The sequence below is a fragment of the Scyliorhinus canicula genome, chromosome 17 (assembly GCF_902713615.1).
Source record: "Scyliorhinus canicula chromosome 17, sScyCan1.1, whole genome shotgun sequence".
Lineage (NCBI taxonomy): Eukaryota > Metazoa > Chordata > Chondrichthyes > Carcharhiniformes > Scyliorhinidae > Scyliorhinus > Scyliorhinus canicula.
Window position 1 is genome coordinate 113,195,087 of NC_052162.1, and position 72,089 is coordinate 113,267,175.

Below are 72,089 nucleotides of genomic sequence, written 5' to 3' on the forward strand. Positions count from 1 at the left end.
CCCAAACTGTACACAGTGCTCTAAATATGGTCTCACCAAGGCCCTGTACAACTGCAGCAAAACATCCCGACTTTTATATTCCAGTCTCTTTGCCATAAACAACAATATTCCATTCACCTTCCGAATCACTTGCTATACTTTCGGACAAACTTATTGTGATTCCTGTACCAGGACATCCAGATCCGTCTGTACCTCAGAGTTCTGCTATCTCGCTCCTTTTCAATAATATTCTGTTTATTTAATCCTTCCTGCCAAAGTGTACATGTTCAGATTTTTTCACGTTATGCTCCATCTGTCACTTTCTTGGCCACTCACTTGGCCTACTTGTTGTCCATTGCAGACTCCTTGGGCGGGATTCTCCCTTCTGGGGACTAAGTCCCCACGCCGGGGGGGGGGGGGGGGGGGGGAGACTGACGCCAACCACTCCGGCGTCAACAGCCCTCGAAAATGAGGAATTCTCCGAACTTTCGGGGGCTAGGTGGACAGTGGAGAGATTGGTGCCTCTCCAGCTGGCGCAAAGGGCCGGTTCAAGTTTTCACATGCGCGGAACCGTCGGCGTTATCTCGTGCATGCGCGGTCCGGCCGGCTTATTTCCGTGCATGCGCAGACCGGCTGGCGTTTATCCGCGCATGAGCGGGGGTTCTCTTCTCTGCGCTGGCCCCCGGCCAATATGGCGGAGCCCTACAGGGGCCCTTTGCGGAGGAAAGAAGTCTCCTACGGCACAAGCCCACCCGCAGATCAGTAGGCCCCGATCGTGGGCCAGGCCACCCTGCCCCCCCCCCCCTGGCGTCGGATCCCCCTCCGCGCACACCAAGGGCCGCCCCCTCACACTTACCTGCCAGGTCCCGCCGTGCGTGAGATGAATAATTCACGCCGGCGGGACTGGCCAAAACTGGACGGCCGCCCGACCCATTGGGGCCTGGAGAATCGCTGTGGGGGCTGCTGTGAACGAACCCCCCCCCCCCCCCCCCCCCCCCCCCCCCGGACCGGCGTGGCGGGAATCCCCCTGCCGCCTGATAAACGGCGCCGGAGAATAGGGCAGCTGGCGGCGGGGTAGGATTCACGCCTCCCGCCAGGGATTCTCCGACCCGGCGGGGGGTGTCGGAGAATCCTGGCCCTTAAGTCCACTTCACAAATTGCTTTCCGACCTATCTTTGTGTCATCAGCAAACATAGCTGCCATACATTTAATCCCCTCATCCAACTCATTAATATAGATTGTAAACAGTTGAGGACTCAGCACTGATCCCTGTGACACTCCACTTGTCACATGTTGCCAACCCAAAAATGACCCATATATACCTACTCTCTGCTTCCTGTTAGCTAACCAATCCTCTATCCCTGCTGATATGTTATCCCCACACCATGAGCTCTTATTTTGTGTAGTTACCTTTGATGTGGCACCTTAGGAAAACCTTCTGGAAACTGAAATTAACCACATCTGCAGGTTCCCCTTTACTGACATCCCTTGTTATTTCCTCAAAGAACCGTGATAAATTATTCAAATATGATTAACTAAAAGAAAAATCAAATCTCATCTTCCCTTCCGGCTACTTTTGCCAATTACCTGAGACGGGCTCACTTTCTGTTAAAGAGATTGCCAACCCCTCTCATCCACTTTTCCCTAAATACATTTTATCTGAAAAAGACCAGAAAAATACAATATTTTTACTGATAAAAGTTTATTAATGAAACAGAACATGGTTAAAAAAAATGTCTTCAGGTCCACAGACAACCAGAGTAAAAGGATGCTCAGAATGATCTGAACCCAAATGATTTCTCTTTGGCTCCTCTGACTCCTTATCATTTCCTGCTTTGGACACAGGGGCACTGAACCCACGGGTCATGTCACCATTAGCCCTGGTCACCCCCTCCTGCGCTCTGATTGGTTGGAGGCCCATTTCCCAGTCAGAACCCCCAGCACCTTCCTGTTTCTCTATTAGTGCGACATTCATGGCAGCTTCCCAACTGGGTTGCAGGCCCCATTATTCTCAGCTAAATTCAGTCCTCAGCTCCGTCAACTGGCTATCATTGACACGATAGACAGAAAGGTGCCCGAGGCTCAAATTGGAAGACATAACTTGTGGATGAGGGTTTCTGCAAAGATTGGTAACTATAAAATGGAACTTTTTCCTTTTTACACAATCAAAAATCCTACTCCACAACTATACTTTATTCTGCCCCAGAAGTCAAAATTAATTGTCTCAGAACCAGTCCGTAGTGATGATTCATTCCCGAGGGTTTACTTCCGTTCGTTCCCTTTCCCAATCTGCAGCCTTTAACCCCAGAACTGCCTTTCACAGTGAAAGATTGGACAGTGACCAGAAAACCCAGAGTAGGCGTAAATTAGTAATTTTCTGGTTGGCAAGATGTAATGAGTGGTGTGTTACAGGGATCAGTGCTGGGGCCTCAACCTTTTACAATTTATATCAATGATTTGGATGACGGGACTGAAGGTATGGTCGCTAAGTTTGCTGATGATGAAGGCAAAAAGGAAAAGGAGGCGGTGTTGCATTGATAATAAGAGATGGCATCAGTACATTAATAATGGAGAATCTCAGATCAGGAATACAAAATGTGGAATCTGGGTGGAGCTAAGAAATAGCATGGGGCAGGAAATATGGAGAACAGTTGTTTACAAACCACCAAACAGTAGTGGTAGATTAGAGAAGCATGTATCATGGATAAAACAGTCATCATAGAATTTACAGTGCAGAAGGGGCCATTCGGCCCATCGAGTCTGCACCGGCCCTTACAATGAGCACCCTACTGAATCCTACATATCTACCCTATCCCTGTAACCCCACTTAACATTTTTTGGACACTAAGGGCAATTTATCATGGCCAATCCACCTAACCCACACATCTTTGTTCTGTGGGAGGAAACCGGAGCACCCGGAGGAAACCCACGCACACAGGGGGAGGAAGTGCAGACTCCGCACAGACAGTGACCCAAGCCAGGAATCGAACCTGGGACCCTGGAGCTGTGAAACAACTGTGCTAACCACTGTGCTACCATGCTGCCCACGGTAACTTCAATCTGATTATAGACTAGGTAAACCTAATGAGCACTGATACTGTGGAGAACAAGTTTCTGGAGTGGGTTAGGGATGGATCGGGAGCAGTTAGTTGAGAAACCGACTGGAGAACAGGTTGGTTTAGGTCCAGTATTGTGGAACGATAAAGGCCTAATTAATAATCTTGTTGTAAAAGAACCTTTCGGGATGAGTGACCACAATATGATAGAATTTTACATTAAGTTTGAACGTGGGGTATTTCAATCTGAAGCCTGGGTGTTACATTTAAACAAAAGAAATTATGAAGGTGTGAGGGACAAATTGGCTGAGGTGGTTTGGGAAAATACATTAAAAAATGTGACGAAAGGCAGCACGGTGGCCTAGTGGTTAGCACAACCGCCTCACAGCGCTGAGGTCCCAGGTTCGATCCCGGCTCTGGGTCACTGTCCGTGTGGAGTTTGCACATTCTCCCCGTGTCTGCGTGGGTTTCGCCCCCACAACCCAAAAATGTGCAGAGTAGGTGGATTGGCCACGCTAAATTGCCCCTTAATTGGAAAAAATAATTGGGTAATCTAAATTTAAAAAAAAAATGTGACGAATAGGACAGTCTCGCCCTCTATTCTGTGGGAGGCATTAAAGGTGGTAATTAGAGGGGAGATTATATAGTATAAGGCACACATGGATGGGGAGACTAGGAAGGAGCGCCAGAGGTTAGTTGATGAGATCCTGGGAGTGGACCGGGTGTATGCGAACGACCCATTTCCAGGACTATTTACATGCAGGAAAAAGCTGCAAATGCAGTTTTTGACTGACAGGGAGGTGCACCAGCTGAGGTGTTTGAAGGGGATGGTGTATGAGTATGGGGAGAAGACCAGCCGTCTATTGGCTCACCAGCTAAGGCAGCAGGAGGCTGCTAGGGAGATCATCCAGGTTAAGGATTTGGAGGGTAGGCTGGTTTCCACCCTGGGCAAGGTGAATGGAGCATTGAGTCTTTTACGAGAGGCTTTATAGGTTGGAACCACCAAAGGACGAGTTGGGAATGGCAGAGTTTGTAGAAGGTGGGGAAGGAATTGTGGGAAGAGCTGGAGGCACCACTGGGTTTGGAGGAGATTCGAACAGTGTTGGGACAGATCCAGCCAGGGAAGGCACCAGAGCCAGAGGGGTTCCCGTGGACACCTACAAGAGGTTTACAAATTATCTAGTTCCGTTATTGATAGGGATGATTAATGACTCTCTGGCATGGGGCTCCCTCCCTGATGCTGGGCAAACATCAATCTCCCTTCTCCTGAAAAAGGATATGGATCCCACAGAGTGCGAGTCATATTGCCCAATTTCATTGCTTATTGTGGCCACAGAGCTATTGGCCAAAGTTCTAGCACTGAGGCTGGAACTCTGTCTCCCAGAGGTAGTTGGGGAGGACCAGAGGGATTTGTAAAGGGCCCAAAATTGTCATCCAATGTAAGGTGACGGTTGAATGTGGTTCTCACCCCAGCCACTGGGCCAGAACCAGAGATAAGCGTGTCTTTGGTTGTGTAAAAAGCGTTCGATCGTTTCAGGTACCTGGGGGTCCAGGAGCTGGGGGGGGCCCTGCATAGGCTCAACTTTATGAAGCTGGTGGAGCAGATGGAGGAGGAGTTTAGGAGGTGGGATGTGCTGCCACTCTCCCTAGCGGGCAGGGTCCAGTCTGTCAAGATGACGGTCCTCCCAAGGTTTTTGTTCCTCCTCCAGTGCCTCCCTATCATGATTCCTAAGGCTTTCTTCAGGCGGGTCAATAGGAGTATTATGGGGTTTGTGTGGCCGCAGAAGACCCCGAGGGTGAGGAGAGTGTTCCTGGAGCGGGGGAGGGATGTGGGAGGGTTGGCGTTGCCCAACCTATGTGGGTACTACTGGGCCGCCAACGTGGTGATGATATGTAGGTGGGTGATGGAGGGAGAGGGGGCAGCATCGAAGAGGCTGGAGGCGGCGTCCTGTGTGGGCACGAGCCTAGAGGCGCTGGTGACGGCGCCGTTGCCACTCCCCCCAACAAGGTATTCTACGAGTCGGGTAGTGGTGGCTATCCTCAATATTTAGGGGCAGTGGAGGCGACATAGCGGGGAGGTGAAGGCTTCAGTCTGGTCCCCGATATGGGGGAACCATCGTTTTGTACCAGGTAGGAGGGTTTCTGAGCTGGCACAGGGCAGGTATCAGGCGGATGGGGGATCTCTTTCCCGATGGGAAGTTTGCGACCCTAGAGGAGTTGGAGGGAAGGCTGGGCCTTCCCCAGGGGACACCTTCAGATACATGCAGGTTAGGGCATTTGTCAGGCGGCAGGTGGCAGAGTTTCCACTGTTGTCGCCAAGGGGGGTTCAGGACAAGGTGCTCTCGGGGACGTGGGTCGGTGAGGGGAGGATTTCGGCAATTTACCAAGTGATGCAGGAGGGAGAGGAGGCCTCGGTGGAAGAGCTGAAAGATAAGTGGGAGGAGGAGCTGGGAGAGGAGATTGACGAGGGGACGTGTGCAGATGACCTGGGGAGGATGAATTCCTCCTCCTGCGCGAGGCTCAGTTTAATTCAATTAAAGGTGCTGCATTGGGCACACATGACTGGGGCAAGGCTGAGCCGGTTCTTTGGGAGAGAGGACAGGTGTGTCAGGTGTTCAGGGAGCCCAGCAAACCACACCCACATGTTCTGGGCGTGCCCTGTGCTGGAGGGTTTTTGGAGGGGTGTCGCGGAGACGCTGTCAATGGTGGTTGGTTCCAGGGTTGAGCCGGGCTGGGGGCTCACAGTATTTGGGGTTGCGGAGGAGCCGGAGTGAAGGAGGCACTCGATTTTTACCTTTATTGGACATGTGTGTTTGTTCTCATGTTAATTATGTTTGTTAATTTATTGCTTTTGTATTTGGTGGGGGGTTACTGTTATCTCTCTTTTTCTTCTGTTGTTGTTGGTTAAAACTTGTTGAAAATTTGATTAAAAATTATTTTTTTTTAAAAAGCGTTCGATCAGACTGAGTGGAGGTACCTCTTTGCGGTTTTTAAGAAGATTCGGTTTTGTGGGTGCATTTGTTGTTCGAAGCTCTTTCTGCCAGATACCAATACCATGGCCGAGACTAGCGTTTGGTATCTGGGGGTCCAGGTGGCTCGGGATTGGGCGTGGCTCCCCAAATTTAACTATATCAGCCTGGGGAGTAGGGTCAAAGTTGACCTGAAAATGTGGCTCTTGGCGAGCTGGGTTTAATCAGAAATGTGGTCCTTGGTGGGCTGGGTTTAATCAGAAATGTGGCCCTTGGCGGGCTGGGTTTAATCAGAAATGTGGCCCTTGGTGGGCTGGGTTTAATCAGAAATGTGGCCTTTGGGGGGCTGGGTTTAATCAGAAATGTGGCCCTTGGTGGGCTGGGTTTAATCAGAAATGTGGCCTTTGGGGGGCTGGGTTTAATCAGAAATGAGGCCCTTGGCGGGCTGGGTTTAATCAGAAATGTGGCCCTTGGCGGTCTGGGTTTAATCAGAAATGAGGCCCTTGGTGGGCTGGGTTTAATCAGAAATGTGGCCCTTGGCGGTCTGGGTTTAATCAGAAATGTGGCTCTTGGCGAGCTGGGTTTAATCAGAAATGTGGCCCTTGGCGGTCTGGGTTTAATCAGAAATGAGGCCCTTGGTGGGCTGGGTTTAATCAGAAATGTGGCCCTTGGCGGTCTGGGTTTAATCAGAAATGTGGCTCTTGGCGAGCTGGGTTTAATCAGAAATGTGGTCCTTGGTGGGCTGGGTTTAATCAGAAATGTGGCCCTTGGCGGGCTGGATTTAATCAGAAATGTGGCCCTTGGCGGGCTGGGTTTAATCAGAAATGTGGTCCTTGGTGGGCTGGGTTTAATCAGAAATGTGGCCCTTGGCGGGCTGGGTTTAATCAGAAATGTGGCCCTTGGCGGGCTGGGTTTAATCAGAAATGAGGCCCTTGGCGGTCTGGGTTTAATCAGAAATGAGGCCCTTGGCGAGCTGGGTTTAATCAGAAATGAGGCCCTTGGTGGGCTGGGTTTAATCAGAAATGAGGCCCTTGGCGAGCTGGGTTTAATCAGAAATGTGGCCCTTGGCGGGCTGGGTTTAATCAGAAATGTGGCCCTTGGTGGGCCGGGTTTAATCAGAAATGTTGTCCTTGGTGGGCTGGGTTTAATCAGAAATGTGGCCCTTGGCGGTCTGGGTTTAATCAGAAATGAGGCCCTTGGTGGGCCGGGTTTAATCAGAAATGAGGCCCTTGGTGGGCTGGGTTTAATCAGAAATGTGGCCCTTGGCGGTCTGGGTTTAATCAGAAATGAGGCCCTTGGCGAGCTGGGTTTAATCAGAAATGTGGCCCTTGGGGGGCTGGGTTTAATCAGAAATGTGGCCCTTGGCGGTCTGGGTTTAATCAGAAATGTGGCTCTTGGCGAGCTGGGTTTAATCAGAAATGTGGTCCTTGGTGGGCTGGGTTTAATCAGAAATGTGGCCCTTGGCGGGCTGGATTTAATCAGAAATGTGGCCCTTGGCGGGCTGGGTTTAATCAGAAATGTGGTCCTTGGTGGGCTGGGTTTAATCAGAAATGTGGCCCTTGGCGGGCTGGGTTTAATCAGAAATGTGGCCCTTGGCGGGCTGGGTTTAATCAGAAATGAGGCCCTTGGCGGTCTGGGTTTAATCAGAAATGAGGCCCTTGGCGAGCTGGGTTTAATCAGAAATGAGGCCCTTGGTGGGCTGGGTTTAATCAGAAATGAGGCCCTTGGCGAGCTGGGTTTAATCAGAAATGTGGCCCTTGGCGGGCTGGGTTTAATCAGAAATGTGGCCCTTGGTGGGCCGGGTTTAATCAGAAATGTTGTCCTTGGTGGGCTGGGTTTAATCAGAAATGTGGCCCTTGGCGGTCTGGGTTTAATCAGAAATGAGGCCCTTGGTGGGCCGGGTTTAATCAGAAATGAGGCCCTTGGTGGGCTGGGTTTAATCAGAAATGTGGCCCTTGGCGGTCTGGGTTTAATCAGAAATGAGGCCCTTGGCGAGCTGGGTTTAATCAGAAATGTGGCCCTTGGGGGGCTGGGTTTAATCAGAAATGTGGCCCTTGGTGGGCTGGGTTTAATCAGAAATGTGGCCCTTGGCGAGCTGGGTTTAATCAGAAATGTGGCCCTTGGCGAGCTGGGTTTAATCAGAAATGTGGCCCTTGGTGGGCTGGGTTTAATCAGAAATGTGGCCCTTGGCGGGCTGGGTTTAATCAGAAATGAGGCCCTTGGCGAGCTGGGTTTAATCAGAAATGTGGCCCTTGGCGAGCTGGGTTTAATCAGAAATGTGGCCCTTGACGAGCTGGGTTTAATCAGAAATGTGGCCCTTGGCGGGCTGGGTTTAATCAGAAAAGTGGTCCTTGGCGGGCTGGGTTTAATCAGAAATGTGGCCCTTGGCGGTCTGGGTTTAATCAGAAATGTGGCCCTTGGCGGGCTGGGTTTAATCAGAAATGTGGCCCTTGGTGGGCTGGGTTTAATCAGAAATGTGGCCTTTGGGGGGCTGGGTTTAATCAGAAATGAGGCCCTTGGTGGGCTGGGTTTAATCAGAAATGTGGCCCTTGGCGGTCTGGGTTTAATCAGAAATGTGGCTCTTGGCGAGCTGGGTTTAATCAGAAATGTGGTCCTTGGTGGGCTGGGTTTAATCAGAAATGTGGCCCTTGGCGGGCTGGGTTTAATCAGAAATGTGGCCCTTGGCGGGCTGGGTTTAATCAGAAATGAGGCCCTTGGCGGTCTGGGTTTAATCAGAAATGAGGCCCTTGGCGAGCTGGGTTTAATCAGAAATGAGGCCCTTGGTGGGCTGGGTTTAATCAGAAATGAGGCCCTTGGCGAGCTGGGTTTAATCAGAAATGTGGCCCTTGGCGGGCTGGGTTTAATCAGAAATGTGGCCCTTGGTGGGCCGGGTTTAATCAGAAATGTTGTCCTTGGTGGGCTGGGTTTAATCAGAAATGTGGCCCTTGGCGGTCTGGGTTTAATCAGAAATGAGGCCCTTGGTGGGCTGGGTTTAATCAGAAATGAGGCCCTTGGTGGGCTGGGTTTAATCAGAAATGTGGCCCTTGGCGGTCTGGGTTTAATCAGAAATGAGGCCCTTGGCGAGCTGGGTTTAATAAGAAATGTGGCCCTTGGGGGGCTGGGTTTAATCAGAAATGTGGCCCTTGGTGGGCTGGGTTTAATCAGAAATGTGGCCCTTGGCGAGCTGGGTTTAATCAGAAATGTGGCCCTTGGTGGGCTGGGTTTAATCAGAAATGTGGCCCTTGGCGGGCTGGGTTTAATCAGAAATGAGGCCCTTGGCGAGCTGGGTTTAATCAGAAATGTGGCCCTTGGCGAGCTGGGTTTAATCAGAAATGTGGCCCTTGACGAGCTGGGTTTAATCAGAAATGTGGCCCTTGGCGGGCTGGGTTTAATCAGAAAAGTGGTCCTTGGCGGGCTGGGTTTAATCAGAAATGTGGCCCTTGGCGGTCTGGGTTTAATCAGAAATGTGGCTCTTGGCGAGCTGGGTTTAATCAGAAATGTGGCCTTTGGGGGGCTGGGTTTAATCAGAAATGTGGCCCTTGGCGGGCTGGGTTTAATCAGAAATGTGGCCTTTGGGGGGCTGGGTTTAATCAGACATGTGGCCTTTGGGGGGCTGGGTTTAATCAGAAATGTGGCCCTTGGCGAGCTGGGTTTAATCAGAAATGTGGCTCTTGGCGAGCTGGGTTTAATCAGAAATGTGGCCCTTGGCGGGCTGGGTTTAATCAGAAATGTGGCTCTTGGCGAGCTGGGTTTAATCAGAAATGTGGCCTTTGGGGGGCTGGGTTTAATCAGAAATGTGGCTCTTGGCGAGCTGGGTTTAATCAGAAATGTGGACCTTGGCGGGCTGGGTTTAATCAGAAATGTGGCCCTTGGCGAGCTGGGTTTAATCAGAAATGTGGCTCTTGGCGGGCTGGGTTTAATCAATCAAGGTGAACATTTTGTCAAGATTCCTGTTCCTATTTCAGTGTCTTCCGGTATTTCTACCCAAGTCATTTATCCAGGGATTTGAGCAGCTTATATCAGGCTTCATATGGGTGGGAAAGTCTCCAAGGATTCGGAGGGGCGTCCTACAGAGGTATAGACAGTCAGGGGAAGTGGGGGGGGGGGGTGTTTTGCACTGTTGAATTTGATAGTTTATTACTGAGCTGCCAACTTGGAGAAGGTGTTGGGGTGGTGTGGAGACCCAGGGTCTACCTGGATATGGATGGAATCTGGGTTGTGTCGAGGGTCCAGCTTGAGGGCACTGGTGACGACGTCTCAGCCATTTTCCCCAGCAAAGTATTCATCAAACCCGGTTGTTGTCTCCACTTAAACAAATGGAGGCAACTCCATCAGCATTTCAAGCTGGGATCGGTGTCAAGGCTCCCCCATTTGTGTGAACCACTCATCTGTGCTGTCAAAGATGGATGCTACATTTGGTGTGGGGCGGGAGGGTAAGGGGCTGAGAGTGTGAGTCATTTATTCCTTGAGTTTTGGTTTGCCATCAGGAAGAATTGGAGGAGGAGGTGTGGAGTGAGCCCCTCCGTATGGTGAACGGTCCGTCATCCTATGTGAGGCTGGGCCTGATCCAGGTTAAGATAGTGTTTAGCGTGACAGGGTGCTCTTGGGGGTGTGGGTTGGAGGAGGGAGGATTTCGGACATATACTGGGTGATGCAGGAGGTAGATGAGGCCTCAGTGGAGGAACTGAAGGGTAAATGGGAAGAGGAGCTGGGTGAGGAGATTGAGGAGGGGACGTGGGCGGATGCCCTGGAGAGAGTGAATTCCTCCTCTTCCTGTGCGAGGCTTAGCCTCATACAGTTCAAGGTGCTGCACAGGGCCCACATGACTGGGACGAGGATGAGTAGGTTTTCCGGGGGCGAAGACAGGTGTGCTAGGTGCTCGGGGGGCCCAGCGAACCACGCCCATATGTTTTGGGTGTGCCCAGCGCTGGGGGAGTTTTGGAAGGGGGTAGCAAGGACGGTGTCGAGGGTGGTGGGATCCAGGGTCAAGCCTGGCTGGGGACTCGCAATTTTTGGGGTTGCAGTGGAGCCGGGAGTGCAGGAGGTGAAAGAGGCCGGTGTTCTGGCCTTTGCGTCCCTAGTAGCCCAGCGGAGGATCTTGCTCCAATGGAAGAATGCGAGGCCCCCAAGCGTGGAGGCCTGGATCAATGATATGGCGGGGTTCATTAAATTGGAGAAGGTGAAATTTGCCCTGAGGGGAGCAGTACAAGGGTTCTTTCGGCGGTGGCAGCCTTTCCTGGACTTCCTGGCGGAACGGTAGGGAAATAGGTCGGCAGCAGCATCAACCCGGGGGGGGGGGGGGGGGGGGGGGGGGGTTTGGTTCGGTGGGAGGGAGAACTGTGTATATGGGTTTGTGGGATGTGGCGGGTGTTATTTCTTCCCCTTTTGTTGTTTGGGTGTTCTTTTGTTTTTTCTTTTGTTTGTAGTTGCGTTTGAAGATGGGTGGGTGTTGTTCTTGGGGTGTTACCGCGGTTGTTTTGTTAATATAGTTGAGATGTTTATATTTTGTAAAAATTTCAATAAAAATTGTTTTTTTTTAAAAAGATAGTGTTTAGGACACACGTCACTAAAGCTAGGGTTAGTCATTTGTTTGCGGGGTTTGAGGATGGGTGCGAGCGCTGTTAAAGAGAGCCCACGAATCACATGCGTATGTTCTGGTCCTGTCCCAAGCTTGGGGACTTCTGGGTCTCTTTATTTAAGCACCATATCGGTCATCCTGAATATTGGGCTGGAAACTTTACTGGGTATGTTTGGGGTATTGGCTCAGCCAGAATTGCGGGGGCAGATGTCCTGGCCTTCCCCTCGCTGGTTGCTTAAGGGCGAATCTTGCTGAGTTGGAGACTGGTGGCGCCACCCTCGGCGTAGCTGGGTGATTTAATGGAGGTTTTGCCCCTCGAGGAGCTCAAATACACCGTGAGGGGGCCAATTGACAGTGGCGACTGGAGTTGGTGAATGTTCATAGTCTATTTCAAGGAATTTGTCATTGTTAACTGTTCCAGGGAGAGTAGGGGACAGAGAGAGTAAGGGTTTCCTGGTTTCCTACGTTGTGGTTTTCTTTTTTGGTTTATTTTAGTTATTTGGATTTTTTCGTACTTTTGCATTTTTTGGTATAAAATGATAAAAGTGGAATAAATCATATATTTTTAAAAAGAGCATCAACCCACTGGAAGCAAAGTCGTGAGACCGGCCAGTCCAGCAGAAAGAAACCCTCCGACCCTCCCACTTCACTCACTGTCAGAATGAACATGGTTCAGTTCTGGATGTGATTAACAGCAGCAATAACAGCAGAATCCAACTTTTGTAATGACTTGTGAACGCTCTGGTGTCTCAGCAGGTGCTATGAATCATAAAATCCCTTCCCACACTGAGAGCAGGTGAACGGCCTCTCCCCAGTGTGAATTCGCTGGTGTGATTACAGGGCAGATAATTGAGTGAATCCCTTCCCACACTGAGACGAGTTGAATGGCCTCTCCCTAGTGAGAGAGCTGCCCACTGAGCCACAGCTGACACTATGGATAATACAAAGTTAGAAAGAGAAAGTTACCCTTTAAAACCCCCCTTTGCCTCCAGTGCCTAAATCTAATAATAAAGCCCCCTGTATAAATGTATATATTTGATTGAAAAATGTGGTTTTGTTCTAAGATTGTTATATTTTGAGGCTGTGTCTTTAATTTGGGATAAAATGGAGGAATTAAGGGGGTGTCATGTGACCTGTTCTGAATTCTGCCGATATCAAACCTGGGTGGTTTGATTGTTCGTGGTTAAAAGGAGTTTTGGGGTTATTTGACTGGTAAGACGATGCAGACAAGGAGAAAGGCATTTGTGCTGATAATGAATTGACTTTAATACAATCCCAGACCCAACAGTGGTAGGATACTGAACCAAAACCATCAACATTTTAGTTTATTTTTTAAGACTTTGTGGAAATAATGATTTGCTCCATGGGGTGATTACATGAAGAAATAGGCAGTTGGTATTTTTAAACCAAAACTTTATTACGAATACAATATTAAACTCCTGAACTTCACATGAAATCAACATCTTACAATTATCTTTAAACACGACTACTCGATTTCCTACTGAACAACAGGAAAATAATCTATCTTACTGTGGGAGAATTTTGGACTCAACGTCAAGCAGATCAGAATTCAACTCCTCTCTCCAAAGCTTTCTCCAAAAACTGCCTCTAAAGCTTTTCAAAATGTCTCTCTGCATTCGTTGGCTCCATCTAGCAATGAACTAATATCCCGGGGTTAAAAAAACAAATGATCTCTGTGGGCTGCAAAGCACATTAACTCCTCAATGACCAGGCCTGGGGGAACTGGAAGATAAATTTGGGCTCCCCCAAGGGAACATGTTCAGATACTTGCAGGTAAAGGCGTTTGCTAGGCGACAGGTAGAGGAGTTCCCTTTGCTGCCCTCGCGGGGGGCGATGGACAGAGTGCTTTCGGGGGTGTGGGTCGGAGAGGGGAAGGTGTCTGACATCTATAAGGTAATGCAGGAGGTGGAGGAGTCTTCAGTGGAGGAGCCTAAGGCTAAATGGGAGGGGGAAATTGGGGAGCAGATAGAGGACGGGACTTGGGCGGATGCCTTGGAGAGAGTCAACTCTTCCTCTTCATGTGCGAGGCTTAGTCTCATCCAATTTAAGGTGCTGCACCAGGCCGGGACTAGGATGAGTAGGTTCTTTGGGGGTGAGGACAGGTGCACTAGATGTTCGGGGAGTCCAGCGAATCATGCCCATATGTTCTGGGCATGCCCGGCACTGGAAGAATTCTGGAAGGGGGTGGCGGGGACGGTGTCGAGGGTGGTTGGATCCAGGGTCAAACCAGGGTGGGGACTCGCGATTTTTGGAGTTGAGGTGGAGCCGGGAGTGCAGGAGGCAAAAGAGGCCGGTGTCCTGGCCTTTGTGTCCCTAGTAGCCCGGCGGAGGATCTTGATGTAGTGGAAGGATGCGAGGCCCCCAAGTGTGGAGACCTGGATCAGTGACATGGCGGGATTTATAAAATTGGAGAGGGTCAAATTTGCCCTGAGAGGATCAATACAAGGGTTCTATACACGGTGGCAGCCTTTTCTGGACTTCCTGGCTCAAAGATAGGTAACTTGGTCAATGGCAGCAGCAACCCGGGGAGGGGGGGGGGGGGGGGGGTTAGGGGGCGTGTTCCTTATTATAGTTTCTATTTTTTTTCTACGGTTATGTAACTTAACATTGTGTTAATTTAAGTTATTGTTGATATGTTGTGATGTGCATTGAGGAGGGGCGAATGTTTATGATTGCTATCATTATTGTTATTGTTGGTATTTTATTATGGTTCGATGTTGTACAAATTCAAAATTTTTCAATAAAAATTATTTTTTTTACAAAAATTCCTCAATGACTTTCCCAGTCAACCTACAGTCCATTAGTCCAGACTGAAAACACATTCCTCTGTCAATTTCACTTTCTGGCTACTAAAAACATCCAGGCCCAACAAAACAGAATTATTTTTAAACAAGCATGACCATTGCAGTCAAACACACTCTAACCCCAGGCTTTTAACACTTTAAGTGCCCAATACTTAGAATCCAATATTCCTAAAATCTTCCAATCATCACAACGTTTGGTCTCCAACATGTTAAAAATATTAGAATTTCTAAATGATGTTATTTTAAGTGTATATTTATTTCAAGATAGAATGAAGTTTGGAGTCCAAATGATACATAATCAGCAGGTCTACCTGGATACAAAGCCCATGTGATTCATTTTGCCATGGAGATGGACCTTGATATGGGAAGGGTCCATCGGAATCCAAGTCTGATTGGAAGGTTCTCCTAAAAGATCTCCCTGAGTTTCACAGACATATCAGTCTGCTAGGATCCGAGAAAGGGTCAGAGTGAGCTGAGAGAGGCTGCAAGCCTGTATTGTTCACCTCGCAAGAACGTGGATGGGACCTCGCACTTGATTGAAATGACCAAATTTGAGATGATTTAAAACAAGGCTGGAAGATTCGCCTAGCTTGAGTGAGAGGGAGAATTCCCAGGAGAAACTTCATGTGAAAGATGGTTCTGGGGTTAATGGTTGCCAGACTGGGAAAAGAAACTAATAGAACTATATACTCCGGAACAAAGAATCACTATGGACTGCTTCTAGGAGAATTACATTTCAAATTCAGGAGCAGATTAAAGTATAACCATGAAGTGGGATTTTTTTATGGTGCTGAAAGTAAATGGGCAAAGATCTATTTATAGTTTAAAGTATGCATGCCCTATAAAAGTAGTGTTTTGCCGTTATTGTTTCTGTTTTTGTTGCAATAAACGTAAAACTGGAGGTTTTGTCATGTGATCCTTTAAATTATTCACTGGGAATTTGAATTTATTTTTAGAAGTTACTGGTCTTTACAGAGATCAGAACAGTTGGTTTAGAGCCACAAGTTTCGACTCCCTATTTCACCCTCTGGAACCGCTCTGCCTCTCTCAATGACAACCAGGTGACGGAGCTGAAGGCTGAATTTAGCTGTGAATAATGGGGAATGTGCCCCAGTTGGGAAACTGCCACTTGAACAGAGAGACAGGAAGGTGCTGGATAGAGTACTGACTGGGAAATGGGCCTCCAACCAATTAGGGGAATGCGATGGGGAGGTCAAAACTGATAATGATGTGACCCCTTGTAGGAGCTGAAATCTGTAGAAAGAAAGAACCATAATTTCTGGCTGAGATTTGTGTGAGCTATTTGTGTGGGCTAAGCAAGGAGTCGAAGGAAAATATAAAGACAAAAACTAAGGCATACTGCGTTTCAAAGGCAAGCTGGAAGATTGGTAAACTTTCAAACATAAACGAAGGGTTACTAAAAAAAGTAATACAAAGAGCTACGGTAAATTAAAAAAGAAAGCTAGCGCAAAATATCAAAAAGGATAGCAGCTTCTATCAGTGCATAAAGGGAAGAGAGTTCCTAAAGTGAATGTTGCCCATTGGAAGGTGAAACCAGAGAGTTAATAGTGGGGAACACAGAGGTTGTAGAGATGCTAAATCAATACTTTGCCTCAGTTTTCATGATGGAGGACACGAGCACCATCCCCATAGGAATGGGTAATTCCGAGGTAATAGAAAGGGGGGAACCTAGACTGATGAGCATCAATAGGGGACCAGTACTCTACAAACTATTGGGATTGAAGGCAGACATGTCCCCTGGGCCTGAAGGCCTACATCCCAGGATGTTAAAGGAAGTGGCAGCAGACATAGTGGATCCATTTGTTATATTATCCCAAAATCCCTTGGACATGGGAAAGGTTCCAGTGGATTGGAAAAATACGAATATCACACCCTTATTCAAAAATGGAGGGACGTAGAATGTAGGAAATTATAGACCAGTCAGTTTAACATCTGTGATTGGGAAATTGTTAGAATCCTTTATTAAAGAAGTAATATCAGGAAATTTGGGAAGTCAAAACAATCCCCATCAGAGTGTAAGATATCTACCGTGCATAAGAAATCTACCATGTGGATTTAGTGGCACTTGCGAACACTAAAACTCAGTAGAAATTTGAATTAAAACTTCTCGGGTGCAAACAAGAATCGTTTATTGCCTCTATTTGATTACAATTGAGAATCACTTAAATCTTATTCTCTAATAAGTCCGGCTAGCAAAAATACTGAAAGAGAAGCAATTTGTGCACAATTTAACTTTCAAATAATACAGAAATGGTTTCTTGCTTCCGACAAACAGCTTGCATTTACTTCAAGAGTTAGAGTGGAAAAGTGAAAGTATAGAGATAGAGAATAGTTTAGATCAAAGTATAGAATGATGCAGATAAAAATGGCCGTACGGACCCTCACGGTTATACTAAATCATATCAGTCTTTAGCCATCTATCTACACCCCTATGTAATCCTAATTGGTTTGGGTGAGAATCAAATGAGTTTGATTTGACGGTTAGCTGTCAATCTTCAATGTGCAACATTAGTTTTAATTGTTTCATGTCTGAATACTTGTGCTTGTTATGGAACGTGATTCTGTGCTGTTATTGCGACCAGCTTAAACTGGACTTCTGCTTACTTAGCTGTTATCTGCATTGTGGACAATGGTCCCTTCATATTACTGTGGCGTTGCAATGGTGTTGCGATGCCCTTGATCTGATAGCACAAGTATAGTGTCAAACTGTCTTGCAAATGTGCTGTTTTAATCTATAATGGAATTATGCTGTTTTGTGTCTGTATGTTTTGAGATGACCTGAGGTTGTGAGTGAATTTAAAATGGGTATTTAAAACTGGAGCTTAATATTTACACTAAATAGCTATCTTTTACCTATCAGGTGTATTAGAAAATAGTTGGCTTCTACGCAGAGTCAGCAAGGTTTTATGAGGGTTAAATCATGTTTGATTAATTTGCTTGAGTTCTTCCAAGATGTAACAAACAACGTGGATAATGGGGATCCTGTAGATGTAGTATATCTGGACTTCCAGAAGGTATTTAATTAGGTGCTGCACAGAAGGTTAATAAACAAAGTTAGATCACATGGGTTAGGGGTCATTTATTAGCTTGGATAGAAGACTGAATGACAGACAGAAGACAGAATCGAGATAAATTAGTCTTTTTCTGGATTTTAAGATATAACGAGTGGAGTGCCACAGCGTATGTCTTTCTCAGCTATTGTTACCATCAACATAAAACATCATTTAAAAAGGCACAGATTGACTTCTGGTGGCGGCTCTGAAGGAGTAAGTCGCACATTTGGTAGCTCCTGCTCAGGTGGGACTTTTGGACCTTTTTCACCGATTTTTTCTGGACTTGATTTGAAAAATTGATGACAGAGGCAATTGTTTATTGGATTCCCACATCGGTGCATGGAGAGCAGGACTAGAAGTGCTCACAAAGGCAGAAACAGACGGACAGAGAAGGCTTGGGCTGAAGCTGCAGGGGAGAAAGCATGGCGGACGACCAGAGCTGTGGCTTGTCGACCCAGCGGTCAATGGAGCAGCTGATGCAATTTATCCAGGAGGGCTTCTGCTTGACCCGATTGAAGAGTCAGTTGCGCGGCTGGAGCTTAGGTTGGATGTCCAAGATTGGGCGATCAAGAAAGTAGAGAAGGCGCTGGCTGAGCAGGAGGAACATCAAACTGCGGTAGAGTTGGAGGTGGGGATGCTGAGAGACCAGCAAAAAAGGTTCCTGGAGAAGGTGGAGGACCTAGAGTCCCTCCGGCAGAACGTGAGAGTCGTTGGTCTCCCGGAGGGGTCCAAGGGGGCGGACGCTGGGACATACATTGTAACATGTTTGAGAAGCTGCTGGGGATGGGGAAGGAATTCTCCCGACCCTTGGAGGTGGACGGGACTCACGGAGCACTCGCGAGGAAGTTGGGAATGGAAGGACCCCCCCCCCCCGAGGAAATGGTGCTGAGATTCCACAGGTATTTGGATAAGGGGCATATTTTACAGTGGGCCAAACAGACACAGAGCTGTAAATGGGAGAACAGTATCCTGCGGATCTATCAGGGCCTGAGTGCGGAGGTGGCCAGGAGAAGAGTGGCGTTTAACCAGGTCAGGTTGACCTTTTTTAAGAAAAAGGTGAAGTTCAGACTGCTGTATCCAGACCATCACTGGGTCGGGTCACGTACGAGGAGCAACATTTTTATTTCAAGACACCTGAGCAAGCGCTGGACTTCGTGAAAAGGAAAGGACTTGTGACGGACTGAGAACTTTTGAACTTTGCTGCGACGTTCATGTTTAAAAAAGTTTCTCGTTTTTTTATTTTGTGGACGCTATTTGTAATGCCTTTTGTATTGATTTGGGGCCAGTTGCAGAGCTGAGTGAGTTAAAGTTTACATTTGCACTGTTCGGGGATGGAGGTGTGTTTGTTCAGATGCTGGATCTCTTGCTTGATCTTTTCTTTGTTTAGCGTTTTTTTTTTCCTGTCTGGCAATTGCCTTGGGATTGTTTGTCATTTGAATATGTGTGCATGAGCGGGGAAAGGTGGGGAGGGAACAATAGGTGGGAGAATGTCTGGCGCCAGGGGTGAGTGCCACCAAGCTAGCTGGGCGGGCTGGCTCACGGAAGGGTAGTGGGGGGTGAGCAGATGTTAGACTTATCAAAGGGGTCGATTTACAGTGTGCTGTTACTGGGGGGAGGGGGGGGGAGGGGAAATGTTCTGCTGACAAGGGAGGGACTGTTGCTGAGGGACAGAGAGGAGGTTGGGGGCAGAGGCTGCCTGGGGGTGGGCCGGTGGAGGCGGGGGCTGGAGACTGGCCCAAGAAAGGTGATGGCTGATTGGTGAAGGGGGGAACGATGAGCCCCCCAACTGGGCTGATCACCTGGAATTTACGAGGGCTAAATGGGCCGGTCAAGAGGGCACGCGTGTTCGCGCATTTGAGAGGACTGAAGGCGGATGTGGTAATGCTGCAGGAGACGCACCTTAGAGTAGCTGACCAGATTAGATTAAGGAAAGGTTGGGTCGGACAGGTTTTTCACACAAGACTGGACTCGAAGACGAGAGGGTCGTGATCCTGATCAACAAGCGGGTGGTGTTTGAGACGGAAAGAATAGTTTCGGATGTGGGAGGTCGGTACATTATGGTCAGTGGGAAATTGGAGGGGGTGCAGGTGGCACGTGTATGCACAAAATTGGGACAATGTGGAGTTAAAGAGGATGCTGGGGAAGATACTGGACCTGGATTTGTTTAAGTTGGTCATAGGAGGGGACTTTAACACAGTTATTGACCCTGGTTTAGACCGGTCGAGCTCAAAAACGGGCAGGGTGCCAAAGGAACTAAGAGGGTTCATAGAGCAGATGGGGTGGGGGGGGGGGTGGATCCATGGAGATTTGGGCAGGGGTGAAGGAGTTCTCCTTCTACTCACTCGTGCATAAAGTGTACTCCCGGATTGATTTCTTTATTCTGAGCAGGGCCTTACTGACGGGGGTAGTGGACACAGTGTACTCGGTGATCACAATCTCAGACCACGCCCCGCACTGGGTTGACCTGCAGGTTAGTAAAGACAGTAACCAGCGCCCGCACTGGAGGTTAGACGTGGGTCTTCTAGCCGATGAAGAGGTGTGCGGGCGGCTGAGAAAATGTATTCAGAACTACCTGGAAGTCAACGACACAGGGGAAATTTTGGCAGCGGTGGTCTGGGAAGCATTGAAGGCGGTGGTTAGAGGGGAGCTGATCTCGATGCGGGCCCACAGGGAGAAGGTGGACAGGGCAGAGACGGACCGGCTGGTAAAGGAGATACTACAGGTCGACAGGAGGTATGCGGAGACCCCAGAGGCAGGACTTTTATGGGAACGGCGGAGGCTACAGGCGGAGTTCGGCTTGTTAACCACAGGGAGGGCGGTGGAGCACCTGAGAAAGGCGAGGGGGGTGATCTGTGAGTATGGAGAGAAGGCCAGCAGAATGCTTACACAGCAGCTTAGAAAGAGGGAGGCAGCCAGGGAAATAGGGAAAGTAAATGATGGAGATGGGAACCTGGTTGGAGATTCAGCAGGGGTGAATAAGGTGTTTTGGGATTTCTACAGTCGGCTGTATAGGTCGGAACCCCCGACGGGGCCGGAGGGGATGAGGCACTTCCCAGGGAGGCTGAACTTCCCAAAGGTGGACAGGGAGCTGGAAAGGGCTGGGAGCCCCGATCGGGTTGGAAGAGATAGTGGAGGGTCTGAAGGCCATGCAGGCGGGTAAACCCCGGGGCCGGACAGGTACCCAGTGGAGTTCTATAAAAGGTTCTCTGGGATTTTGGGACCAGTGTTGTTGAGGATGTTCAATGAGGCAAGGGAAAGAGGGGTGCTGCCCCCGACGATGTCACAGGCCACGATTTTGCTGATTCTTAAGTGGGACAAGAACTCAGAGCTGTGTGAATCCTCCAGGCCGATATCACTATTGCAGTTGAAGCCAAACAGCTGGCCAAAATTTTGTCCTCTAGGATTGAGGATTGTGTTCCGGACATTATTGGGGAGGACCAGACTGGGTTTGTTAAGGGTAGGCAGTTGGTGGCCAATGTAAGAAGGTTGTTAAAGGTGATCATGATAGTCCCGGAAGGTAGGGAGGTGGAGGTAGTGGTCGCAATGGATGCAGAGAAGGCCTTTGATTGAGTAGAATGGGAATAACTGTGGGAGGTACTGGGTCGGTTCAGATTTGGGCGGGGCTTTATTGACTGGGTCAGTTAGCAGTATCAGGCTCCTGTGGTGAGCGTACGGATGAATAGGACAACATCGGACTATTTTAGGCTGCATCAGGGAACGAGACAGGGGTGTCCCCCTCTCCCCACTGTTCGCATTAGCCATAGGGCTACTAGCAATTGCACTGAGAGCTGGAAGGGGCTGGGGAGGGGGGGGGGGGGGGGTGCTGGTGGAGCACAGAGTCTCGCCTCGCTGTCTGAAGACGACCTGGTCCTGTATGTATTGGACCCAGCAGAGGGGATGGAAGAAATCATGATGATTTTGGGGGAATTTGGCCGGTTTTCGGGGTATAAACTAAATATGGGGAAAAGTGAGATGTTTGCGGTCCGGGCAAGGGAACAGGGGAAGCGACTGAAGGAACTGCCATTTAGAGTGGTGGGGGAAACTTTAGGTACCTAGGCATCCAAGTGGCGTGGAAATGGGAACAAGCTAAATCTGGCCCGACTAGTAGACCAAATGAAGGACGATTTTTGGAGGTGGGATGCGCTCCCGCTATCACTAGCTGGGAGGGTGCCGACGGTGAAGATGACGGTCCTCCCGAGATTCCAGTTTGTGTTTCAGTGTCTCCCCATCTTTATTCCATGGCCCTTTTTTAAATGGGTCAACAAAGTTATCACTGGCTTTGTACGGGCGGGAAAGACCCCGCGAGTAAGGAGGGGGATGCTTGAGCAGAGCCGGGGAGAGGGCGGGCAGGCACTGCCAAACTTCAGTAACTACTATTGGGCCGTGAATATAGCTATGATCAGTAGGTGGGTGGAGGGTCGGCATGGGAGCGTATGGAGGCGGCTTCATGTAAGGGCACCAGTTTGGGGGCGCTGATAAAGGTGCCTCTGCCGTTCCCGCCGGCATGGTACTCCACCAGCCCTGTGGTGGTGGCAGCCCTGAGAGTCTGGGGGCAATGGAGGAGACATGTGGCAGAGGGGGCATCGGTTTGGTCTCCAGTTTGTAATAGTCACCAGTTTGCCCCGGGAAGGATGGCTGGACGGTTTCGGAAATAGCAGAGAGCAGGGTTTGAGAGGATGGGGGATATGTTTATAGATGGGAGCTTTCCCAGCTTGAGGCAGCTGGAGGAGACGTTTGGATTGGCGAGGGGAAACGAACTCCGGTACCTGCAGGTGCGGGACTTCCAACGCAGGCAGGTTTCAACCTTCCCGCTCCTACCACCAAGGAGGATTCAGGACAGGGTAGTTTCCAGAGGGTGGGTGGGAGAAAGGAGGGTCTCCGACATTTACAGGGAACTTATGGGGTCAGAGGAGACGCAGACTGGGAATCTGAAACGCAAGTGGGAGGAGGAGCTGCGAGGAGAGATAGAGGATGGTCTATGGGCGGACATGTTGAGTAGAGTCAACGCGTCCACAACATGTGCCAGGCTCAACCTGATACAATTCAAGGTCGTTCATCGGGCTCACGTGACAGTGGCCCAGTAGGTTCTTTGGGGTAGAAGACAGGGGGTTAGGTACGTTTGGGCGCGGCTGTTTTGGCGCCGGATGTTTTGGCCATAAACACATTTCTTTATTTGTAAATTAGCCTCAGTTGAGTTGGCTGCTGGTGCGGGTCCGCTGTCACAAGTGTTTTGTTCTATCACCATCTTTTTATATATTTTTTAACTAAACCAATTTGCATACCCATATGATGGCTGAGGAAGTATCAACGAAACGTGGTAAAGAAAAATTTGTTCATAACGGATTCCTTTACGTCTTTGACAAAACAAGCAAAGGTGACAGCGAATTACCAAATGAACTAAACTAAATGAACTAATTTAAGGTTTTTAACTAAATGAACTAATTTAAGGTTTTTAATTTACAATAAAGATAAAAGAATACATGAAACTGTTCTTAAATTTGAAAACATGGATGCTATCGATTACTTGAGGAGCCTTGCTCATAATTACCAAATGAACTAAACTAAATGAACTAATTTAAGGTTTTTAACTAAATGAACTAATTTAAGGTTTTTAATTTACAATAAGTTAGTTTAAAAACTTTTTAAAGCTCATCTTTTAATTTACAGTTTTAAGCTTGCTTTTAAGTCCTTCCTTCGAATGATACTGAATCTTGCAACAATTTACTTGCAACAATTTACTAGCCACAAAAATGAAAAAAAATTCTGTCGTCTGTGCCCAAACGGCTGCGTCCAAACGGCCGGGCCCAATTGTCCCATACCGAGAAGACAGGTGTGCAAAGTGTGCGGGAGGACCAGCGAACCATGTCCACATGTTCTGGGCATGTCCGAAGCTTAGGGGATTCTGGCAGGGGTGTGCAGACATCATGTCCACAGTGTTAAAAATAAGGGTGGCACTGAGTCCAGAGGTGGCAATTTTTGGGGTGTCGGAAGATCCGGGAATCCAGGAGGAGAAAGAGGCAGACGTTCTGGCCTTTGCTTTCCTGGTAGCCCGGAGATGGATACTGTTAGCTTGGAGGGACTCAAAGCCCACGAAGTCGGAGACCTGGCTATCGGACAGCTTTCTCTGCCTGGAGAAAATCAGGTTCGCCTTGAGAGGGTCACTGTTAGGGTTCGCCCGGAGGTGGCAACCGTTCGTCGACTTCTTTGAGGAAAATTAGCAGAGGGGTGGGGGGGTTAGTTTAGCTTAGAGTCGGGGGTTTAATAAAGGTGGGACCTGTAAGGGAGGGAGACTGCTTTTGCACTATGTTTATAGATTCATGTAAATTGTTTATTTTGTTGTCACTGTAAAACCAAAAAGAAATACCTCAATAAAATGTTTATTTTTTTAAAAAGGCATGGATTAATCAAGGACAATCAGCATTGATTTGTTAAGGGGAGCCCATGTCTGACTAAATCGATTGAGCAAAGAGGCTCGATGGGGTATAGACTTAAACGTCATGATTCAGGAGGTTGCACATGAGACACAAATTAGCCATGGGTTTGATGGTGATGAAGAAAGCTACAGGAAGGTATCAATGCGCTGGTCAGATGGGTAATGCAGTTGATGTAGTCCATCTGGATTTCAGTAAGGTTTTTGATAAAGTTCCATATGGCAGACTGATCTGTAAATTATACACGCATTGGATCCAAGGCGAAGTGGCAAGTTCCATCCAGTATCAGCTCAGTGGCAGAAAACACAGGGTGGATGGATGCTTTAGTGACTGGGAGGCTGTTTCCAGTGAGGTTCAGCAGTAACAGTATTGGCTCCATCACTGTACATGGTATATATCAGTGATTTATACTTAAAAGTAGGGGTCATGATTCAGGAGGTTGCACATGATTCACAAATTGGCCGTGGGTTTGATATTGATGAAGAAAGCTGTAGTCTACAGGAAGATATCAATGGACTGATCAGGTGGGTAGAAAAGTGGCCAATGCAATTCAACCTGGAGAAGAGTGGGAATGAATTTGGGAAAGGCTAACAAGGCGAAGGGAATCCACAATAAATGGCAGGATAGTGAGAAGTGGAGAGGAACAGAGAAACCTTGGGAGTGTCTGTCTACAGGTCCCTGAAAATAGCAGCACAGGTTGATAAGGTGGTTAGGAAGGCAGATGGGATATTTTCCTTTAATAACCAAGGACCTAGAATATAAGAGCAGGGAGGTTATGCTGGAACTGTATCAAACACCAGTTAGACCACAGCCGGAGCACTGCAGACAGTTCTGGTCACCACATTACAGGAAGGATGTGATCACACGAGAGAGGCTGCAGAGGAGATTTATGATTATGTTACCCAGGATGGAGAATTTTAACTATGAGGAAAGATTGGAGAGGCTGGGGTTGTTCTCATTGGAACAGAGGAGGCTGAGGGAAGATTGAATTGAGTTGTGTGTAATTCTGAGGGGCTCAGATAGAGTGAATATTTCCCTCTGCAGAGAGCTCAGTAACCGGAGGAATAGATTTAAATAATTAGTAGAAGGATTAAAGGGGATTTGACTAATATTTTCACCCAGAGAGTGGTGGGGGTCTGGAATTCACTGCCTGAAAGGATGATAGAGGCAAAAACCCTCACCAGAATTCAAAAAACACTTGGGATGAACTGAGGTGGTGTAACCTCCAGGGTGATAAACCAAGAGCTGGAGAGTGGGATTAGACTAGATTGTTCTTTTCAGTCTGGCCCAGAATGATGGACTGAATGGCCTCCTTCTCCACTGTAAATGTATTCACTTACTATGAGAGGACAGGTGAGACCTCAGTTTTATCTTTTGTCCAAGATACAGCACCTCTGACAGTGCAACGCTCCCTCAGAACTGACACCGAGACTGTCAGCTTTGATTTATAGAAGGGTTGAAGTTTAAGGAGGGAATTCCCAAGGTCAGGTTCCGGGCAGCTGAAGACATGGCCACCAATGGTGGCGTGATTAAAATCAGGAATGGTCAATTGCAAGCTAGGTTAGTTCTTTAATCGGGTAATTAAAAGCTGCGGTTTTGATTATTGTAATGTAATTGCATTCCTGAAACAGGAGTCAGCTGAATCATACTCAACTGTAACTGGTCAACTGGTATAATCTAGTTTCCAAAGCATTGTAATTTGAGGCCTATAAAAATAGACAGCAATCAGTGCCTGCCTGTCTGCACTGTGAGTGCTTTTGGAGTTGGGTGAAAACAGAGAGTTAGGTGAAACTGGGAGAAGGTGAAACTGAAAAGACTCGAGTGTGGAGCTCAGTCCGGGCAGGAGCAGAGTTTTGTGAACACCTCACAGAACGTGGTATCCACGACCTATTCAGCATCACGGATGCTCCAGTGAATCCATCCTCAGCTCCAGCTCCAAGGTTGGATTCCTGTTCTCATTGACTGCGCAGCCAGGAGCACAGTGAAACAGCCGTGCATATAAAAAGTGTTTTTCGTTTTTTTTTTTGGAGGAGGGGACTAACTGAGAAACAGCACAAATAATTGTAATTCAGGGTTATTATAATGAAGTAATATAACACATTAGGGTGAGGAAAGTAAGGTTAGCGTAAGGGAGGTAACTAAATATATTCTTATACAGCTTAATCTTTTGTTAAAAGGGAGTGAATAAGAGACATAAGGGTAGTCATGGCAGCAGAGTTTGCATCCGTGATAAGCTCCCCCAGTGCTATGTGGCAAATCATGGAAGCTTCAGTTGTGTCTGGTGACCACGTGTTCAGGAAGTGTGTCCAACTGCAGTAACTGGCTAACTGCATTTCGGAGCTGGAGCTGAGGGTGGATTCACTGGAGCATCCGTGATGCTGAATAGGTCGTGGATACCACGTTCTGTGAGGTGGTCACACCGCAGGTGAGGATTAAACAGGCAGAAAGAGCATGGGTGGCCACCGGGCAGAGTAGAGGAAAACAGGTAGTGCAGGAGTCCCCTCTGGCCACCACCCTTTCTAATAGATATACCATTTTGGATACTGTTGGGGGAGATGACTTAGTCGGCGAATGCAGTGGCAGCTAACTTTATGGCACCAAGTGTGGGTCTGCTGCACAAGAAGAGAGGAGGAAAAATGTCAGAGCTACAGTGGTATGGGATTGAATTGTAAGAGAAACAGGCAAGCATTTCTGTGGCCACAAAATAAACTCCAGGATGCGATGTCGCCTCCCTGGTGCCAGGGTTAGGGATGTCACTGCAGGGTATACTGAAGAAGGGGGGGGGGGGGGGGCAGACAGCTATCATGGTACTTATTGGTACCAAAGATATCGGCAGAAAAAGGGATAGGGTCCTGAAAGCAGAATTTATGCAGCTCAGAAGTAGATTAAAAAACAGGACCCAGAAGGTAGTAATCTCTGGATTACTTCCGGTGCCACTTGCTAGTGAGTATAGAAGTAGGAGGTTAGTCCAGATGAACTTGATGGAATTTTTCAAAAACGTGGCGTGGTGTGGCGATGAGGAAAATGCATTTCACGTAGTCTACTTGGACTTCAGCAAGGCTTTTGATAAGGTCCCACATGATAGACTGATGGCAAAGATAAGAGCCCACGAGATCCATGGAAATTTGGAAATTGGATCCAGAATTGGCTGAGTGGCAGGAAGCAGAGGGTGATAGTTGAGGGGTGTTTTTCTGACTGGAACCCTGTGTCCAGTGGGGTCCCACAGGCATCAGTATTGAGACCATTGCTGTTTGTGGTTTATATAAATGATTTGGATATAAATGTCAGAGGGTTGATCGGTAAGTTTGTAGATGATTCAAAAATGGATGGGGTGGTAAATAGTGAGGAGGATAGCCTCCAATTACAGGAGGATATAGTCAGGCTGGTCAGATGGGCTGATCAGTGGCAATTAGATTTCAATCCAGTTAAGTCTGAGATGATTCATTTGGGCCGGACAAATCAGGCAAGGGAATACGTGATACATGCCATGGCCCTGGGAAGGATCAGAGGAATCTTGGTGTGCATGTATAACTGTCCCTTAAGGTAGCAGAACCGATGGATACAGAAGGCATATGGTGTACTTGCCTTTATTAAAAGAGGCATAGAGTTTAAGAGCAGGGAGGTTATGCTTGAACTGTATAACACATTGGTTAGGCCACAGCTAGAGTATTGTGTGCAGTTCTGGAATCCACATTATAGGAGGGATGTGATAGCACTGGAAAGGGTGCAGAGGAGATTTACCAGGATGTTTCCTGGGTTGGAGAGTTTTAGTTATGAAGAGAGATTGGATAGACTTGGATTGTTTTCCTTGGAGCAGAGGAGACTGAGGGGGACATGATTGAGATGTTAAAAATTATGAGGGACATAGATAGAGTAGACAGGAACAAACTTTGCCCTCTGGTGGAGGGGTCAATGACCAAGGGGCAAAGATTTAAGTTAAGTGGCAGGAGGTTTAGAGGGGTTGTAAGGAAAATATTTTTATCCAGAGGGTTGTGGGAGCTTGGAATTCGTTGCCTTGAAAGGGTGATGAAGGCCTAACATTTAGGAAGTATTTAGATGTCACTTGTGACCCCAGGGCACACATGGCTGTGGGCCAAGTGCTGGGAAATGGATCAGAACAGTTAGGTATTTGTTTTTGACAGATGTGATGGGCCGAAGGGCCTTTTCTGTGCTGTATGATTCTACGACTAGAATCAGAGGAGAAGGGATAGCTCAGATAGAGAGTTGTGGGGTTGAATGACATTTCAGAGATGGGGAGGAGATTAAGCGAGGGAAGGATTTGAAAACAAGGATGAGAATTTTAAAATCGAGGCATTATTGGACTGGGAGCCAATGTTGGTCAGTGAGTGCTGGGTAATGTGTGAACGGGACTTGGTGTGATTTTAACTGGATGAGCTGAAGTTTATGGAGGGTATAATGTGGGAGACCAGGTGGGAATGGGTTGGAGGAGTTGAGTCTGGAGGTGATGAAGACAGTGATGAAGGTTCAGTGAGCAAGAGAGTTACTTTTACAGACTCAGCCTTTTGACATCTGCTCCCTTATCTCCATATGTGACTCTTAAACTCTGTTCCAGATGCCCCTGTGAAACACCTCTGAATGTTCTATTACTTTAAAGGATCTAGATAATTACAAGTTGTATTTTTCAAGGAGGTCACATGAGCTCCCTACTGCCTCCCAACACCCTCCAAATATCATCTTTATAGAGTTCATCCCCAGTCTGATTATAGCTATCCATCACCAGGTTGGATGATGAGTTGAAGCCTCAAACCAACATCTGAAATCTTTCTCATGGACAGAACAGACAAACATTTCTCCTTTCAGATTAAAACACCAGTGATTCAAGTACTGATGAGGGGAGTAACTCTATCAGATCTTGACGTGATGTTTGGTTTGCGTTTCCTGTCTGCGAATTGTCCGGACAAATCGCTGGTCAAAGGCGGTTGTGAAAGACATCACAGAAAGCAAAAGTAAAGAAATCCAAACTCTCAATTCTACTCGTCGGAGAGCATCCTTCTTTCTTACAAACTATATATCTCTGTCCCCAACGCACTCCCTGCTCCCTAATGACTTTAACTCTAATTCATCCCACTATCCCCCTTCTGCTTTCCCCCCCAATTCTCCACCCCAGAAGGTGCTGACTCTCGGGTTCAGTTTGACACTCACCTATCGCCCTCCCCAATATGTCACCCAGGAGCATAAATCTGCAGGTAAAATTGCCATAGTCCAAGATGGCCACAGAGCTTCCCCCTTTGAGGGGGAGAACTGAATAGTGGCGAATTAACCGAAGGAGCGATCACCACACCTCAGGCGAGGGACAAGGTTGAGAATTTATGAGCACGTACGGGAATTGAAGCCCCGGTGTTGGCCTTACCCTGCATCACAAACCAGCTAAGTGAGCTAAACCGGCTAACACCTGAAGTTCGCAAACTGTTTTGCTAAGGTGGACATCACAATCAAATCTAGTGACTGCCCACGTTACTTTGTGTCAGGGTGGAGTCATTGCCCCCCATCATTTTTCATTCAAGTCCCAGGAGTTTGGACACTGGGCTCCGGCTGAGTAATGGTGGCTTGAACTCCCACAATCCCACGCGCAGACGAAACCTCTCTATCCGCCGCGGGCGGGCGACCCAGGAGTGCGCATGTCCAAGGGAAAGGGGAGGCTGCGCATGTCCGGAAGAGTGCCCGCCCCTTCCCGTCCAGCTAAGGCAGTGACCAATAGGAAGAATTGGAGGACCGGAAAGACTCTGGTCCTCCAGTCAATCAGAGCGCGGGATTTGTGGGAGTGAAAATTGAGCCTCAGACAAACTGAAACCTCTCCTGTCTCCAACATCTGTGAGTAAAACTTCCCCCCTTTCCATTTCTTTTCTCATTCTGACCTTCAATTGGTCACTTGCAGCAACTGAAGGGAAAGGAAGTGAATCCAGGGAGGGTGCAGACTCTGGAAAGCTTGGCCCAGGTCTCTCTCTCTCTCTTAAAGACATTGACATCCTTTGCTCCCTCAGCTTGACACATTTATTTGTCTGGCTAAAAGGACGGTCTCTTTCCCAATGTTTACAATTAATGGGCTGGTTTCCCTAGGAGAAGGCTGACGTTTAAGTGGCCAGTAAATTATTATCAGAGATATATCCAATGGTGTTATATGGTACAGATTAGATATATTATTGTTGGTTCTGTAATAAAGTACATTTATTATTATTTCTTGTTTTGCAATGTTGTATTGTCGCTATGTTACATATTTCCAGTTATATCTTTATTCAGAGTGTTGTTAGACTTTGCATTTCTCTTCCACAGGGACCAGTGGAGTCTGAGATGAGGAAGGATTTCTACACTAAACGATGTGGTGAAACGTTGGAATTCTCTACCCCAGAGGACTGTGGAGCCTCAGTCATCAAGTATTTTCAAGACCGAGATTGATAGGTTTCTAGATGTTGAAGATGTAAAAGAATGTTGAAATATATAACGGTGTTGGAAAATGGTGCTAAGGTAGATCATCCAATTATCTGATTGAATGGTTGAACAAGACGATGGGCCAAATTGCCGACTGCATCTTCTGTTTGTTATGGTTACTGTGTCCAGGACAGGAAGCGGTGAGCATGGATCTGTCAATCAGCCTGAATCAGCACCTTCAGGAGAATTGGGAGGGTGAATATTAGATACAGCAGAGTGAGAATGGAGGGAGATTGTGTGGGACGGAGATTTACAGCTTTTGCACAATAAGAGAGGAAAGAATTTTCCATAGAAACAAGAATTGTCTGTTCTGAAATTTTAATCCTGTACTGACACTGATGTCTTTTGTAAATTCTTTTCACAGGATATTTAAAAAGGAGAAATTTCAGACTGAAATCTCAAACGTTCCATCTAGATCTGATAGAGTCACTTGATTCATTGGGACCTGAATATCATCACCCTTTAAATCTAGAAGGAGAAATGTTGCCTTCAAAAGATTTTAACCATCGGTGTGACTTGAAAAGCACCGAGACACACACACACACCCAAGTGAAAGAGTTCCAGTGCATTGATTGTGGAAAGAGCTTTAATCCACGTGTGTGTGTAGACGAGGGTTCAACAAATTGTCCAATTCGGAGACACAAGGAGACACAAAGAAATGGAGAAACCGTGGAAATGTTGGGATTGTGGGAAGGGATTTAGAACGCCATCAGAGCTGGAAATTCATCGACGCAGTCACACTGGGGAGAGGCCATTCACTTGCCCCCAGTGTGGGAAGGGATTGGCCTATTTATCGCACCTTCGGTCCCACCAGCGAGTTCACACCGGGGAGAACCCGTTCACATGTCTGCAGTGTGGCAAAGGATTTATTCAGTCATCCAGCCTGCAGAGACATCAGCGAGTTCACACTGGTGAGAGACCGTTCACCTGCCTTCAATGTGGGACGGGATTCACTCAGTTATCCCACCTGCAGTCACACCAGCGAATTCACACCAGGGAAAGGCCTTTTACCTGCTCTCAGTGTGGGAAGGGATTCACTCAGTTATCCAATCTGCAGACACACCAGCGAGTTCACACTGGGGAGAGGCCGTTCACCTGCTCTCAGTGTGGGAAAGGATTCACTCAATTATCAAGCCTGCAGAGACACCAGCGAGTCCACACTGGGGAGAAGCCGTTCACCTGCTTACAGTGTGGGAAGGGATTTACTCAGTTATCCCACTTGCAGTCCCACCAGCGAGCTCATACTGGGGAGAGGCCCTTCATCTGCTCTCAATGTGGGAAGGGATTTTGTGTTTCATCACACCTGCTGAGACACCAGCAAGTTCACAAGTGATTACAGGGATTGGATTCCGCTGTTAATGTTTCTGTTCTCAATTTCATTCAGGACTACATTTCGTTCATTCTGACAGTTGGTCAATGGGGGTGGTCAGGGATTTCTTTCTGCTGGATGGTTGACCTCACAACTTTTCCTCCAGTGGGCTGATGCTCTTTCTAGCAAAACCTGGCATCAAATTTAACAAGGATTACAGAGTGAAAGGATGTTTGGAAGTTGGAAGATATTTTGTTCCCATTTCTGTTTGGAATCCCCGAAAGTATGCCACGTTGCCATGAAGATGTGCTGTGGTGGTTACATGATTGTTTTGTTTAATGTATCTGTGTGCTTCTCACAGAAGTAAATTGTCAAAGTATGAGGGGCAAGTTGGCTGTGGTAGATTGCAAACTTACAATAAAGGTGTGACGATAGACAGGCAATCGTTTGCATTTAAGGAACCATTACATATTGGCATCAAATTTTAATTTCTTTAAGGACCAAAAATCCAACAGGAAACATGATGGAACCGTGGCTGACAAGAAACATTAAAGATTCCATGAGATCAAAGGAAGAGGCTACAAAAATGGCCAAAATAGTAGCAACCCTGAGGATTGGGAACTAGTTTTAGAATTCAGCAAAGGAGGACCAGGAAACTGATGAAGGAAGTTGTTATTTGTAATTCATTGCCTGAGGATGGTGGAGGAAGCAAATTCAACTGCATCTTTCAAAAGGAACCGGGACAGACTCTGGAAAGAGAAGAATGGGATAAATGGGCGAGCTCGTTCTGAGAGCAGCATGAGCAGGATGGGGTGAATTTATTTGTCAAGCCAGAAGGACGATCTCTTTCCTGATGTTCACAATTAAAGTGGTGATTTCCCCAGAGAATGGCTGATATTTAAGTGGGCAATGTAGTAAGGTAGGTTTGAGTATGTGTAGTGTTATATGGTGCGTACTAAATATTTATGGTTCTCTGGTAAATTACATTTGTTATGATTTCTAATGTATTAAGTGCTCTTTCTGCCGTTGCATGTTGGGCTGCCAGCTGAGGGAATGGGAAGAGAGGGATTTTTCAAAATGTTTAATGGGCCAATGATTTACTCTGCCTGCTGAGGTTCAAGAAGGCAGCTCACCACCAGCTTCAAGTGTCCATTCAATTTCAGTCTGAAATTATTGATCATCTCTGATTCGACTAGCTTCATAAGCAGAAAGATCATGGTCCTGATCAGTTACTGCCGAAGAAAACCTCTTCCTTATGAAATGAAAATCGCTTATTGTCACGAGTAGGCTTCAATGAAGTTACTGTGAAAAGCCCCTAGTCGCCACATTCCGGCGCCTGTCCATGGAGGCTGGTACAGGAATCGAACCGTGCTGCTGGCCTGCTTGGTCTGCTTTAAAAGCCAGCGATTTAGCTGAGTGAGCTAAACCAGCCCCTGGCTGGTTTATGTAAGGATATAAGGGGAAATAGTAGCAACCCTGAGGATTGGGAACTAGTTTTAGAATTCAGCAAAGGAGGACCAGGAAACTGATGAAGGAAGTTGTTATTTGTCCTTATATCCCCTGAAACTCTCATCAAGGGACACGGTTCTGTATATTGCACACAGTTTTAGTCCAGTAATATAGACATATGGATCACAACCGCATGATTATTTTCAGGTCTGTGACCTGCCAGGAAAAGTAAGTGATCTGTTTATCACCGTGAATCAAGACCTTCAGGAGAATTGGGAGAGTGAATATTAGATATAGCAGAGTGAGAATGCAGGGAGAGTGTGTGGGATGGAGATTTGCTGCTTTTTTGGAACAAGAGAGCAAAGAATGTTCCATAGAAACTAGAATTGTCTGTTCTGAATCCTGTACTGACAGTGATGACCTTTGTAAACTCCTTTTTTTACAGAACATTAGAAGAATAAGATTTATAGATCAAAATCTCAAACCAAACATCACATCTAGATCTGGCAGAGTCACTTGGTACAATGGGACCTAAATATCATCGGTCTTTGAATCTAGAAGGAGAAATATTTGCCCAATCTGTCTGCTTCAAAATAGTTTAACATCAGTGTGACTGGAAAAGCACCGAGACACACACACACACCCGAGTGAGAGTGTTCCAGAACACTGACTGTGGTAAAACCTTTAACCAGTTACACAGCCTGAAAAAACATTGCACCTTCCACAGCAGGGGCAGTCTGTACGCGTGTTCTGTGTGTGGACGAAGCTTCAACTGATCATAAAACCTAGAGACAGACAAGGACACCCACGGAGAACACATGGAAATATAGGGACTGTGGGAAGGGATTCAAAACCTCATCTGAGCTGGAAATTGAGCTACAAATTCTCATTGGGGAGAGGTCGTTCACCTGCTCTGTGTATGGGAACGGATTCAGTGATTCATCCACCCTGCAGACACATCAGCGAGTTCACACTGGGGAGTGCCGTTCACTAGTTCCCAGTGTGAGATAGGATTTGCTATTCTTCCAGCAACTCTACAAGTGATTACATGGGTTGAATTAAGCTGATTTGCTGCTGTTAATCACATCCTGGACTGAACCATATTCATTATCACAGTTGGAGAATCAGGATGGTCAGTGAGCTTCTTTCTACTAGTTTGGCCGATCTCACAACTTTGTTTCCAGTGGGCTGATGTTCTTTGGGACTTGTTGCAAAAAATATTGTTTCGTATTTGATCTGGATCATAAAATCAAAGGCTGGTCTGAAAGTTCAAAGTTAAATGTATTTAGTTTCCATTTCTGTTTGGAACCTCCAAAGGCATGCCACATTGTCATGGAGAAGGTCTGTGCGAGGATACTATGGTCTTGTTTCATTTATCCGCGTGTTTATTACAGAACACAGTTACATATTTTATCTTTGGTCAGCTAATTTACTGGAGTTTCGTCACAGAAAAAAAAATTGGAAGCTTTACCCAGCTTGAAGCTGGAGGAATAAATCTCCTGGGGTTCCCATAGTGAGAGGCAGTTCGCCTTGTGGCAGAAAGCAGTCGGCTTGAACAGTAAGCTTGGAATGGGCTGTGAAGAGGTTGTGGGAGCCGAATGGGGAAAAAGCAGTCTTTCTGTCCGACGTTAACTCAAGAAGGCGGTGGAACAATCACAGAGAAAAAGAACTCTCGAAGTCCAAGTGCCAGACTGGGAATCTGGGGAGAAATCAAAGTAAATACCAGAGGGCTGTGGCATACATTTGGTTATTCACAAAATGTATTAAACTTCAAGATTTCATCAGATGAGGCAACTCTTGGGGAGGCATTAGGAACTAGATTTGGATTTAGGTAGGCTATATGTGTATGTGTGTGTTAGTAATAAACTATAGCTTTAAGTTTCTTCTTCGATTTTGTGTGTTCACAAGGGTGGAGCCTGCCGTTTAGATTCACTTTACTGTTTGGGCCTGTGGGTCTGGAACCTTTTTCATAGAACCTGCTTTTTTAATGAGGTTTTGCAACTCTTGAAGTGAAGGGCTGGGTTATCAAGGGGGTAAGTAGCTGAAGGAAGTTGAAACGAAATAGATAAAGAAACTGTGCTGTTGCCTAGCAGCAGGAGGCCCACAGCCACATAAAGGGAAATAGAAAGGCAGTTTGAGTTCAGTTGGTATGAGAGACGGGGTGAAGATACCTCAGTCTAAATCTCTCTTGCTGGACATGTCATCCAATTGCTGAGGGAATAAGATCACGGATCTTATGTGTGTTGCTCTGAAGTTACTGTAACAGTGAATTCAGAGTGAGGGTTCTGGATCTCCGGTCGACACCAATTTTGCAGCAGTCTGCTGGGGAAATTTGTTGCAACTGAATCAGCTGTTCCCTCGGTGTGGGAATAGTGACCCAGCTTCAGTGGAATTGGATCTGAAGAGATTACTGCTGGGATGAAAGGGAAGAGGGAGACTGAATCATTTATTCTCCTGGTATCTGAATTGAAAATCTTTACAGTGTGTTACTGTTGTCTAGTTATTGTTCAATAAATGTTTCATCCTTTTGTTTAAATATTACCTGCAGACCCCTGTGCATCTGTTCAGTAAATACTCTCCACATTTCTAAACAAAATAAAAATAGTGATCGTTCAATCCAGGTTCCATTCTAGGATCTGATTTGTCCAGTAATTACATCAGCTGGGATTGTAGCAATGTGAAAGCTCTTTGCAGGATCAGAAAGCCTGGAATTTCAGAGGGATTTGTGAATCCTCCACTAATCGAGTGCCAGAGGTGGAGTTTCTGGGCGCAGGAACAGGATTCGCTGTGAAGTTATAGATGGTTTGGAATTTCAGAATGCCTTTGACCATCATTGAGACTTTTCTGGGAGGGAAAGATGGTCTCTCGCTCTCTGATCGCAGAATCTTTCTGATTAAAGGGACAGGGTCTCTGTTCTGTTCCAGGGACAGGATCTCTCTGATTAAAGGGACAGGGTATCTGTTCTGTTCCAGGAACAGGATCTCTTCTGTTCCAGGGACAGGGTCTCTGTTCTGTTCCATGGACAGTGTCTCTCTCTGATTAAAGGGACAGGGTCTCTGTTCTGTTCCATGGACAGGGTCACTCTCTGATTAAAGGGACAGGGTCTCTGTTCTGTTCCAGGGACAGGATCTCTCTCTGATTAAAGGGACAGGGTCTCTGTTCTGTTCCAGGGACAGGGTCTCTCTGATTAAAGGGACAGGGTCTCTTCTGTTCCATGGACAGGGTCACTTTCTGATTAAAGGGACAGGGTCTCTGTTCTGTTCCATGGACAGGGTCACTTTCTGATTAAAGGGACAGGGTCTCTGTTCTGTTCAGGGACAGGGTCTTTCTGATTAAAGGCGGGGCGGGGGGCACTGCTTCGGCAGCTGGTGGCATTGTTCAGTTTTGTGTTTCGATTTTTGTCCTTGGTGTATGGCAGGTGTCTTCGTTGCCTTCTTGTTCGTTTTGTGTTTTCCTTTGGTGGTTGCTCTGTATTCGGTTTTGTTTAGAATGTGCTGGACCTGTTCTGGACTGAACCGTGTGCCTGTTGGGAGGAGTGAATGGTTTTATCTCTTTCCTCTGCTGTGCTCCGTGTTGGAGCAGCCTTTCCGGTGGGCTGGTAAGTCTATCCGCTGATGTACGCCGGAGGGGTGAGTGTGTGTTCTGGGTATCAAGTGATTGGTTCCGTCACTGTATTGTACTTTGTATTTTGATACTGTTAAATCAAAATATTCCCAAGTAGCTGCAGGCTGTGTGTGCTCTGTGCTCCTTGCTTTTGACTGTAAAACTGCTTGAAGACCTTAGTGCTTAGAACATAGAACAATAGAACATTACAGCGCAGTACAGGCTCTTCGGTCCTTGATGTTGCGCCGACCTGTGAAACCACTCTAAAGCCCATCTGCACTATTCCCTTATCATCCATATGTTTATCCAATGACCATTTGAATGCCCTTAGTGTTGACAAGTCCACTACTGTTGCAGGCAGGGCATTCCACGCCCTTACTACTCTCTGAGTAAAGAACCTACCTCTGACATCTGTCCTGTATCTATCTCCCCTCAATTTAAAGCTATGTCCCCTTGTGCTGGACATCACCATCCGAGGAAAAAGGCAACTGTCCACCCTATCTAACCCTCTGATCATCTTGTATGCCTCAATTAAGTCACCTCTTAACCTTCTTCTCTCTAACAAAAACAGCCTCAAGTCCCTCAGCCTTCCCTCGTAAGATCTTCCCTCCATACCAGGCAACGTCCTGGTAAATCTCCTCTCTACCCTTTCCAATACTTTGTTTCCACCTTTTCTACTCCTGAAGCCTGGAATGAGGCAAAGGAAAACTGTGAACAAGCCTGTCCGAAGAAAGGGAAGAGACGCTATCTCCCTTCTCTTTCATGCTTTGGGTTACTGTGGCTCAGGTACCTACTGTTGCTGTTTTGAAATTCTGCTGCTGGAAGCTTATCGAGTGGGAGAGGGAGGAAGAAGCCAGCCAGCTAGTGTAAATACTTGGGGCTGCGTCTCTGCTTGTAGCTGTCCTTTTGCTTTCTTTGACCTGGAGTGAGACATGGGAGGATTCTGGCTGGCCTACAACTGTGCTGAAGGTGGAGGAGGGTTTGCTCTCGCAGTTTGACATCTTCACTGGGACATTTTGTTTATTGACTTTTAACTGGTTATTGGTCTGATGTCATCTTTGAACACTAAGGGGGAATTTATCATGGCCAATCCCCTAACCCGCACATTTTTTGGACGGTGGGAGGAAACCCACACAGACAAGGGGGAGAACGTACAAACTCCACACAGACAGTCAGTGGAGGCTGGAATTGAATAATCTTTACAGTCACAAGTAGGCTTACATTAACACTGCAATGACGTTGCTGTGGAAAGCCCCGAGTTGCTACATTCTGGCGCTTGTTCGGGTCCACAGAGGGAGAATTCAGAATGTCCAAATTACCTAATAGCACGTCTTTCAGGACTTGTGGGAGGAAATTGGAGCACCCGGAGGAAACCCACACAGACACGGGGAGAACGTGCAGATTCCACATAGTGACCAAAGCCAGGAATTGAACCTGGGACCCTGGCACTGTGAAGCGACAATGCTAAGCACTGTACCACCGAGCCTTTTCACACAATATCTGAACTATAATGTGGGCTATGAACTTAATTTCTTACTTTCTCCTAATGATCTTAACCTTACTGGTGACTGGGTGTGATTTACAATGTGGGAAGCAGATTGTTTCACATTTTGTTAAGGCACACAGACAGCTGGTGTATCATTTCATTGACAGGCCACCTCCTGTAACTGATGCAACTCACATTGCTGGTTTCCCAATTCCCCTTTTAACTTCACTATAACGTCAATTATTTTTGCTCCATTTAAGCTGATTTCCAATGACTGATTTTATCAGCTTCACCTCTTTGTTGATTCAAAATCTCAGCCGCCTTCTCTTTTTTAAAAAAAATAAAACTTTAGAGTCCCCAATTATATATTTTTTCCAATTAAGGGGCAATTTAGCATGGCCAATTCACCTAACTTGCACATCTTTGGGTTGTGGGGGTGAAACCCACGCAGACATGGGGAGAATGTGCAAACTCCACATGGACAGTTACCCAGGGCCGGGATTCAAACCTGGGTCCTCAGCGCCGCAGTCCCAGTGCTAAACGCTGTGTCACGTGCCACCCCTATCTCAGCCGCATTCTCAACCAAATAAGTTACCATATGAAAAAGATTTATTCTTTATCTGGGGGTGATGTGACAACACAATAAAATACTTATTCCACATTCCTCCAGCCCATGCTTAAAATGTCCACATTTAACTAGTGTTGTGGAATTCCCATAAACCCGCAGTTAAACCTTGTATAAATTTGACACAAACATAATCATAGACACGCAAGTTTCTGGGCGATTCAAAAACAAACCAACTGTCTGCTGAAATGGTTAATTTTTCAACAGCTCCTTAAGGGGCGGAGAGTGGGTGGAAAAAACCTGGCACACAATTACATCACTTTACATAATTTTTCAAACTTTCTTGTTCTATTTGCTTCAATTTAATGAAATTTCTTTTGTCTAATCTTTTTCTCCTTTGAATCTATTTTCAACTTCCAAAATTTGCTACTTAACCAAAGTTGCAAGAAATACTTGGTGAAATGCGTTCTTTACCGAACTTTAACTCAAAAGTTTTGGGTCATTCAAATTGGATTGCTGCCAAACTGTGGGTAGCCCTGTTGCTTCACAGCTCCAGGATCTGATGTTCAATTCCCAGCTTGGGTCACTATCTGTGTGGAGTCTGCACGTTCTCCCTGTGCCTGTGTGGGTTTCCTCCGGGTGTTCTGGTTTCCTCCCACACGTCGCGAAAGATGTGCTATTGGGTCATTTGGAATTATCATAGATTATCATAGAATTTACAGTGCAGAAGGAGGCTATTCGGCCCATCGAGTCTGCACCGGCTCTTGGAAAGAGCACCCTACCCAAAGTTAACACCTCCACCCTATCCCCATAACCCAGTAACCCCACCCAACACTAAGGGCAATTTTGGACACTAAAGGCAATTTATCATGGCCAATCCACCTAACCTGCACATCTTTGCACTGTGGGAGGAAACCGGAGTACCCGGAGGAAACCCACGCACACAGGGGGAGGATGTGCAGACTCCGCCCAGACAGTGACTCAAGCCGGAATTGAACCTGGGACCCTGGAGTTGTGAAGCAATTGTGCTATCCACAATGCTACCTTGCTGCCTCAAGTAATTCTACCACTATGTACCCAAACAGGTGCCGGAATGCTGGCTTTCCTGCCTCTAATAATAATAATCTTTATTGTCACAAGTAAGCTTACATTAACACTGCAATGACATTACTGTGAAAAGCCCCTAGTCGCCACATTCCAGCACCATTTTGGGTACACAGAGGGAGAATGTCCAATTCACCGACCATAAAACAACACGAGATATACCTCTGCCTGATATCAACTTACTGTCCCATTATTTGTCAGCCATCTACTAGCAAAACCAGCCCCTTTAATTGTGAACATTAGGAAAGAGACCATCCTTTTAACCAGACAAATAAATATGTCAAGCTGAGGGAGCAAAGGATGTCAATGTCTTTAAGAGAGAGAGAGACCTGGGCCAAGCTTTCCAGAGTCTGCACCCTCCCTGGATTCACTTCCTTTCCCTTCAGTTGCTGCAAGTCACCAATTGAAGGTGACAATGAGAAAAGAAATGTAAAGGGGAAGAAAAGAAAGTGTTTTACTCACAGATGTTGGAGACAGGATGGAGTTTCAGTCTGTGTGAAGCTCAATCCCCATTCACACAAAGGCCGCGCTCTGATTGGCTGGAGGACAGAATCCTTCATTTTGGATACTGTTGGGGGAGATGACTCGCCAGGGGAAGGCAATAGTAGCCAGGCTCATGGCACCGTGGCTGGCTCTGCTGCACAGAAGGTCAGGAAAAAGACTGGCAGGGCTATAGTCATAGGGGATTCAATCGTAAGGGGAGAAGACGGGTGTTTCTGTGGTTGAAAACGCGACTCCTGAATGGTATGTTGCCTCCCGGGTGCTCGGGTCAGGGATGTCTCCGATCGGCTGCAGGACATAGTGAAGGGAGAGGGTGAACAGCCAGTTGTCGTGGTGCATATAGGCACCAACGATAGAGATACAAAATGGGATGAGGTCCGACAATCATAATTTAGGGAGTCCGGAGATAAGTTAAAAAGTAGGACCTCAAAGTAGTAATCTCAGGATTGCTACCAGTGCCACGAGACAGTCAGAGTATGAATTCAAGAATAGTCAGAATGAATACGTGGCTTGAGAGATGGTGCAGGAGGGAGGGGATCAGATTTTTGGGACATTAGATCCGGTTCTGGGGGCGGTGGGACCATTACAAACCAGATGGTCTACACCTGGGCAGGACTGGAACCAATGTCCTAGGGGATGCTTTTGCTAACACTGTTGGGGAGGTTTTAAACTAATGTGGCAGGGGGATGGGAACCGGATTAGGAAGTTAGAGGTCGGTAAAGAGGCAGCAACAAAGCCAGTAAGGTACTAGATAATAAACTCAATGTGACTAGGGGGAAGAGTAGACAGGGAAGAGATGATGAACGCAAAGGGACAGGTGGTCAGAGGTGCATTTGTTTTAATGCGAGAAGTGTAGCAGGTAAGGCAGATGAACTTAGGGCTTGGATTAGCACCTGGGAATATGATGTTATTGGTATTACTGAAACTTGGCTGAGGGAAGGGCAAGACTGGCAACTAAATATCCCGGAGTATAGACGCTTCAGGAGGGATAGAGAGAGAAGTAAAAGGGGTGAAGGAGTTGTATTACTGGTCAGAGATGATATCACAGCTGTGATTAAGGAGGGCACGATGGAGGACTCGAGCACTGAGGCAATATGGGTGGAGCTAAGAAATAGGAAGGGTGCAGTAACATTGTTGGGACTTTACTACAGGCCTCCCAAAAGCGAGCATGAAGTAGAGGTACAAATATGCAGACAGATTATAGAAAAATGTCAGAGCAATAGGGTGGTTGTGATGGGAGATTTTAACTTCCCCAACATTGAATGGGATTCGTGTAGTGTTGGAGGCGTAGATGGAGCAGAGTTTGTAAGGAGCATCCAGGAGAGTTTTTTAGAGCAGCATGTAAATAGTCCAACTCGGGAAAGGGCCATACTGGACCTGGTATTGGGGAATGATCCCGGCCAGGTGGTTGAAGTTTCAGTCGGTGATTACTTTGGGAATAGTGATCACAATTCCGTAAGTTTTAGAATACTCATGGACAAAGACGAGAGTGGTCCTAAAGGAAGAGTGCTAAATTGGGGAAAGGCCAAGTATAACAAAATTCGGCAGGAGCTAGGGAATGTGGATTGGGAGCAGCTGTTTAAGGGTAAATCCACATTTGAAATGTGGGAGTCTTTTAAGGAAAGGTTGATTAGAGTGCAGGACAGACATGACCCTGTGAAAATGAGGGATAGAAATGGCAAGATTAGGGAACCATGGATGACGGGTGGAATTGTGAGACTAGCTAAGATGAAAAAGGAAGCATACATAAGATCGAGGCGACTTAAAACTGATGAAGCTTTGGAGGAATATCGGGAAAGTAGGACAAATCTCAAACGCGCAATAAGAGGGCTAAAAGGTGTCATGAAAAATCTTTGGCTAACAAGGTTAAGGAAAATCCCAAAGCCTTTTATTCGTATGTAAGGAGCAAGAGGGTAACTAGAGAAAGGGTTAGCCCACTCAAGAGGGAATTTATGCGTGGAGTCAGAGGAAATGGCTGAGATTCTTAGTAAGTACTTTGCATCGGTATTCACCAAGGAGAGGGACATTATGGATGTTGAGGCTAGGGATGGATGTTTAAATACTCTCGGCCAAGTCGGCATAGGAAGGGGGAAGTTTTGGGTATTCTAAAAGGCATTAAGGTGGACAAGTCCCCAGGACCGGATGGGATCTATCCCAGGTCACTGAGGGAAGCGAGGGATGAAATAGCTGGGGCCTTAACAGATATCTTTGCAGCATCCTTGAGCACGGGTGAGGTCCCGGAAGACTGGAGAATTGCTAATGTTGTCCCTTTGTTTAAGAAGGGTAGCAGGGATAATCCAGGGAATTATAGACCTGTGATCTTGACATCAGTGGTAGGCAAACTGTTGGAGAAGATACTGAGGGATAGGATCTATTCACATTTGGAAGAAAATAGACTTATCAGTGATAGTCAGCATGGTTTTGTGCAGGGGAGGTCATGTCTTACAACCCTAATTTGAGGAAGTGACAAAGTTAATTGATGAGGGAAGGGCTGTAGATGTCATATACATGGACTTCAGTAAGGCGTTTGATAAAGTTTCCCATGGCAGGTTAATGGAAAAAGTGAAGTCGTATGAGGTTCAGGGTGTACTAGCTAGATGGATAAAGAACTGGCTGGGCAACAGGAGACAGAGAGTAATGGTGGAAGGGACTGTCCCAAAATGGAGTAATTTGACTAGTGGTGTTCCACAGGGATCCGTGCTCGGACCACTGTTGTTTGTGATATACATAAATGATCTGGATGAAGGTATAGGTGGTCTGATTAGCAAGTTTGCAGATGATACTAAGATTGGTGGAGTTGCAGATAGCGAGGAGGACTGTCAGAGAATACAGCAAAATATAGATAGATTGGAGAGTTGGGCAGAGAAATGGCAGATGGAGTTCAATCCAGGCAAATGCGAGGTGATGCATTTTGGAAGATCTAATTCAAGAGCGGATTATATGGTCAATGGAAGAGTCCTGTGGAAAATTGATGTACAGAGTGATCTGGGAGTTCAGGTCCATTGTACCCTGAAGGTGGCAACACAGGTCGATAGAGTGGTCAAGAAGGCATACAGCATGCTTGCCTTCATCGGACGGGGTATTGAGTACAAGAGTCAGAAGGTCATGTTACAGTTGTATAGGGCTTTGGTTAGGCCACATTTGGAATACTGCATGCAGTTCTGGTCGCCACATTACCAGAAGGATGTGGATGCTTTAGAGAGGGTGCAAAGGAGGTTCACCAGGATGTTGCCTGGTATGGATGGTGCTGGCTATGAAGAAAGGTTGAGTAGATTAGGATTGTTTTCATTGGAAAGACGGAGGTTGAGGGGGGACCTGATTGAGCTCTACAAAATTGAGAGGTGTGGATATGGTGGATAGCAAGAAGCTTTTTCCAAGAGTAGGGGTGTCAATTACAAGGGGTCACGATTTCAAGGTGAGAGGGGGAAAGGGAGATAGATAGAGAAATACAGCACAGAACAGGCCCTTCGGCCCATGATGTTGCACCAAACTTTTGTCCTAGGTTAATCATAGAAGTTTGGACACTGAGGGCAATTTTTCATGACCAATCCACCCAACCTGCACATCTTTGGACTGTGGGAGGAAACCGGAGTACCCGGAGGAAACCCACGCACACACGTGGTGGATGTGCAGACTCCACACAGACAGTGACCCAAGTCAAAATCGAACTTGGGACCCTGGAGCTGTGAAGCAATTGTGCTATCCACAATACTACCGTGCTGCCCTTAAGAAGAAGTTAACCTACATTCCATTATTCTACCCTAATCCATGTACCTATCCAATAGCCGCTTGAAGGTCCCTAACGTTTCAGACTCAACTACTTCCACAGGCAGTGCATTCCATGCCCCCACCACTCTATGGGTAAAGAACCTACCTCTGACATCCCCCCTATATCTTCCACCATTTATCTTAAATTTATGTCCCCTTGTAATGGTTTGTTCCACCCGGGGAAAAAGTCTCTGACTGTCTACTCTATCTATTCCCCGATCATCTTATAAACCTCTATCAAGTCGCCCCTCATCCTTTTCCGTTCTAATGAGAAAAGGCCCAGTACCCTCAACCTTTCCTCGTAAGACCTACTCTCCATTCCAGGCAACATCCTGGTAAATCTCCTTTGCACCTTTTCCAAAGCTTCCACATCCTTCCTAAAATGAGGTGACCAGAACTGCACACAGTACTCCAAATGTGGCCTGACCAAGGTTTTGTACAGCTGCATCATCACCTCACGGCTCTTAAATTCAATCCCTCTGCTAATGAACGCTAGCACACCATAGGCCTTCTTCACAGCTCTATCCACTTGAGTGGCAACTTTCAAAGAACTATGAACATAGACCCCAAGATCTCTCTGCTCCTCCACATTGCCAAGAACCCTACCGTTAACCCTGTATTCCGCATTCATATTTGTCCTTCCAAAATGGACAACCTCACACTTGTCAGGGTTAAACTCCATCTGCCACTTCTCAGCCCAGCTCTGCATCCTATCTATGACCCTTTGAAACCGACAACAGCCCTCCTCACTATCCACAACTCCACCAATCTTCGTATCATCTGCAAATTTACTGACCCACCCTTCAACTCCCTCATCCAAGTCGTTAATGAAAATCACAAACAGCAGAGGACCCAGAACTGATCCCTGCGGTACGCCACTGATAACTGGGCTCTAGGCTGAATATTTGCCATCCACCACCACTCTCTGTCTTCTATCGGTTAGCCAGTTTGTTATCCAACTGGCCAAATTTCCCACTATCCCATGCCTCCTTACTTTCTGCACAAGCCTACAATGGGGAACCTTATCAAATGCCTTACTAAAATCCATGTACACTACATCCACTGCTTTACCTTCATCCACATGCTTGGTCACCTCCTCAAAGAAGTCAATAAGAGTTGTAAGGCTAGACCTACCCCTCACAAAGCCATGCTGAGTATCCCTAATCAAGCAGTGTCTTTCCAGATGCTCAGAAATCCTATCCCTCAGTACCCTTTCCATTACTTTGCCTAGCACCGAAGTAAGACTAACTGGCCTATAATTCCCAGGGTTATCCCGATTCCCTTTTTTGAACAGGGGCACGACATTCGCCACTCTCCAATCCTCTGGTACCACCCCTGTTGACAGCGAGGACGAAAAGATCATTGCCAACGGCTCTGCAATTTCATTTCTTGCTTCCCAAAGAATCCTTGGATATATCCCGTCAGGCCCGGGGGACTTGTCTATCCTCCAGTTTTTCAAAACGCGCAACACATCTTCCTTCCTGACAAGTATCTCCTCGAGCTTATCAGTCTGCTTCACACTGACCTCTCCAACAATATGGCCCCTCTCGTTTGTAAATACTGAAGAAAAATACTTGTTCAAGACCTCTCCTATCTCTTCAGACTCAAGACTCAATACACAATCTCCCGCTACTGTCCTTGATCGGACCTACCCTCGCTCTAGTCATTCTCAGATTTTTCACATATGTGTAAAAGGCCTTGGGGTTTTCCTTGATCCTACCTGCCAAAGATTTTTCATGCCCTCTCTTAGCTCTCCTAATCCGTTTCTTCAGTTCCCTCCTGGCTGTCTTGGATCCCTCCAGCGCCCTGTCTGAACCTTGTTTCTTAAGCCTTACATAAGTCTTCCTCTTAACAAGACATTCAACCTCTCTTGTCAACCATGGTTCTCTCACTCGACCATCTCTTCCCTGCCTAAATGTGCGTGGAAAGTTTTTTAGGCAGAGGGTGCTGGGTGCCTGGAACGCTTTGCCAGCGGAGGTGGTAGAGGCGGGCACGATAGCATCATTTAAGATGCATCTGAACAGATATATGAACGGGTGGGGAACAGAGGGAAGTAGATCCTTGGAAAATAGGCAACAGGTTTAGATAAAGGATCTGGATTGGCGTAGGCTGGGAGGGCCGAATGGCCTGTTCCTGTGCTGTAATTTTCTTTGTTCTTTGTTCTCCCAACATCCTATTGGTCAATATCCCAGCAGGGGGGGGGGGGGGGGGGGGGGGGGGGGGCGGCGGCTCCTTTGCGCCTGCACAGTTTCCGTCTCCCTGAGGGGGATATTATGGAGTGGATTCTCGCTCTGGACAGAGCCGTCAGCCGATTGCCTGGAAACCTTATCCCGCGGGGGTGCTGGGAGGTGGGGAGGTGGGGAGGTGGGGAGGTGGGGGGGGGGGGGGGGGGGGGGGGGGGGGGGAGTTCCCTGGCCTGCGAACTGGAACCCGGAGATGTCACCGGGGTACAGTGATTCCTATTGGCTGATTCATTGGTCGGAGCTGTGAATCGAAAGTCTTTCGGAGAGGAATGCGCATGTGCAGGTATTCTGGGAGGAGTGCGCATGTGCAGGTATTCGGGAGGAGTGCGCATGTGCGGGTGTGAGGCGGGGACCGGGACAAAGCGGCGCCCTGACCATTGTGTGTCCGGGTCTTCCAGCCTTTCCCATTGGACACCAGCGCAGGGAGGGAAAAGTCTCTCCCACCCCCCACGTGGGGTTCCGCCCCTCATTGTCAGTCAGTGGGGGATTAACCAATGGGAAACCGGGAGGACCGAAAGGCCTCAGCTCCACTGGCCAATCAGAGCTCCCCATTGTCTGACTGCGGAAGTTGGACAATGAGCTTGTTGACCTCATTCCTGCCCAGCAAAGCTGCTCCTCTATGTGAATGAGCTTCACACAGACTGAAAGGTCCTCCTGTCTCCAACAGCTGTGCGTAAAATATTTTATTTATTCCCTTTTACATTTATTTTTTCATTCTGAGCTTCAGCTGTTGATTTCATAGAATTTACAGTGCAGAAGGAGGCCATTCGGCCCATCGAGTCTGCACCGGCTCTTGGAAAGAGCACCCTACCCAAAGTTAACACCTCCACCCTATCCCCATAACCCAGTAACCCCACCCAACACTAAGGGCAATTTTTGGACACTAATGGCAATTTATCATGTCCAATCCATCTAACCTGCACATCTTTGGACTGTGGGAGGAAACCGGAGCACCCGGAGGAAACCCACGCACACACGGGGAGGATGTGCAGACTCCGCACAGACAGTGACCCAAGCCAGAATCGAACCTGGCACCCTGGAGCTGTGAAGCGATTATGCTAACCACAATGCTACCGTGCTGCCCTTGAGGCAGGAAAATTTCCCAATTTGCAGGAAAATTGTGCTGTATCTTCACCAACTGAAACAATCCTGTTCATTGAACACATTTTTAAACCAGTAATATAGACATGTCTGCTATCCTGCATGAAGATTTTCAGTGTGACAGTGATGGCTTTTGCAAACTCCTTTTACAGGTTTTCAGAAGGTGAGGATTTCAGAAGGTAAGGATTTATAGACAGAATTCTAAAATCAAACTTCACATCAAAATCTGACAGTCACTCAATTCATCGGGACTGACAAAGAGTACACAGCACAGGAACAGGCCCTTAAGCCTTCCAAGCCAATGCCTATTATTCTTATCTAAACTAAAACCTTCTTAATTTCTGAAGTGCTTTTCCCTCTATTCCTATCCTGTTCATTTATTTGTCAAGATGCCTTTTAAATGCCGCTATCATAGAACATAGAACAGTTCAAAAGGAAGCCATGCGGCCCATCGAGTCTGCACCAACCCATTTAAGCCCTCACTTCCACCCTATTCCCGCAATCCAACAACCCCTCCTAACCTTTTGTGGTCATTAAGGGCAATAGAGGCTGGTTTAGCTCCCTGGGCTAAATAGCTGGCTTTTAAAGCAGACCAAGCAGGCCAGCAGCACGGTTCAATTCCCGTATCAGCCTCCCCTGACAGGCGCCGGAATGTGGCGACTAGGGGCTTTTCACAGTAACTTTATTGAAGCCTACTTGTGACAATAAGCGATTTTCATTTCATTTCATTCATTTATCATGGCCAATCCGCCTAACCTGCACGTCTTTGGACTGTTAGAGGAAACCGGAGCACCCAGAGGAAACCTACGGAGACACAGGGAGAACGTGCAGACTCCGCACAGACAGTGACCCAGTGGGGAATCGAACCTGGGACCCTGGCGCTGTGAAGCCACAGTGCTATCCACTTGTGCTACCGTGCTGCCAATATCATACCTGCTTCCACCAGCTCCCCCAGCAACATGTTCCAGGTGCTCAACACCATCTGTGTAGAAAACATCCCTCGCATATTAAACCTATATCCCCTGGTAATTGACTTTTCTACCTTGGGGATAAGCGAGGCCTGAATATTATCAGCCTTCAAATCGTAAAAGAGAAATATTTCTGGGCAGCATGGTAGCACAGTGGTTGACACAGTTGCTTCACAGCTCCAGGGTCCCAGGTTCGATTCCTGCCTCGTGTCACTGTGTGTGCACATTCTCCCCGTGTCTGCGTGGGTTTCCTCTGGGTGCTCCGGTTTCCTCCCACAGTCAAAAGATGTGCAGGTTAGGTGGATTAGCCGTGATAAATTGATCTTGGTGTCCAAAAATAATGTTAGGTGGGTTTACTGGGTTACAGAGATAGGGTGGAGGTGTGGGCTCAAGTAGGGTGCTCTTTCCAAGAGCCGGTGCAGACTCAATGGGCCGAATGGCCTCCTTCTGCACTTAAATTCTATGCTTCTATGTTCTGTCTGCTTCTGAAGGCTTCACACTGTGGAAAGAGTTTGAACCAGTTGCACAGTCAGGGTAAAAAAAAATTGCACCAGTCAGAGCGGGGAGAGACAGTGTGGACGAGGATTCAACTGATATGTCTGACATACGCAAGGATACCTCTACCATGGAGAAAGGGTGGAAATGTGGGGATTGCGGGAAGGGATTTTGATTCCCATCTGCAGTGGAAACACATTGTCGCACTCACATCAGGGAGAGGCCATTAACCTGCTCTCAGTGTGGGAAGGGATTCACTCAGTTATCCAACCTGCAGACACACCAGCGAGTTCACACTGGAGAGAGACCGTTCACCTGCTCTCAGTGTGGGAAGGGATTCACTCAGTCGGCCCACCTACTGACACATCAGCGCATTCACATGGGTGAGAAACCATTCAAATGCTTTGTGTGTGAGAAGAATATAGAACATAGAACAGTACAGCACAGAACAGGCCCTTCGGCCCTCAATGTTGTGCCGAGCAATGATCACCCCACTCAAACCCACGTATCCACCCCACACCAGTAACCCAACAAACCCCCCCTAACCTTACATTTTAGGACACTACAGGCAATTTAGCATGGCCAATCCACCTAACCCGCACATCTTTGGACTGTGGGAGGAAACCGGAGCACCCGGAGGAAACCCACGCACACACGGGGAGGACTTGCAGACTCCGCACAGACAGTGACCCAGCCGGGAATCGAACCTGGGACCCTGGAGCTGTGAAGCATTTATGCTAACCACCATGCTACCGTGCTGCCCAGAGTTTCATTCAGTCATGCAATCTGCTACTACACCAGCGCGTTCACACAGAGGAGAGGCCATTCACCTGCTCCGTGTGTGGGAAGGCATTCACTCGATTATCAAGGCTGCAGATACACCCACCAATTCACACCAGGGAGAGGCCAGTCACCGGCGCCGTTGTGGAAAAAGATTCACTCCGTCATCTCACCTGCTGGCCCACCATGTCACTCACGCCAGCGAGAGACCCTTTTAATGCTCTGACTGTGGGAGTGGCTTCAAAATCTCTCAGGTACTGATGTCCCACCAGCGCATTCACTCTGAGGAGAGACCGTTCAGCTGCTCTCACTGAAGTTTCCATTATCAGTAAAAATGTGATTTTTCTGGCCTTTTCATGATTAGATTGATGCACTTTAGGGAAAGTGGGCGAGAGGGGTTGACAGGCTCTTTAACAGAAAGTGAGTCTCTCTGAGGTAATTGGCAAAGGAGCCAGAGGGGGAGATTAGATTTTATTTTATTTTTTGACACAGTGAGTTGTCTGCTCTGCCTGAAAGCAGATTTTTTTTTTTTTTCAAACGTATATTTATTGAAGTTTTACCTATAGTTTTATATTGGGGACCAGATTGTGGTTTATGATGCAGAGCGAGCCTAATAGCGTGGGTTCAACACCCGTAACGGCGGAGGTTATTCATGAAGGCTCTGCCTTCTCAAACTTGCCCTTCATCTGAGGTGTGGTGATCGATCCTCAGGTTAAATCACCACCAAGCAGCTCTCCCCATCAAAGAGGAAAGCAACCTATGGTCATCTGGGACTATGGCGACTTTACTTATATAACCATATGGTTATATGGATATATATTAATGTTATAGGTTACAGAGGGACATAGATAAGCTGCAGAGCTGGGCTGAGAGGTGGCAGATGGAGTTTAATGCGGAAAAGTGTGAGGTGGTTCACTTTGGAAGGAGTAACAGGAATGCAGAGTACTGGGCTAATGGCAAGATTCTTGGTAGTGTAGATGAACAGAGAGATCTCGGCATCCAGGTACATAAATCCCTGAAAGTTGTCAGCCAGGTTAATAGGGCTGTTAAGAAGGCATATGGTGTGCTAGCCTTTATCAGTAGGGGGATTGAGTTTCGGAGCCACGAGGTCATGCTGCAGCTGTACAAAACTCTGGTGCGGCCGCACCTGGAGTACTGCGTGCAGTTCTGGTCACCACATTATAGGAAGGATGTGGAAGCTTTGGAAAGGGTTCAGAGGAGATTTACTAGGATGTTGCCTGGTATGGAGGGAAGTTCTTACGAGGAAAGGCTCAGGGACTTGAGGTTGTTTCCGTTAGAGAGGAGAAGGCTGAGAGTTGAATTAATAGAGACATATAAGATAGTCAGAGGGTTAGATAGGGTGGACAGTGAGAGTCTTTTTCCTCGGATGGTGATGACCAACACGAGGGGACATAGCTTTAAATTGAGAGGTGGTAGATATAGGACAGATGTCAGAGGCAGTTTCTTTACTCAGAGAGTACTGGGGGTGTGGAACGCCCTGCCTGCAACAGGGAGATCGATGCACCTCTGCAGATGCGCTCTGACATTATCGATCAGGTCTGAGTAGTTTAATTTATGAAGTGAGAGTCAATTATGGTCCACCCGGACCCTCAGATAACGTAAACTGGGATTGGAAAGGTGATGAACTAAACTGAGCTCTTCTACCGGGAAGGCTGGGCGGGGCTGGGGGGTACGGGGACGAGAACACTCACTCTTGCCTAAATTTTATAACCAGAGAAGGAGCCGAGTGTATTAAGCGTCTTCATTATGCTATCTATGAAGGGAGTCGGGTCCGTAATGCACACAGGTAGGTCTTCTGCATAAAGAAATACCCGGTGCTCCACCCCATCCTGACAAATACCCCTCCATTGACCAGAGGCCCTCAACACTATATAGAGAGAGAGGTTCTATTGCCCAGGCAAACAGAAGTGGGGAAAGAGGGTGGACCTGTCTCGTGCCCATATGTAAGGGGAAGTAATGAGTGTAGAATGCTTGTGTGAATGCTGCCATTAGGGGAATTATACAACAGACACATCCAGGAGGCAAATTTATGGCCTCCTCCAAATCTCCCAGAATCGTAAATAGATAATCCCATTCCACCCTATCAGATGCTTGTTCAACATCAAGGGGCTGGTTTAGCACAGTGCGAGGGGCGAAGAATAACATTAAAAAGGCGCTGAATATTGACTGATAACTTTCTGCCCTTCACAAAGCCTGTTTTATCTACCGAAATTATACCTGGAAGGCAAGGCTCCAGCCGGACCTGAGTCAGTAGCTGAAAGTCCATGTTTAAAAGTGAGATCATAGAATTTACAGTGCAGAAGGAGGCCATTCGGCCCATCGAGTCTGCGCCGGCTCTTTTTTTTTGAAAGAGAACCCTACCCAAGCCCACACCTCCACTCTATCCTCATAACCCAGTAACCCCACCCAACACTAAGGGCAATTTTGGACACTAAGGGCAATTTATCATGGCCAATCCACCTAAACTGCACATCTTTGGACTGTGGGAGGAAACCAGAGCACCCGGAGGAAACCCACGCACACACGGGGAGGATGTGCAGACTCCGCACAGACAGTGACCCAAGCCAGGAATCGAACCTGGGACACTGGAGCTGTGAAGCAATTGTGCTAACCACCATGCTACCGTGCTGCTCTGAGAGGGGTCAGTATGAGCCGCACTCGGCTGGGTCCTTGTCCACCTTAAGGAGCAATGAGATGGAAGCTTGAGTGAGGGTTGAAGGCAATGAACTCCGAGACAGTGAGTCAGTGAAGATCTCCAATATTACGGGTATGAGCTGTTCCGGGAATCTTTTATTAAACTGGTCCAGTTGTAATAGGGAATCTAATTCACACTCTTGCCCACTTCAACTGTTGCAGACCTTCCAAGAATTTAGCCATGATCAATTTAGCCGCAGGAGGTTCTGACTCATACAGGTTGCGGTAATAAGATGCGTTGACCTGGAGAAGGGCGGAAACAAGATTGCTTCCGTGTTTATGTACCCTAGGGATCTCACATAAGGCAGTTTGCTATTTGAGTTGATGGGCCAGAATAATAATAATAAACTTTACTATTGTCAGAAGTCACAGACTTGTGTTCCAGACTCTCGATGGTTGTGGCAAGGCCTAAACAACATATCGGGCTACAAAGCGAAGCCGAGCAGTATCTCTGGCAGCTGCGCACCCTTCCCCGATGAACTCAATGAATTCTATGCTCAGTTCGAGCAGGAAACCAACGATCCGCTGTCGAGTGCCCCAGCAGCTCATAACACACCCATACCCTCCATCACATCAGCCTTCCTGAAAGTGAACCCTCGGAAGGTGACTGGTCTGGATGGGATCCCTGGTCGTGCACTCAGAGCCTGCGCGGATCAGCTGGCAGATGTGTTCGCGGACTCCTATTTATTGACTACAGCTCCGCCTTCAACACCACAATCCCAGCCAAGGTCATCTCAAAACTCCAAAACCGAGGACTTGGCTCCTCACTCGGCAACTGGAACTTAGCTCACCAGGCTAAATCGCTGGCTTTTAAAGCAGGTCAGCAGCACGGTTCAATTCCCATACCAGCCTCCCCAGACAGGCGCCGGAATGTGGCGACTAGGGGCTTTTCACAGTAACTTCATTGAAGCCTACTCGTGACAATACGCGATTTTCATTAATTTCATTTCCTCTACAATAGTTCTCAATACCGGGGCCCCGCAAGGCTGCGTACTTAGCCCCCTACTATACTCCCTGTACACACATGACTGCATGGCAAAATTTGGTTCCAACTCCATCTGCAAGTTTGCTGATGATACAACCATAGTGGGCTGGATCTCGAATAACGACGAGTCAGAATACAGGAGAGAGATAGAGAAACTAGTGGAGTGGTGTAACGACAACAATCTCTCCCTCAATGCCAGCAAAACTAAAGAGCTGGTCATTGACTTCAGGAAACAAAGTACTATGCACACCCCTGTCAGCATCAACGGGGCCAAGGTAGAGATGGTGAGCAGCTTCAAATTCCTAGGGGTGCACATCTCCAAAAATCTGTCCTGGTCCATCCACGTCGACGCTGTCACCAAGAAAGTACAACAGCGCCTATACTTCCTCAGGAAACTAAGGAAATTTGGCATGTCCACATTAACTCTTAGGCCAGCTTTTACAGATGCACCATAGAAAGCATCCTATCTGTTCGGCTGTTGCACAGCCTGGTATGGCAACTGCTCAGCCCAGGACCGCAATAAACTTCGGAGAGTCGTGAACACAGCCCAGTCCATCACACAAACCTGCCTCCCATCCATTGACTCCATCTACACCTCCTGCTGCCTGGGGAAAGCGGGCAGCGTAATCAAAGACCCCTCCCACCCGGCTTACTCACTCTTCCAACTTCTTCCATCGGGCAGGAGCTACAGAAATCTGAGAACACGCACGAACAGACTCAAAAACAGCTTCTTCCCCACTGTCACCAGACTCCTAAACAACCCTCGCATGGACTGATGTTATTAAGATGACACCCCTGTATGCTTCAACCGTGCCAGTGTTTATGTACTTACATTGTGTACTTTGTCTTGCTCTATTATGTATTTCTTTTCTTTTCATGTACTTAATGATCTGTTGAGCTGCTCGTAGAAAAATACTTTTCACTGTACTGTGATACATGTGACAATAAACAAAAATCCAAATCCAAAAGTAGGCTTACATTAACACTGCAATGAAGTTACTGTGAAAATCCCCTCGTCACCAGATTTCGGGGCCTGTTCAGGTACACGGAGGGAAAATTCAGAATGTCCAATTCACCTAACAAGCGCGTCTTTCGGGACCTGTGGGAGGAAACCAGAGCACCCGGAGGAAACTCACGCAGAATCGGGGAGAACGTGCAGACTCCGAACAGACAGTGATCCAAGCCAGGAATCGAACCCGAGCACATGATTGACCTTCTCCCCGAGCTCATAAAACGTACCCCAGGGGCGCTGTACCTGCTGCACAGCCTTGTCAATGGACAGCAGCTCAAACTAGCTCTGTGAGGGCAGCACGGTAGCACAAGTGGCTAGCACTATGGCTTCACAGCGCCAGGGTCCCAGGTTTGATTCCCCGTCTGTGCGGAGTCTGCACGTTCTCCCCATGTCTGCGTGGGTTTCCTCCGGGTGCTCCGGTAACCTCCCACCGTCCAAAGACATGCAGGTTAGGTGGATTGGTCATGATAAATTGCCTGCAAGTGTCAAAAAAGATTAGGAGGGGTTATTGGCTTACATGGATAGGGTGGAAGTGAGGGCTTAAGTGGGTCTGTGCAGACTTGATGGGCCGAATGGCCTCCTTCTGCACTGTATGTTCTATGTTATGTTTTCCTGTTTACCAGTAACTCTAGAGTCTAATCAGCACAGTAGCATTGTGGATAGCACAATTGCTTCACAGCTCCAGGGTCCCAGGTTTGATTCCGGCTTGGGTCACTGTCTGTGCGGCGTCTGCACATCCTCTCTGTATGTGCGTGGGTTTCCTCCGGGTGCTCCGGTTTCCTCCCACAGTCCAAAGATGTGCAGGTTAGGTGGATTGGCCATGCTAAATTGCCCTTAGTGTCCAAAATTGCCCTTAGTGTTGGGTGGGGTTATGGGGATAGGGTGGAGATGTTGACCTTGGGTAGGGTGCTCTTTCCAAGAGCTGGTGCAGACTCGATGGGCCGAATGGCCTCCTTCTGCACTGTAAATTCTATGATAAACAAAATTTAACAAAAGTTATGTGAAGAGAAAAAAAAGTGGATTTTCTTCTTGCATAGATCACCCCATGTAAGGGCGAGAGAAAGAAAGTGATGAAGAATAATAATGTGAAAGAATAAGATCTCACCCTGTGAAAACTGGAATAATATACATGAACTCAAGTTGAAATGACGTATAATCTGCATAGGAAATTAACATAGAAACTGATCAAATTTTGTTTGTTTCAAATTATTTGTGAAACCAGTCTACTACCCACACTTACAGGATGAAACACAATAAGACACACAGCAGTAGAGATTTTACGTGGGGCATCAAATGCACAGGCAATCTCAGCCTCAAGGTAGAGAAACAAATTTGAAAAGATTTATTTTGGTTCAGTTAACACATAATTTAAGTGTGTCAACTCAATATGATTTCAGAGTGAATTCTGGGATAAAAAGCGTCCCATGGCCCGGTCTTAGCATCATTTTCAAAATTGACAAGGGGGAAAGCACATATGGCCTTAAGTCAGTGATGAGAGACATCAAGATTGAACAATTACTGGTACCAACTATCTACCTCCCTCACAATTAAGACTGTTGTGCTAAGGAAATAAGAACATAAGAACTAGGAGCAGGAGTAGGCCCCTCGAGCCTGCTCCACCATTCAATGAGATCATGGCTGATCTTTTGTGGACTCAGCTCCACTTTCCAGCCCGAACACCATAACCCTTAATCCCTTTATTCTTCCAAAAACTACTTTACCTTAAAAACATTTAATGAAGGAGCCTCAACTGCTTCACTGGGCAAGGAATTCGATAGATTCGCAACCCTTTGGGTGAAGAAGTTCCTCCTAAACTCAGTCCTAAAAATCAATATTAGAACAATTCAGCTTTGTGCTTCGAATTAGTGCAGTTTAACTTGTGGTGTTTCAGGAAAGTCACTTTATTTTTACACATTTTTTATTTTATAAATTTCGGATTAAGTTCAGTAATTACCATTTGTAATTCTTCAGTTCTTCGAATTACTGAACGTTCTGTGTTATGTTCAGCAGACCAATACCTTAGTAAGAAGCAACAGAAAAAAACTTTAATCAGAGCAATGGTCCCAGAAGTAATTGACATCAATAAATGACATACACTCCAGAAACCATTTAAACCAAACAATCGCCCCATTTGGGTAAAACCAAAGGCTAAACAGGAGGGACAAAAGAGAGCAATGTGGGCATCTTTAGATGTTACACTGCAGCCGCTTCAAACACTCTAGTTCCATTATTTACAGGAGAAGTTAAAATCTTCAGCTCTGACTGTCAGAGACAAGCTCACAATTGTAAAACGATACCACAAGGACACAATGGTATTACAAGGAACAGTGGCCCAATTTCCAAGCAGGAACACTGCAGGTGTTAAAACCCAAGATCTGTATAACAATATGGGACAGTCTACCATTTGCTCTGGTTCCAGGGTGTCTGCCGATAACGACAGGGAGGAGTGATGGATAGCATCCATATCGAGAGAGGAGCCATTAAACAGCAGGAAGGTGATTGATAGCTACACACCAGATATCACATCACCAATATCACTAATAGCAAGACAACATGTAGTGATTGGACAGTTTAATACATATGCGGACCTTTGATGTGATTGGTTGATTATTTTCATATAATATGTAGGATGTAACCTTAATTAATAGTTATGATTGGATATCGATAACTAGTAACAAATGAATAATTTTTTATGGTAATTTCTTGCAACCAAATCTCCAAGTATATCCACTTGTACCATTCGTGAATCGGGGCTCTTTGGCATCATTCTTGGAATGCCACCAGCCTCCGCATTCAGACAATGACGGAGCTCTGATTGATTGGGGAAGCAGAACTGTCCAGTCCTCCCGGTTTCCCATTGGCCAGTCCCCCGCAGACAGACAATGGGGGAGCTCTGATTGGCCAGTGGAGCTGAGGCCTTCCGGTCCTCCCCGTTTCTCATTGGTCAATCCCCCGCTGACAGACAATGAGGGGCGGAACCCCACGTGGGGGTGGGAGAGACTTTTCCCTCAAGCCGCGCTGAGCTGGTGTCCAATGGGAAAGGCTGGAAGACCCGGACACACAATGGTCAGTGCGCCGCTCTGTCCCGGTCCCCGCCTCACACCCGCACATGCGCACTTCTCCCGAACACCTGCACATGCGCATTCATTACGAATATGTGCACATGCGCATTCCTCCCCAAACATGCGCGCGCCTTCGAGTCACAACTTCCGACCTGCTCCGGCCAATGGGAAAATTTGGAGGACCGGAAGGACTCTGGTCCTCCAGCCAATCAGAGCGCAGGTTCTGTGTGAAGGATGAGCGAGCTTCACACAGACTGACTTCCTGCTGTCTCCAACATCTGTGAGTAAAACACTTTCTTTTCTCCCCCTTTCCATTTATTTTCTCATTCTGACCTTCAATTGGTCACTTGCAGCAACTGAAGGGAAAGGAAATGAATCATTTGTGACACATTTATTGGTCTGGTTAAAAGGATGGTCTCTTTCCTAATGTTCGTAATTAAAGGGCATATTTCCTCAGGAGAGGGCTGACATTTAAAGGGGCATGAACTTAATATTAGATTTGTTTTGTAGTCACGAGTACCAAAGTGCAGTGAAAACTATTGTTCGGCGAACAGTTCAGACAGATGTATTCCATATATTTCGGTAGCATGGTGGTTAGCATCAATGCTTCACAGCTCCAGAGTCCCAGGTTCGATTCCTGGCTGGGTCACTGTCTGTGTGGAGTCTGCACGTCCTCCCTGTGTGTGCGTGGGTTTCCTCCGGGTGCTCCGGTTTCCTCCCACAGTCCAAAGATGTGCGGGTTAGGTGGATTGGCCATGCTAAATTGCCCGTAGTGTAAGGTTAATGGGGGGATTGTTGGGTTACGGGTATAGGGTGGATACGTGGGTTTAAGTAGGGTGATCATTGCTCGGCACAACATCGAGGGCCGAAGGGCCTGTTCTGTGCTGTACTGTTCTATATTTTAAAAAATAGGACATATATAAATACACAATGTAAATATAAAGGCACAAGCAATGGGTGAGCAGACGGAGTGCAGTACTACGCAGTAGAGAAGATGAGTGAAGAGCTTCAGACCTGAAAGAGAACACAAAAGTGAAAGATTAGAGATAGTATTAGTGTTAGAATTACATTTTAAAAGGTTTGTACGGTTAGAAGAGATGTAGGAAGAGGATCTGTGTGAGAGAGCTGCTACCTCTGGCGCCATCTTGCTATGGGGAGAGTTATAATATCGGACCGAGATATGTCTTGTGTTGTTATATGGTACAGATTACACATAATGTTTGTGGTTCTGTAATAAAGTATGATTATTATTATTTCTAGTTTTGGAATTGCGTACTGTAGCTACGTTATATGTTTCAAGTTAGAGAGTTATTAATGCACAAAAGACTCCATTGGCCAACTTGAGTTGATGCCAGCTCCCTTTCGAGCTATTCTGTCAGTCTCAGATTGGTCCCAATCTGCACATTTATTATTATTTCCAGTTGTGTAATGTAGTACTGTAGCTACGTTATATATTTCCAGTCATCTCTTCCCTCAGAGGGTTGTTAGCCTCTGGATTTCTCTTCCACAGGGACCAATGGAGTCTGGGGGTCACTGAATATATTCACCGCTGAGTTGGACAGATTTCTGATTGACCAGGGAGTCGAGGGTTATGGAAACCGGCAGGAAAATGGAGAGAAAGCTGAGATGAGGAAGGATTTCTTCACTCGAGGATGTGTTGAAGCTTTGGAATTCTCTACCCCAGAGGACTGTGGAGCCTCAGTCATCAAGTATTTTCAAGACAGAGATTGATAGGTTTCTCGATATTAAAGATATCACAGGATATGGGGGATAGTGTGGGAAAATGGTGCTGAGGTAGATTGGCCAATTATCTCATTGAATGGTTGAGCAGGCTGAATGGGCCGAAAGGCCCATATTATGGCTTACATTTCTTATGATCTCTGTGTCCAGGACAGAAAATGGTATGAATCTGTCAGACAGCCTGAATCAGCACCTTCAGGAGAATTGGGAGGGTGAATATTAGATACAGCAGAGTGAGAATGGAGGGAGAGTGTGTGGGATGGAGATTTACAGCTTTTGGGGAACAAGAGAGGAAAGAATGTTCTACAGAAACTAGAATTGTATTTTCTGAATTTCTATCCTGTACTGACAGTGATGTCTTTTGTAAATTGTTTTTACAGGATATTAGAAGAGGAGTAATTACAGACAGAAATCTCAAACGTCACATCTCGATCTGACTGAGTCACGTGATTCTTTGGAACCTGAATATCATTGGTCATTAAACCTAGAAGGAGAAATGTTTGCCTGATCTGTCAACTTCAAAGGATTTTAAACATCAGTGTGACTGGAAAAGCACCGAGACATACACACTCGAGTAAGAGACTCCAGTGAACTGACAGTTACACAGTCTGAAAAAACATTGCACCCTGAAAATGAAATGAAAAATGAAAATCGCTTATGGTCACAAGTAGGCTTCCGTGAAATTACTGTGAAAAGCCCCTAGTCACCACATTCCGGCGCCTGTTCTGGGAGGCTGGTACTGGAATTGAACCGTGCTGCTGGCCTGCTTGGTCTTCTTTAAAAGCCAGCAATTTAGCCCAGTGTGCTAAACCAGCCCCATTCACAACAGGGAGAGACCGTACACGTGATCTTTGTGAGGTCAAGGTTTCAAATGATTTTCCACCCTGGAGAGACATAAGGAGACACATAATATGGAGAAACCATGGAAATGTGAGGACTGTGGAAAGGGATACAGATTTCCATCTGTGCTCGAAGCCCATCGACGCATTCACACTGGGGAGAGGCCGTTCACCTGCTCTGTGTGTGGGAAGGGATTCAGTGATTCATCCACTCTTCAGAAACACCAGCGAGTTCACACTGGGGAAAAGCCATTTACCTGCTCTGTGTGTGGCAAGAGATTCACTCAGTTATCCCACCTGCAGACACACCAGCGGGTTCACACTGGAGAGAGGCCGTTCACCTGCTCTCAATGTGGGAAGGGATTCACTTTGTTATCCCACCTGCAATCACACCAGCGAGTTCACACTGGGGAGAGGCCGTTCACCTGTTCTCAGTGTGGGAAGGGATTCACTCAATTATCCAGCTTGCTGAGACACCAGCGAGTTCAGACAGGGGAGAGTCCTTTCACTTGCTGTCATCATGGGAAGGAAGCCAGGCTCTTCTCCAGCCTGCAGCCACAGCCGCGAGTTCACACCGGGGACAGGCCGTTCACCTGCTCTCAGTGTAAGAAGGGTTTCGATCGGGTATCCCACCTCTTGAGACATCAGCGAATTCACACTGGGGAGAGGCCATTCATCTGCTCTCAATGTGGGAAAGGATTCACTCAATTATCCGACTTGCGGAAACACCACCGAGTTCACACCGATGAGAGGCCATTCAGCTGCTCCGTGTGTGGGAAGGGATTCAGTGATTCTTCCAACCTACGGAGACACCAGCGAGTTCACACCAGGCCATTAACCTGCTTTGAGTAGATTAAGGTATTCAGTGGTCCATCCCACCTGCAGAGACACTGTCGTGCTTTCACTGGGGAGAGGCCATTCATCTGCTCTCAGTGTGGGAAAAGACACCAACAAGTTCACAAGTGATTATAGGGGTTGGATTCTGCTGTTATTGTTTCTGCTTCAATTACATCCAGGACTGCATTTCGTTCATTCTGTCAGTTGGTCAATGGGGATGGTTAGTGGTTTCTTTCTGCTGGACTGGCCAATCGCATAGAATCCCTAAAGTGCAGAAGGAGGCCATTCGGCCCATCGAGTCTGCACCAACCCTCTCCCCCATAACCCCACCGAACCTTTTGGACACTATGGGACAATTTTTTAAAAGGCCATCCACCTAACATGCACGTCTTTGGACTGTGGGAGGAAACCCACGCACACACGGAGAGAAAGTGCAAAACTCCAGATAGACAGTCACCCGGGGTCGGAATCGTACCCATGTCCCTGGCGCTGTGAATCAGCAGTGCTAACCACTGTGCCAACGTGCCGCCCCCAGTATGGTCTCATGACTTTGCCTTAGTGGGCTGATGCTTTTGAGCCTTGTTGCGAATACCTGGCTTCAAATATCACAAGAATCACAGTGAAACGGTGTTTGGAAGTTTGAAAATATTTAGTTTCCATTTCTGTTTGGAACCCCTCTAAGTCATGCGACGTTGCCGTGAAGATGGACTATTGTGGTTATATGTTTCTTATGTTTAATTTACCTGCGTGTTTTGCTCAGAAGAAAATGTCAAGGTATAAAAGGCAAGTTGTCGATGGGAGATTGGGAACTTACAATAAAACATATTACGACAGACAGACAATTGTTAGCATTTAAGGAATTATTCAATATTTACATCAAATCTAGATTATTTTAAGGAGCAAAACTCCAGCAGGAAAAGTGATGAAACCATGTTGAACAAGAAAAGTTAACATTCCATTTGATCAAAGGAAGAGGCTTATAAAGTGGCCAAAATAGTAGTAAACCTGAGGATTAGGAACTTGTTTTAGAATTCAGCAAAGGAGGACCAAGTAACTGATAAAGAGAAAATAGAATATGAGAGCAAACTGGGGAGAACTGGAAAAGCTCCTATAGGAATGTGAAAAGGGAAAGATTAGCAAAGACCAATGTGGGTCCATTCCAGGCAGAGACAGGAGAGTTTATAATGGGGAGTAAGGAAATGGCAGAGAAACTAAACAATGTGTGTCTGTCTTCACAGAGGAAGATACAGAAATTGTCCCAGAAACACTAGAGAACCAAGGGCCTAGTGAGCACGAGGAACTGAAAGAGATTAGTATTGGTGAAAAAGCAGTACTGGAGAAATTAATGTGGTAGAAAGTTAATAATTCACCAAAAGCTGATGCTCTACATCCCAGAGTGTTGAAAGAGGCGGCTGTAGAGATAGTGGATACATTGGTGATCATCTTTCAAAATTCTGTGGATTCTGGAATGGTTCCTGCAGATTGGAAGGTGGTAAATGTAACCCCACTATTTAAGGAGGGAGAGAGAAAATGGGGAGCCATTGGACAAGGAGGTTGATCTGGGCAGACAGATGAATACACAGAAAGTACAATCATAGAACAAAAAAGGTTTTGTCAGCCAGATCCTGAGAGAAAAAGAAAGGCAGTTAACTTCGAGGAGTCGCACAAAGACAGGCAGGCTCCAGCCACACAGCCAGAAGACAAAGATTACAGCAAAACAAGTTTCTACGTCTTGGAGCTAAGGCAGTGCAGAAAACCTTCAGAACAGCATTTTGAAATATCTTCGTTGGACCAGAGAAAGACAATTTCCCGGACTCGAGTATCATCCCTGCATTGTGTGGTAACTACACCTGGTTATTTAACTTGGATGTTGTTTGGGAACAGGGGAGGTCTGACAAAGTTCAGATAGTGTAGATATATTTTGTAACCAGGAGTAAGTTCTATATAAACTGTGGGCGTTTAGTAATTTATGCATTTTAATTGCATGAGAGTAGATTGTCCTGTTTGTGTGTATTTGTCTTTTCATTACTTTAATAAATAGTCTTTAATAATTGTTACACAACGACTGGGCTATTTATTCACACTGGGGTTTTATTTGTCTCCTGACACCAAAACAAAATAAAACCATACACCTCCACGAACCAGTGTTCCAAGTTAGGATGCCCAACACATTACATAAGTGTACTTCAGGTCACCATTTAGAGAGAGAGAGAGAAATACAGCACAGAACAGGCCCTTCGGCCCACGATGTTGTGCCGAACTTTTATCCTAGGTTAATCATAGAATTTTGGACACTAAGGGCAATTTATCATGGCCAATCCACCCAACCCGCACATCTTTGGACTGTGGGAGGAACCGGAGTACCCGGAGGAAACCCACGCACACACGGGGAGGATGTGCAGACTCCACACAAACAGTGACCCAAGTCGAAATTGAACTTGGGACCCTGGAGCTGTGAAGCAATTGTGCTATCCACAATGCTACCATGCTGCCCTTAAGAATAAATTAATCTACACTCCATTATTCTACACTAATCCATGTACCTATCCAATAGCCGCTTGAAGGTCCCTAATGTTTCCGACTCAACTACTTCCACAGGCAATGCATTCCATGCCCCCACTACTCTCTGGGTAAAGAACCTACCTCTGACATCCCCCCTATATCTTCCACCATTTATCTTAAATTTATGTCCCCTTGTAATGGGACATAATTTAATGCGCCTTTTCCCCACACTATCCCCATATCCCTTTGTGTTATTGGGATTTAGAAAGCTGTCAGTCTCTGCTTTAAACACACTCAATGACTGAGCTCCCACAGCCCTCTGGGGTAGAGAATTCCAAACATTCACAACCCTCTGAGTAAAGAAATATCTCCTCCGAGACTGATCCTAAGTGGCTTCTTCCTTATTTTGAAATTGTGCCCCCTGGTTCCAGACTCTCCAACCAGGGGAAACATCTCACCTGCATCTCTCTTGTCTATTCCTTTATGAATTTTGTAGGTTTCAATGAGATCACGCCCCATTCTTCAAAACTCTCGACAATACAGGCCCAGTTTCCCCAATCTCTCTTCATCGGACAGCCCCGCCATCCCCGGAACAAGTTTGGTGAACATTCATTACACTCCCTCACTGGCAATAATATATTTCCTAAGATAACAGCCCAAATCTTCACACAGTACTCCAGTTGCGATTTAACCAAGGTTCTGTACAATGGGTAGATTCTGGCCTGTCTCACGACTTCGCCTCCAGTGGGTTGATGCTCGTTGATGTCTTTGGTGCAGGTTTCAACCTTAAAAGGGATATTTTTATGAATAAGGATTGCCACACCCCTGCTACTTGATGAAAAAGAAGCGAAAAAACCTGCCCCACCCAATCCCGCCTCAATTTAAAGTGTTCCTCATCATCCAGATGGGTTTCCTGTAATAAAGCTATGTCGACTTTCTCCTGAAGAAAGGAGAGGATCTATTTCCTTCTGATGGGGTGATGGATGCCCCGTACATTCCCTGAGAAAATTTGCAGATTAACTGCTGCCATTAGGTGGCGACAGAGAGAACAGTAAAGTAAAAGTAAGGATATAATGTTGGAATTGTATAAAACACTGGTGAGGCCACAACTGGAATATTGTGCGCAGTTCTGGTCACCATGTTACAGGAAGGATGTTATTGCTCCGGAGAGAGTGCAGAGGAGGTTTACAAGGATGTTCCCAGCGCTGGGAAAGTGTGGCTACGAGGAAAGGTTGGGCAGGTTGACGTTATTTTCCTTGGAACAAAAAAGGCTGAGGGGGTGACTTAATTGAAGTGTGCAAAATTATGAGGGGAAGAGATAAGGTGGACAGGATAAAATTGTTTCCCTTGGTAGAGAATTCTAGAACTAGGGGACGTAGATTCAAGATAAGTGGCAGCAGGGGTAGAGGAGACATGAGGAAGAACGTTTTAACGCAGAGGGTAGTGGGACTCTGGAATTCGCTGCCCGAGTTGGTGGAGGAGGCAGAGATCCTATACTCTTATTACCTGGACCTGCACCGTAAGTGCTGTAAGCTACAGGGCTATGGACCGGGTGCAGGAAGGTGGATTAGAAAGGGAACCTGGGTGTCCTTGGGCTGGCATGGACAAGATGGGCCAAATGGCCACCTCCTGTGCTGGACATGAGCCTGGGAGAGAACATTTCCACTGAAATGATCCACAAAAGTTGGTGAGGGACATTTATTTAATCCCAGATAGTAAATAGCGGGGTGGATTCTCCCAAAAATGGGGCTAAGTCGCCACTGCTCTCCCGGGTTGCCTGAAAAAAAATACAACCGGATTCACTTACCTTCAGGGAGCCAGCAGGGATCCGGAGTGCTTCACGCAGCTTTCGCTGGAGATATGGGCCCCCGCACTTCTGGTTCCGAGTCCGCACATGCGCACAGAGGCGGCCTCCAGCAAACACACCGAGTGCCATGGCGGACTCGGACCACGGAGGCACCTGAAGATGTAGGCCTTCAGCCCGAGGATCCATCCGGCCCGATCTCTCCCACGGCCGCCCATAATGCCCCACCCCGGTGCCCGACCACCCCCCCCCCCCCCCCCCCCCCCCCCCTCCCCACCAGCAGCATCCTGACCGGCCATACCATGTTAGTTCCAAGCCGTCGGGAACTCGGCCGGTTGGGAGCAAAGTATCACTGGGCGGGCCCCTGGCAATGGCCCCCCAGCCGCGGCGGCGTAATTCGCGAACGCGTGGATATTTGGGACTCGGAGAATCACCGGGTCCGATTTCGTTGGGAAAGATGATTCTCCGCGATTTCGCGGGGCTAGGAAGGATGCAGCCCAGTGCTTTTCCCCCACTACAGATCAAAAATAAATACATTTGTCTCTGTTCCATTGAGTCTACAGCACAGGGCCAGGCCAGTTGGCTCAATCCCTCTGTCAGTATTCATGCTCCACATGAGCCAACACCCGGGTGGCCTTTCTTTTTTTAAAACGTATTTTATTGCAAACATGTATCAAAGCAGGTGACAGCAAGTAAACACCCCGGGAAACATACTTCCCAACAATCAACTATACAGTCTGTACAGAATTTTTCCCTTTTTCACCTCCCATCCCCCTGCGATGAACAGCTCCTCAAACACGGTCACAAACACCCCCCACCTTTTCTCAAACTCCCCTACTGAGCCCCTTAACTCACACTTTATCTTCAATGGGCAGCACGGTAGCATTGTGGATAGCACAATCGCTTCACAGCTCCAGGGTCCCAGGTTCGATTCCGGTTTGGGTCACTGTCTGTGCGGAGTCTGCACATCCTCCCCGTGTGTGCGTGGGTTTCCTCCGGGTGCTCCGGTTTCCTCCCACAGTCACAAAGATGTGCAGGTTAGGTGGATTGACTATGATAAATTGCCCTTAGAGTCCAAAATTGCCCTTAGTGTTGGGTGGGGTTACTGGGTTATGGGGTTATGGGGATAGGGTGGAGTTGTTGACCTTGGGTAGGGTGCTCCTTCCAAGAGCCAGTGCAGACTCGATGGGCTGAATGGCCTCCTTCTGCACTGTAAATTCTATGATTCTAACCGCAGGAAGTCGTACAGGTCACCCAGCCATGCTGCTACCCCCGGTGGCGATGCCGATCGCCACTGCAGCAAAATTCGTCGCTGTGCAATCAGAGAGGCGAAGGCCACGACATCGGCCTTCCTCCTCTCCATAAGCTCTGGCTTCTCTGAAACCCCAAATATCGCCACCAAAGTGTCCGGGTCCACCTCCTCCGCCACTATCCGGGCTAAGATCGCGAACAGTCCCGCCTATAATCTTCCCAATTTTTCACAACCCCAAAACATGTGCGCGTGATTCGCTGGCCCCTGCCCACACCTCTCACACTCATCTGCTACCCCCTGAAAGAACCCACTCATTCTCGCCCGAGTCATATGCACCCTGTGCACCTCCTTAAACTGTATCAGGCTCATCCTTGCACAAGAGGAGGTCCCGTTTACCCTTCGCAGTGCCTCACTCCATACTCCCCAATTGATCTCCATTCACAACTCTGCTTCCCATTTCTCCTTGATCTTCACCACCCGCTCACCTCCCTGTTCCCCAGCCGTTAATATATATCCCCAATTTTTCCCTCCCCTTCCACATCCGGAAGCTGCAGTCGCTCCAGCAAATGAAATGAAATGAAAATTGCTTATTGTCACGCGTAGGCTTCAACGAAGTTACTGTGAAGAGCCCCTAGTCGCCACATTCCGGCGCCTGTTCGGGGAGGCTGGTACGGGAATTGAACCGTGCTGCTGGCCTGCCTTGGTCTGCTTTAAAAGCCAGCGATTTAGCCCAGTGTGCGAAACCAGCAGGGTTCCGACAACCTAGGGAACCCCCTCCAGACCTTTCAAGGTGATCTTTCTAATCCCACCTTGCAGCACCTGGTCCAATTCATTGGACAATAAGGCAGCATTTTTTATCAAGACCAATTCACCCAACCTCCACACCTTTGGGCTGTGGGAGGAAGCTGGAGTACCTGGAGTCAACTCACACAGACAAGGTGAGAAAGGGAAAACTCCACACAGTCAACCAAGACTGGAATTGAATGTGGGTCCCTTACAGCACTAGTGTTAGCTATCTAAGTAGATACAATTCTATCCCTTTGGAATGGAACCCTATATATGGGCCCACACGTTTGGAAAGATGTGAAGTTCTCAGAGAGGATGCAGAGGAGATTTATGAGAATGGTACCAGGGATGAGGGACTTCAGTGAGTTGGAGAGACTGGAGTAGTGAAAAATTATTCTTTTTCAATCAGAGTCATTAGCTCTGAGAAGGAGGCCATTCAGCCCATCGAGTATGATATGGGAATAAAGTGTGAATATGATTGAGATGAGTTATAAAGTGAGTTATATTTATGTAAACCCTCTCTCTCTCTCTGTGTTTTCCACCAGAACCATTAACCTGCACATCTGCTCTTTGTTTTTTTATTCGTGGGATGTGGGCATCTCTGGCTGGGCCGCATTTGTTGCCCGTCCCTAATTGCCCTTGAACTTTGGCTGCAATTAAGAGGCAACCACATTGCTGTGGGTCTGAAGTCACAAGTAGGCCAGACCAGGTCAGCATGGCAGATTTCCTTCTCCAAAGGACATCAGTGAAGCAGATGGGTTTTTAGAACAAATGACAATGCTTTCCTGGTGATTGATGAGTTTTAATTCCAGATTTTTAGTGAATTCAAATTTCACCATTTGCTGAACCTGGATCCCTATTGCATTACTCTGGGTCTCTGGATTACTAGTCTGGCTATTGTTTTTCTAGAAATGTTTTGTAAAAGATGAAGTCACTATAGCCGATAATTTTGAGCTGATTTCGAGTTGTTTCCTTTCCGTCCTGTACTTTCCCACTAACGTGCAGACAAAGCAGCTGTAACTGTACTGTGTATAAATGTGTGTTATTGTAACTACTCCTTAAGATGCTTCGGTTCGCTGAAGCATTCCCTGAATGTTTGTAATAAAGATTCCCAAACTTTAACCAACTCTGGACTCCGAGTCACATTTGTCCCACAACAACCTGGTGTCAGGAACAGGATCCACTGACGGCTCTGATTAAAGGAAAGTCCCCGTGGACAGCAGATACCGGGGTGAGTATTGTTTGTTTTATACCACCCGTGTTTAGTTCAGTCTGACTGACCACTGGGACCTCCAAAAAGCCTCAGGGAGCTGTTTCTGTGACATCCATTGGATGTAATTTCAATAACTGGAACATTCCAGACAGAGAATTGTTGGTTTTACACCAAGGATGTGTTTGGGGGCGATGTTGAAGTTCCCGTGACCGAGTGGGTTTTGTAGCTGCCGACAAATGAGGGGATAAAGCCATACGGGAGGCTAAACAGGCAGTTGGACAGAGTTTGGCGTGTGTTCAGAGGTCCCAGATAGGGGTCAGCCAGCATCATCACATCAATGGATCTGAGCAGAAAAGGTCCAATCGGATGGAACTTAAGGCAAAGGTGAGGTTCGTGGCACAGGGATTTGACGAACCCTTGGGAGATAAAGAGGTCAGAGTGGACGTGAAGTTGGTGCTTCCTCTTATGGGGCATTCTGGGACGGGAGGTCATGGTCTTGGAATGAGGGGTAACAGATTTGGGATCAATTTGGGGAGGGGCTGCTTCTCTCAAAGGGTTGTGAATCTGTGGAATTCGCTGCCCCAGAATGCGGTGGATGCAGGGACAGAGTAAATTTAGGGAGGAGTTAGACGGAGTTTTGATTGGTGATGGGTTGAACAGTTGTGGAGAGCGGGCAGGATGGAGTCAGGGCAGGATGGGATCAGCCATGATCATATTGAGGGTGTTAGGCTCGGGAGGCTAAATTGCCGACACCCGCTCCTAGATCATGTGTTCTGCCTGAAGATGCTCTGGCTGATTTGGCAATCCAGCTCCTGGCCTGCAACACTGTAGGTAGCAGATGAGGAACATATCAGCCGTGATCGAATGGCGGAGCAGCCTCGATGGGCCGAATGGCCTAATTCTGCTCCTGTATCTAATGAACCTATGGACTCACCCACAGCAGGAAAAGTCATTCTGAAATTTCTTTGGCCCTTTTTGTGACATTTTCTTGGGAATGTAAGTGAAGAAACATAAAAGCTGCATTTGCGCTGGGGAATCACCTCCCGAGGGCAGTGTTTCTGCAACTTCAGAGAAGATGCCAGATGCAGATGGAAGACTTTGGAAGTTAAATAAGTTTGTCTATGTTTTGAATGATGTTTCTTTTTTTTCGGAATTTAGAGTATCCAATTCTTTTTTTCCCAATTAAGGGGCAATTTAGCATGGCCAATTCACCTATCCTGAACATTCCTTTTGGTTGTGGGAGTGAGACCCACGCAGACACAAGGAGAATGTGCAAAAGCCACAGGGACAGTGACCCGGGGCCAGGATCAAACCCGGGTCCTCGGCGCCGTGAGGCAGCAGTGCTAAACACAGGACCACTGCGCCACCGTGCCATCCTCAAATCTCAATTGTAATACTCAAATCAATTACACGTTACAATGTGTTGTGAAACAGAGCAGCACTGGTGCAGTGGTTAGCACTTCTACCAATACTGTCATGGATATATGCAGCTGCAGCAGGCAGACTGGTGAGGATGAGGTCAAGTATCAAGTGTCTAAAAGGAACCTGCAGCTCCTGACCATTACAGACGATTCCGGGTACAAGAACGTTGTCACAGAATTTATTAAGTTAATTGAAATAAGTACAAAATCGCAATGCTTAACAAAGGCAGTGGATCAGCCCGGTCACTCTGGATGACCAGATCTTGACTTCTGAGTGACTGCGGTGATGTCTCTTGTTCAGCTGACCAAAGTCTATCTTCTTATTCATGTTGTGTTGTGCATCGAACTCTGGAGAATTGTAGCTCATTAACCCTTTCTAGCAACTATCTTGATGCGTTGCCAGTCATATCCTGCTGTTCAGATTGGACCAAGCAAATGATCAGTCCCTGATTGGTTAAATGGTGTAAGATCAATGTCTGATTGGTCTCTAAAGGATGTTGGTCACTTTGCTGATGTCACCTCCTGTTAATTTAGTCACGTTTGCTGATGTAATTTTCCATTAACTCCTAATTGGTTCCCAGGATCTCAGTCACTTGTGATAACATCCTTTTATTTTTAATTTATTTTATCCCATCCTTAAAGTTACAAAGCCAATGCACAGAGTGGACAGGACAAGGCCTTAATCCATCTCGGTGCTTGCTCCAAAAACCAATTCAAATTGAATCCAACTCACTATCTCCACAAGAGACATTACAAGATCGAAGCTTGATCTTGGCCAAAAGGCTGAGAAGTGACTGCTGTTCCATGCTGTTTTATTACGTTTCTAGATTTTCCTCTCAAATAACAAGGCAACACAGGTCATTTGTGTGTCGCACTTGTAAAAAGAGGATGTATGGTGTCATTTCCTCATGATTGATTATAGTCAGGGTCATCGTCCTAACTGATACATCTCAGGTGTTATGTGTAACTTCTTAGTGATTGCTGATGCCTGAAGCAAGTTACTTAAATACCAAGAACTAAAAGTACAAGAGATACACAAACTTAAACTAATACAGCAATTACTACAGAACATAGAAGATAAACGCATAAAGGTGATCGGTGTGCTAAAGTTCAAGCAGCAAGATACATATTACAACGTACCATTTTCTATTAATAAATTACATATTCATAATAAATAAAAGTAAAATAAAAGTCACAGAAACTACATAACTACAACACTATTACAGAAACTGATAATAAAACCAATACTAATGCAAAAAATCTGTATATACTTTGAAGGAAAGTGACATTAGGCTTTAAGCTAAAAAGCAAATACAATTTAAGACACAGTATTTCTCCAGCATTGACACACACAATTAAACTACAAAAAACATCACATGAATCCCCTAATCCTGCCAGAAAATGTAACCGAGATTCTCATTCAGCATTAGTCCTGTAATCTTACTTTGGCCTAAGACAATATGGCACAAGTCACTTGTCAAGGAGGAGTGCACCTGAAGACAGAGACTCACATTGTACAATTCCGTATTGAGTGAATTGATTCATACACTTTGATTCTGTGCTAACTAAACATAACTAAACCCAAACTATTAAACTGACTAATATGGACTTTGCTACTATATTATGATCACTGTTACCAAGATGCTCCATCACAAAGTGTTTATTCGTTAATCCTGTCTCACTGCACACTGAGGTCTCAGATGGATTGCTCTCTGATTGGTTAGAAGAAACAGCTCTGAGGAATTTTCCCCAAATACTTTATGAACCCACGTTCCAGGCTATCTCTGCCAATCTGATTTTTCCAATCTACATTCAATTAAAGTTACCCATGATTATTTTGATACATTAATTACAGCCTTATTTATCACTTCCTGTACATTCTACCTACAGTGTAAATACTGTTAGGAGGCCCATTAACTACTCCCAGAAGACATCAAATCTCTACTATTCTTATCTCAACCCAAACTGATTCCACATCCTCATCTTTCAGGCTAAGGTGGTCTTTCAGTACCGAACTAATGTAATTTTAATAAACAGGGCAATCCCATCACCTACTGAGCTTCCTGCCATTCCGATCTGCCAAATATCATTCAACATTTCGATCCCAGCCTTGCTCACCTTTCAACCAAGTCTGTATAATGTCTATCAGAACACACACATTTATCTCTATCCTCGCTGACAATTCATCCC

General features: G+C 46.8%; 1 protein-coding gene across 4 annotated transcripts; it reads left to right on the top strand.

The window, feature by feature from the left end:
• Nucleotides 1–29,614: 29,614 nt before the first annotated feature.
• Nucleotides 29,615–35,733, top strand: LOC119952215 (gastrula zinc finger protein XlCGF7.1-like). 4 transcript variants are annotated; one of them, XM_038775863.1, is made up of 4 exons: nucleotides 29,615–29,744; nucleotides 30,204–30,499; nucleotides 30,724–32,587; nucleotides 33,563–35,733. In XM_038775863.1, exon 3 carries the CDS (start codon nucleotides 31,018–31,020, stop codon nucleotides 31,690–31,692), a length of 675 nt encoding a protein of 224 aa, XP_038631791.1. In that variant the 5' UTR covers nucleotides 29,615–29,744; nucleotides 30,204–30,499; nucleotides 30,724–31,017; the 3' UTR covers nucleotides 31,693–32,587; nucleotides 33,563–35,733. The 4 variants fall into 4 exon arrangements, with proteins under 4 accessions (XP_038631791.1, XP_038631789.1, XP_038631788.1 ...); XM_038775861.1 differs by having other exon boundaries at nucleotides 30,204–30,395; nucleotides 30,724–32,616; XM_038775860.1 differs by having other exon boundaries at nucleotides 30,204–30,395.
• Nucleotides 35,734–72,089: the final 36,356 nt, after the last annotated feature.

What these genes read in the sequence shown, in the direction of transcription:
- LOC119952215 (XM_038775863.1), top strand. Translation starts at nt 31,018, where the DNA reads ATGGAGAAACCGTGGAAATGTTGGGATTGTGGGAAGGGATTTAGAACG.